This window comes from Mauremys mutica, chromosome 2 (assembly GCF_020497125.1).
Source record: "Mauremys mutica isolate MM-2020 ecotype Southern chromosome 2, ASM2049712v1, whole genome shotgun sequence".
In the NCBI taxonomy this organism is placed as follows: domain Eukaryota; kingdom Metazoa; phylum Chordata; order Testudines; family Geoemydidae; genus Mauremys; species Mauremys mutica.
The window spans coordinates 239,567,555-239,639,445 of NC_059073.1; the positions used below are offsets into that span (position 1 = coordinate 239,567,555).

A 71,891-nucleotide genomic window follows, 5' to 3' on the forward strand; every position below is an offset into this window, starting at 1 on the left:
TTTTAACCCCTTCTGTGATGCCTAGGTACACAGCATGTTTTGCAAGAGCAGCAACTGTGAACAGAACCTCCATTCACTATTGAGTAGAATGTTCCATTTATCAGTACTTCGAAGAGAAGACTTTCCTGGGAGGTTCGTAGAATTAAAGAGGTCTTACTTTCATCCCATCTGAAAAACAGGTATGTCAAGAGATTAGAAATATATTGTTCTACTCATGACATTTATCTCTCTAAATGCAATTTAGTTTTGCTGTAGGTCAAGTCAGAGACCGTACTGCAAATCAAGGGGGAATTTCCTTTCCAAATTCCATTGGCAATTAAAATAAAATCAGTTGTTAATTTAGGAGGAGATGGAGTTTAACTATTTATTCATAATGTCCAAACCTCTTTGTGCATGCATGTGTGTATAGACATTATATGATAAAACATCTGTGTCTAGACATTTCTAAAATGCTTATCTCCAGGGCATCTAAGAGACTACTTTTTTACATGCTGACTTAGACATCATAATGTTCTATGTAATATCTGAATAGAACTTTTACCGACGTAACAGACCTATAATGGATGAACTACAGTGAATTTTAATGAAAACCATAGCTTTACCTCAGCTCCTCCTCAGAATACTTCCTGCTACAAACATCTGGTTCAAGTTGTTAGTTCTATTTGTAAGCAGAACATTTAATTAGCAGAAAGAACAAGAGAAGTCTGTTATGATGTGTAAAGGAAAATGGCACAAAGGAAAATATCTCAGAAGATTATTTTAATGTACAGATTAACACATATTCCTTATGACAATGCTGAAGATCTCCTTAGAGACTCTATGACTGTAGAGGCTTCCAGTCATCCTAAAAAATCTCCACTCTTTTCTGTAATTTATCACTCTTTCATGTGCTATCAAATGAGTTACTGACATCCCTTGGCTTAGAAAGGCAGTGACATTCAATGTCTGTCCCAATTTGGCTTCGCTTTCTGCATATTATCACAGAACATGCCGTTGAACCAATACTCTCGTGATCCATAGGCAACAGCTGTAAAAGAGAGACTTCCCTAGTCAAGCTTGTTTTGTCAAAAAGTTGTACTTTGCCTTAGTTATAGTAACGATACCATCATACATCAGTCAGCAAGCTAGTGTTATATATTTCAGGGAATGTTACATTAACTTCCTTTCTCATGCACTGCTTAAAAAAGCTACTGTGCTCTGTCCTGATATATGTTTCTTTCCTGGCCCTTGAGAATGAAACAGTCCAGCTCAGAGGTACTATCCTTGTGTTGAGGCCTATGCACACTTCTATAATTCCCCCAACAATGGGAATTTTCTAAGTATTATTGCCATTTAATAAATTGCAATCATTATCTCTGTTTTACAAGGGGACATTTCTTTCACTGATAACTGAGCTCTCTTTTGCATAATGTTGAGGGCTAGAATATTTTTGCCGGGCAGAGGCCTGAACACAATGTGCAGTAAGAGCCAATGTAATAACAGTGGAACTCTTTTGAAAGTGAAGTTGCACAGGTGTAAATGAGAGGAGATTAAGGTTGCCAGGCGTCCGGTTTTTGACCTCAGGAGAATGTATAGTTAGTGTGACGTGTCTTAGTATTTTTACGCATGAGAATCAACAAAAGGGCTTCTAGCCCCATTTCCAGGTCAAACAAGCTATGAGTATACAAGAAACCATGTCATGAGCATGGGCGTAGAGTTGGCTACTCCATTTGGACAAAACTCCATTTCATGACAAATTCGGAAATTTTGTTGTCATTCCACTTTGGAACAAACCCAAAACCACTGCAACATTTTAAAACAGAATTGAGTTGAAACAACAGTTTTCTGATAAAAATGTCAGGTTCTCAATTCAGGTTTTTTTTTCTCTGGCTTTGGTCAGAAGTGACCAGAGCACCCTGGTGCTCCCGTCAAAATCATGATGACTCTGCAAAATATTTTGGCTGTGACAAAACGGCATATTGGCATGAAAATACATTTCATCAGAAATTTTCTGACCATGAGAGCTTGTGTTGGATTCAAACCATTTCTTAAGGTACAGGTTCAAATTAGTGCATAAACCAGGCCAACAGGAAAGGCAGCAGGATTTTGTGTGACCTGGACTCATTGAGAGTTTTCACACCTCTATTAGTAACCCCCTTCATCCTCTCAGAGAGCTGTCACCCCTTAACTCAAAAGCTAAGCATATAATTTAAGCAACATTTGCCAAATGTTACCACACACGCTGAGGTGCTGCAGATTACACCTGTATCTAGGATGGGAAGTAATTTTATTTATCTTAGATACTGCTATGTGGTAAAGACTGGCAAATGTTGACTTTGTCATGGCGACCATTGTTCAAGGAGAGAAAAAGCCCTTAGTTGTATCCCATTAAACTTCATTGTGTGAGATTAGCCCATTATGTACAGCATGTTTGATTAGTTTTTTACATTTTCAGAGAGGTGACAGAACTCGTCATGTTCCCATTTACATTGATTGAAATGATTCCATTGATATCAGTGGGAGCAAGTTCAGGCCCACAGAGTATTATATGTGTGCAGGTATATTCCTTCTGGATAAGAATTGATTAAAACAAAGGTCTAGGAAACTAGGAAGATTTTAGTTCTAATGCTGGCTGAGAGTTACTGATCTTAGGCCAATCACAGAGCACCTTCTCAAAGGATTTTGCTGCTCTGGGCAGACTGGAAAAATGTCATCTCCTTCCAGCCTGCAGTTATTTACATACTCAAAAATCACCAAAATTTATTCTGCTTTATGTTTTCCAACACTAGGCAACTGCTGGCTCTGCCTTTATGGGAAAGCCACCGTTGAAGTCACTTGACCTCTTCATGCCTCAGTCAACATAGGTGGAACATAGAATGAAAACAGGCTGTCACTAGAACTCATGTGAATAATTTGAGCTAAGTTTTTTTTTACTGCAGTGAATAACTAACAACATCAATGACCTCTGCCTCCAATAGTTTAGTTCAAAAATTAACTATCCACTAAGGTGTAAAATGAAGTTTTGCAGTACTTTATTATCACCATTCAGCACAGTGGTGGTGGTTTTTAAAAAAACAGCATTGATCTTATTGACAGCATCCAGTGGGTTCTGAAGTAATCCAGTTATTTCTTGTATCTCAAGTACTGGTACCATTGCGTGGTAAGTGTTGGCTTATCAATGGCAGCCACTGTTTGTAATCATCACTTTTATTTCTTCAGTAATTCACCAATTTGACCGGGATACTGAAGGCTTGTCATCTGTACATCAGGTTAATTAGCTTAAAACACTTTTACATAGACCAAAAGTACATTCTCTATATGTCATATCAGGGACTCTCAGCTATGGCACCATGACCTATCAGCCTCCCAAAAAAGCAGCCAGCAGTTGCCTTGGTTTATGACCCTGCTTTCTTTCCTTTCCTCTGGCCTTCTGCTGAAGCAGCTTTGCTCAGGCACTACAACCAGTCCTGCTCAGATACCAAAACACCTTATTAAACTGCTCTGCCTATCCTTGCAGTGGCTCCTTAGAAGTGCCACAGGAGCCAGCACAAAAGATTCTGGGTTGCATCTGTGCCAGACTGTTTGAAAGTCGCACAATGTGGAGTGAATATGAGGTTGTGGCTGGAGAAAGGTTGAGAACCCCGCTCAGAATATTGCATGCATATATATTTACCTATCAGTAGGAGAATGTCTAGGTCCTTGTAATGTCTGACTGGTTGATTTCAATTAGGTTCTCAGTGGGAAAATAGTATACTTTACTGAAAAGGGGTATTGTGAATATGCTTTTAAGCTGCTGGGTGCTGAGCATTTCCAAAAGTCTGGCTACTTCATTTATAAGCTTATATGGGGGGCTGAACTCTTTCGAAAGAGCTATATAGACATATCTGATTGAAGCCACATCATTATGGTATCTGTGTACCAGATAACTCAACTTGCAAGTAAAGATCAAAATGGTTTTCACAGGAATGCAAGGTTCTCTCATCATTCTTTTGATACAGTGCATTGCTAAACAATGCACAACCTAATGCTCCCTTCACAGGAACATGTGCAAACACTTTCTTTGGTTTTGGTCTGCAAAGCTATAGCCCCATTACTCCTGCTGAATTTCACTTTGATTTTCAGGTTTGAATACATTGCATATCACCTGGGTTTGAATGAAAACCAAGCGGAATCTGTAATTTCACATGATTTCAAGGCTTACCCAGAAACTGGGCAAAAGTCACTTTGACTCCCTCAGGGAACTGATGGGCAGGATCCCCTGGGAGAATAACATGAGGGGCAAAGGAGTCCAGGAGACCTGGCTGTATTTTGAAGAATCCTTACTGAGGTTGCAGGAACAAACCATCCCAATGTTAAATATGGCAGGCGACCATCTTGGCTTAACAGTGAAATCCTTGCTGATCTTAAACACAAAAAAAGAAGCTTACAAGAAGTGGAAGATTGGACAAATGACCAGGGAGGAGTATAAAAATATTGCTCAGGCCTGCAGGAGTGAAATCAAGAAGGCCAAATCACACTTGGAGTTGCAGCTAGCAAGAGATGTTAAGAGTAACAAGAAGGGTTTCTTCAGGTATGTTAGCAACAAGAAGAAAGTCAAGGAAAGAGTGGGCCCCTTACTGAATGAGGGAGGCAACCTAGTGACAGAGGATGTGGAAAAAGCTAATGTACTCAATGCTTTTTTTGCCTCTGTCTTCACGAATAAGGTCAGCTCCCAGACTTCTGCACTGGGCAGCACAGCATGGGGAGGAGGTGACCAGCCCTCTGTGGAGAAAGAAGTGGTTCAGGACTATTTAGAAAAGCTGGATGAGCACAGATCCATGGAGCTGGATGCGCTGCATCCGAGGTGCTAAAGAAGTTGGCGGATGTGACTGCAGAGCCTTTGGCTGTTATCTTTGAAAACTCATGGTGATTGGGGGGGCTCCCGGATGACTGGAAAAAGGCTAATGTAGTGTCCATCTTTCGAAAAGGGAAGGAGGAGGATCCGGGGAACTACAGGCCAGTCAGCCTCACCTCAGTCACTGGAAAAATCATGGAACAGGTCCTCAAGGAATCAATTCTGAAGTACGTAGAGGAGAGGAAAGTGATCAGGAATAGTCAGCATGGATTCACCAAGGGCAAGTCATGCCTGACTAACCTTATTGCCTTCTATGAGGAGATAACTGGGTCTGTGGATGAGGGGAAAGCAGTGGATGTGCTATTCCTTGACTTTAGCAAAGCTTTTTATACGGTCTCCCACAGTATTCTTGTTGGCAAATAAAAGAAGTATGGACTGGATGAATGGACTATAAGGTGGCAAGAAAGCTGGCTAGATCATCGGGCTTAATGGGTAGCGATCAATGGCTCCATGTCTAATTGGCAGCCGGTATCAAGCAGAGTGCCCCAAGGGTCGGTCCTGGGACCGGTTTTGTTCAATATCTTCATTAATGATCTGGAGGATGGCGTGGACTGCACTCTCAGCAAGTTTGCAGATGATGCTAAAATGGGAGGAACGGTAGATATGCTGGAGGTAGGGATAGGATACAGAGGGACCTAGACAAATTAGAGGATTGGGCCAAAATAAACCTAATGAGATTCAACAAGGGCAAGTGCAGAGTCCTGCACTTAGGATGGAAGAATCCCATGCACTGCTACAGACTAGGGACCGAATGGCTAGGAAGCAGTTCTGCAGAAAAGGACCTAGGGGTTACAGTGAACAAGAAGCTGAATGAGAGTCAACAGTATGCCCTTGTTGCCAAGAAGGCTAAGGGCATTTTGGGCTGTGTAAGTAGGGGCATTGCCAGCAGATCGAGGGACGTGATCAGTCCCCTCTATTCGACATTGGTGAGGTCTCATCTGGAGTACTGTGTCCAGCTTTGGGCCCCACACTACAAGTAGGATGTGGAAAAATTGGAAACAGTCCAGTGGAGGGAAACAAAAATGATTAGGGGGCTGGAGCACGACTTATGAGGCGAGGCTGAGGGAACTGGGATTGTTTAGTCTGCAGAAGAGAAGAATGAGGGGGGATTTGATAGCTACTTTCAACTACCTGAAAGGGGGTTCCAAAGAGGATGGAGCTAGACTGTTCTCAGTGGTAGCAGATGACAGAACAAGGAGTAATGGTCTCAAGTTGCAGTGGGGGAGGTTTAGGTTGGATATTAGGAAAAACTTTTTCACTAGGAGGGTGGTGAAGCACTGGAATGGGTTACCTAGGGAGGTGGTGGAATCTCCTTCTTAGAGGTTTTTAAGGTCAGTCTTGACAAATCCCTGGCTGGGATGATTTAGTTGGGAATTGGTCCGGCTTTGAGCATGGGGTTGGACTAGATGACCTCCTGAGGTCCCTTCCAACCCTGATATTCTGTGATTCTATGATTCTATGAAAGGTTCGTGAACTTTAGTGGATCTGTTGACAAACATGGTCTGAGTTACCATATGTAATGTTAAATGATTAAATAAGAAGTCCCTCAAACCATGTCTGCTGCTATGGCCCAGTTTAGTGTGAGAAACAAACGGCTGTAGTAACAGAAATAAAAAACATAACTGGGGATGTATGGTATATGAAAACTACTTTTACTGTACAACTGGAAAATCTATAAAAGCAGCCTCCAAAGAAAGAGAGACTGCAGTGAATCTTGAGAAAACAATTGATAATGGCTAGTTTCATTACAGTGAATACATGAACAGTTTGGAGAAATGACAGATCTGGCTGGAAGCTTTCATAGTAGAAAATCCTTTGCAGAAAATGGTATTGATGGTTATAAATTCATATAGGTGTGACCAGGACCTATCGGCTAGATTGATCCCTGGGTTTTGCTGGCTTGTCTAACCATCAGAAGGTGGGCCAGGTGGGACGGGATGAGGGTATGGCCCAAACCCCTCTCCCACAGGGCCACGGAAGGGAACTGGTGTAACAAGGGAAGTATGTTGCCCCATATAAGTGAGTATAGGAGTTGGCTGAGGAGTTCTGAGAGGCATTTGCTTCCTGGAAATAGAACTCATCACATAACTTCTTCAGGGATAATATGGCTCAAGATGAAGCTGTGCCTAAGGAGCACAATTGAGCCCCATGTTAACATGTCAGACACGCTCCATATTAAATGTACTAGCAACCTGAACTATATTTCAATAAAAAATATTGTAAATGTAATTTGCAATGTACTCAGTTGAATTCCCAGCTTGACTGAATGGGCATCATATCTTGTGAAGAAGCACACCATTCATTTGGCAGATAAAGTTGTATTGACCCAGCTCTCAGGCTTTATTTTATATCCTTCAGCCTATTAAGGAGCTTCAATAGGTTTATGTAACTTTTAAGACCTCCCCTTGATCCACTTCAGTGTAACTGCTTTGAGTTCTGTCCTTTGATAAACATTTTCACATCTGGAAGACAGTCCCACATATCTGTATATTTTTGACAGATGTTTTACATATAATTTAAAATAGTGTTAAGTGAAAGTTTAAAGAATTGTGGCATACTATTTTTATTATTTGTTCTTATTGGAAACACAAATAACTTGTTAGATAGCTCTCTGCCTTTATGTCAGTGATAATGCACGTTCACCTTCAATTAAGTATAGTGACATCTGAAACATGCTGCCATTAGGAGTATGTGTACAACATTGTTAGTAATGATTCATGTAAAATCCTGTTCCATTGGTGTGAAAGAAAAATACTCCAATTAAATACTACACTTGACCAGCAACAATTCTATGGTACTTTGTTTAATCTCACTGTGAGATGCACTGTCCAAGCTGCCAAAGGTTATTTCTTATGGGTCAACCTTATTGGTGTAATCTCATTGACTTTAGTAGAGTTACACCAGGGATTAATTTGACCGTAAATTCTCTTGCTGACTTCTGAAATATTTCCATCTCATAAATAGGAGTTAGGTTTCCAACTTCCATTGACTTGCCCTTCCTTTTAGTGGTGTCCAACATCCTTGTGGCTCCTCTCCAGTTTCCTGTGGTGACTTACCATAACCACTGCGATGACGGGTACTAATTAGCCATTATGTTGGCAGCCTCACTGGCAAAGCCAAGGAAAGAATGGCCATGGAGTGTGTGCTACAACTACATAGCTGGTCATCCTCAAACCAAAGTTGAGTCATGTTAACATGCACTGGGAGGAAGCTTTCACGGCCTGTTCTTGTGCATATAAAATGGACTTTGGTCTGCAGGGCTATCAATGTGGCAAACTTTATGCACACACATATTAATGAGACACCCACCCCCAAAAAACCTTCCAGAAAATATAATGGTTGATCAAGTTTCCTGAGCTGTTAACTAAATTAGCTCAGAGGATACTTATTGCTAATGAGGCTGAAATAAAGAGCTTGTAACAACCCAAGTATTATGTTCCTCAAAAAAACAATAAGAAAAAAAATCTTGTTCTGCAACAACAGTAACTGCGAACACATGCAATTAAGTTTATTACACTATAAATCACTCAGTTATAAAATATTTTGCATTAGAACAGTTATAAAGTAAATTGATGAAAGAAGATAAATAGAATGATTCATAAGTCATCTGAGCTCTCATAAGCTTCCTTTAAAGTGAATGAGAAGTATTGGTTTATAAGGAACCATGGCTGTCTTGTGCTGTGAAATCTTGGTATTTGAACTGAGGAGTCAGAGTGAAAATAATGATCTCATCTAGAAATTAACAATTGACTGTTCTGTTGTTGGGGATATAATGAGGCTTTCTCTTCATTGGAGCTCATTGAGACACATTATCAAGAGCCCGACATTTCCCATAAAATGAGAGGGTGTGCTGGAAATGCATATGTCTCAGCTAAAGACTGGTGTTATGTATCACTTCAAGACTGTCATTCTGAGAAATAAAGATCTGAGTAACTCAGGGGCTGGGGGGGAGGAGGAAGTGTACAGTATAAAGGCTGGGAACTGTGCCACTATAAATACAGAAGAGTTTGCCATCCTTCATGTCATTGGTCTGAGAAATACCCAGAGATATCCCTCCAGGCTAAATGAAGGATCAGGTTTTGTGGCTCTCAAGTGTTTTTTAACCTAGTGTCCATTTAACCCTTTCATTGTCTATGGATGGCATACAAAATATATTCACATGGCAACTGCATATTTTGGTTGACTTGCTCTCACAGGCCTGTGTACAACGCACATGCCATACAAAGGGTTAATGCTAAAAGGTTGCATACTGACACATCTTTCTCTTCGTACCAGGTTACAGAGCCTTTTAAAAAGCAGTACTTGACCTTCAAGCATGGCACTGAACTTTTGAGGGTAATCATAAAATAAATACAGTCGAACCCATTTATCTCGACCTCGGTTAACTTGCCAACCCTATTAAGTCGACGTTTTAGTAGTGGAACCGCCAAACTCCCTCTTTGTCTTACCGGTTTCTCATCGGTTATGTCGATTCTTTAATCTCGCCGAACCCTAATATCTGGAGCACAGAAGAGCTTTTGCCACTAACCGAGGTCGAGATAAATGGGTTCGACTGTAACTCCGGCGGCGGCCCTGCCCCGCTCCTGCCGCATCCCTCCCCGGCCACGCGACTCCTGCCCTAGCCCCGGCTCCCCAGCCCCGCGGTTCCCCGCGTACCCGCCCGCCCGGCCCCGCTTCCCCGGTCCCCGCTTCGCCGCCCGCCCGTCCGCCCGGCCCCGCTTCGCCGGTCCCCGCTTCGCCGCCCGCCCGTCCGCCCGGCCCCGCTTCGCCGGTCCCCACTTCGCCGCCCGCCCGCCCGGCTCCGCATACCCGGTCCCCGCCCGCCGCCCGGCCCCGCTTCGCCGGTCCCTGCTTCGCCGCCCGCCCGTCCGTCCGGCCCCGCTTCGCCGGTCCCCGCTTCGCCGCCCGCCCGTCCGCCCAGCCCCGCTTCACCGGTCCCCGCTTCGCCTGCCGCCCGCCCCCCCGGCCCCGCATCCCCGGTCCCCGCCCGCCCGCCCGGCCCCGCATACCCGTTCCCCGATTCGCCGCCAGTCCGCCCTTCCCCTCTTCACCGGTCCGCGCTTCGCCGCCCGCCCGTCCGCCTGGCCCCGCTTCGCCGGTCCCCGCTTCGCCGCCCGCCTGTCCGCCCGGCCCCGCTTCGCCGGTCCCCGCTTCGCCGCCCGCCCGTCCGTCCGTCCGTCCCCGCTTCGCCGGTCCCCGCGTCGCCACCCGCCCATCCGCCCAGCCCCGCTTAACCGGTCCCCGCTTCGCCTGCCGCCCGCCCGCCCGGCCCCGCTTACCCGGTCCCCGCCCGCCCGCCCGGCCCCACAGACCCGGTCCCCGCTTCGCCGCCCGCCCGGCCCCGCTTCGCTGGTCCCCGCTTCGCCGCCCGCCCGTCCGCCTGGCCCCGCTTCGCCGGTCCCCGCTTCGCCGCCCGCCTGTCCGCCCGGCCCCGCTTCGCCGGTCCCCGCTTCGCCGCCCGCCCGTCCGCCTGGCCCCGCTTACCCGGTCCCCGCTTCGCCTGCCGCCCGCCCCGCTTACCCGGTCCCCGCTTCACCTGCCGCCCGGCCCCGCTTACCCGGTCCCGCTTCGCCTGCCGCCCGGCCCGCTTACCGGGTCCCGCTTCTTTGGCTGCCCGGCTCCGGGTCCCCGTCCACGGCCGCCCGGCCCCGCTTCCCCGTCCCGCTTCGCCGGATCCAGCCACGTGCAGGCACCGCGGTAAGGGGGCAGGGAGGGGGTGTTGGAGAGAGGGCAGGGGAGTTCAGGGGTGGGGGGGTGGATAGGGGTTTATCTCGATCATCGGTTATCTGGACTATTTTTGGCAAACCCCTAGGCCGGCGACATAACAGGGTTCAACTGTAGTGCCGTCTGACCGTTGCTTTCATAGTCTTTTGACCCAAGGACTAATTCTGCTCTTGGTTTAATGCATGCAACTCCAGTGAAGTTAATGAGGTTTTACAGGTATAACTGAGGGCAAAAATTTATGTTTCTGAACCTTAGTTCCTCCTTTGAGAGCATCACAGCTGTCATTCTGAATAATTCCTCTTGGGTCACTTCTCCTTTCAATTTTTTTTCTAAGTTTGTAATATTCTTTGTGCAGCTTTGGCTCTCATCTCTTTTTAATTTGTAGAAACTAGCATGGTATTTAAAATACATATGGGGGTTTCCTGGTTTACTTTTGAGCAAAATAATGATGAACTATACATTCTTTTTCTCAACACTGTGTAGAATATTTTGGCAGCTTCTCCCCCTTGAAGTGTTTGTCTCTCTCAGTGGAGGGATGTGGTCTGACAACACTTTTTAATAATATTACAAACCTTACCAGAGCAACAAAAATGTTACCACAAAAAGATCACATGAGTCACTAATCAAAAAAAAAAAGTTTCTAGGGGAACAGTTGAGATTAAGACCAGCTTCCTAAAATTGTAAGACACACTGTTCCAGCATTTGTTCTTGTACCATGCTCCCCATTGAGAGCTTGTGGAGTTTCAATATCTGAAGTCTCTGTGGATTGCTGTACTTGAAAGGAAACATGGATTTCTTATGTACTCTACATGTTAATGGTAGGAAACGAGAACATACAAGAGCTTTCACAAATTTGCTATCCTTTTTAATTGTCAGTAATTTTAATTGTTGAGTCCTGAATTACACAACTTGCCTCAAATTTAACATCATCCTCATTTAAATAGAGAGTTCTTTAGGGCCTGACCGTCACTAGGAGTCCTACAGATGTCAGTTCTACTCACAGAAGTAAGAGTTTGCAGGATTAGCAAATCCACACCCAGTCCCCAGCTCCAGTGACTAAATATTTTGGCTAACTGCTGCAGGGTGGAAGGACCTCAGGAGGAGGAATCCTCCCACAATCTGCTCCAAAGAGCCAGCTCCAGGAGACTACTGGCTGGAGCAATTTTTGTTGTCTTAGCTTGCTCCATCTATAAGAGTGGGAGGGTAACTGGAGGCTCAATCAGACTGGATATCATAGGATACAACAGCAAATCTTTTGACCTAATTCCTTCCTTTGCCATGTGCTTATAATCCCTCGTCCCACTGCATGGCTCAGATTTGCACTGTGTAGGGGGTACAGACCACTCCTACGTCCCCAAATCTTGCAGACCCATTATGTAACTGCACTAGTTTCTCTGCCTACATGGATGCGGGGCTGGGATTTGCCCATTGGTGTATGCAGTCTTATTAGTCTCAAGACAAAAGCACTATTTTCTTTCTAGCAAGGCTTCCAGCTGGTCCACTTTTGGGAAGATGGTGAAGCTGAGGGAAGAAAGCTGAGGTATTCAGCAGACAGCTCACATGATAATAACTCATCCCTCTGAACCACCATCACTCCCCTATTTATCTTGATAGCTAAGACTAATTTTTAGCAGAAAATATAAGGATTACCATTGTGAAACATTGGGGGTAAAATAAAAATTACCAAACTAAACAAACTCAAAGCAGCCTGAAATGAGCCCCATTTTTTTCCTCTGGTTTGAAAATAATGGAGCTCTCTTTTTAATTCCCACACAATTCCGTGTTTCCTGGTTTCACACGATACCGGTTTCATAGGATGGGAAGTTCCCTCACACTAGCAAAGCCTACCAGGGGTTAGGTAGGTAGTAAGGGACGACGCAGCTTGTGTAAGGGAATCTGACTCATACAGTGCCCAACCCATCAAAACCAGAAGGGAATAGAGAGCTTACCAGAAAAGCTCATTCTTACAAGTTCCTGAGCCAAAGTGCTGTCTGAGCCAAAACTGGATTGACAAGATTTTGCAAAACTGAAACCACTCTGCTTTGTGAATTATTCATGATAGGAAACTAAACAAAAAGCTATGGTCCATTTCTACCTATTATCCTCACTTGCATATTTTTTAAAATTTAAATGAAATGGGACCCAGATTTTACCACTCCCGATTTCCATTTTATAAACCAATCCTGCTCCCCACTTCTTCCCCGCCCCATCCCGCAACAAGTTTTCCAAAAGCAAAACACAGGCTTCTCAACTCATCTCTACTTTGGATTGATGCTGAAAGAAGCTAAATCTTTTGGCCTTTTGAAGTTCACTAATCAGTTATCAGGAAAAGTACCAAGAAGAATTTATAGGATGTGTCTGGATTTTAGGACAGCATGAAAAGATGTAACAAAAACAAAGTTAACGTTAGTGTTTTATTATATCATGTGCCTACAGGTCATGAAAAAAGGATTTCACAGAATCAAATGGCTGGAGTAGGTGTGGCTGAGCTGAAGCAGCATGAAAGGACAAGAAAAATGGTCTGAGCTGGAATCTTAAGAAACTATTGTTTGAAAAATAATGAAATATTCAGGATGATGGTGTAACATTCCTCTGTTGTAGCTGAGAGAAAGCACTAGAAGTGTTAGCTAAGAAGTGACATATTGTGTGCAGAGATAAGTGTGCAAGGTGCTTTCCCCACATCCACTTTCACCTCTGTGAAAGCAGGCCTTGCACTTGGGTGAATGTAGGAACCACTCCCTTCTAGGGACTCTAGGGTTGCTACAGCTCTGCATTAGTTTGTGGTAAGATTTGGCTGCATCAGAGTAAAGAAACATGCACATTCTCCCTGTGTGCTGTAAAGCTGGTGAACAGGATTGTACCTCCTATAGTACAACCACTCACAATTTCGCCACTCCCCCCAGCCTGGTTTAGATCTACATCATGTCCCACATATGGCAGTGTTCATTACAAAATCTGATCCTAAACATTTATCTGGCCAATGTACAGAGGCGCCGACCTCCTAATGTGCTGGGGGGTTCTCTACTCCCTCTCTCCCCCAGGCCACACCCTCACTCCATCCCTTTTCCCAAAGCCCCACCCTCAGCCTGCGTCTTCCCACTCACACTGCCCGCTTCTGCCATGCCTTTTCCTGCCCTATTCCGCCCCCTCCCCCAGGTGTGTCCCGCCCTCGCTTCTCCCCCTCTCCCCGCAGCACCTCCTGCACACTGCTGAACAGGGCAGATACATCCCAAGACTGGTGGCTAATCCATAGGATATATCAAACCAGCAACAAAAGTAAACTTCTGTTTCACCACACTGGCTAACAACAAGTCCTGAAAGCAGATTGCTCAGGCATTCCAGTTCTTATCTCATCACCAAAAACACTGGATTTAAAGGTGAGTGGTTCTTTACAACCAGCCTCATCAGATAAAAGGTTATCCGATCCCAAAGGACCAGCCACACACCCAGGTCAATATATAACTCAGAGCTTACCCAAAAATCATGCTGATGCCAATCCTAAAGGTTTATTCAAGAAAGAAAGAAAGAAAGAAAGATAAGTGAGAGTTAAAATTGGTTAAAGGAGGAATCAAATACATACAATAATTGCAAAGTTCTTGTTTCAGGCTTGTAGCAGTGATGGAATAAACTGCTAGATTAAGTCAAGTCTCTGGCTGTTTCCAAATCATTGGAAGGTCCTCAGTCCATTGGTTAGAATGTTTCCATTAGTATAAGTTCATAGTCCAGAGGCTAGGGCAGAAAAGAGGCTGGAGCAGATACAGGCAAAATGGAGGTGTTTTCAGGGCCTTTTATAGTTTCTGCCACGTGGAGGGAAGCCCATTGTTCTTACTTTGTGTAAGGGGACTGTTGCCCCCTTACTAACATTCAGTGGGGGTGTTTGGTTGCTAGCTCCCAGCACTAAAAAGGGAGCGGTCGATGGGAAATCAGGAGCCTGAGACTGACAGTCTCCAGGAACAATGTGGAGAGGCCAGTGCTCCAGGTCAGCCTGATTGACAGGGCGGGCCGGCTAATCAAGGAGTCAGGAGGCCAGGGGGGTCCCGTCCTCCGTGTGAGCTGGATTTGTCTGAGTCAGATGGAGTGGGGCCGAGCTAAGGAGAGAGCGGGGCCCCAAGCTAAGCTGATGGGAGCGGAGCTGCAGCCCAAAAAGCCAGAGCACGGCCCAGAGAGAGCAGCCCTGCCCTGGGAGCAGAGCTGTAGCAACTGGAGCCAGAGGGGCCAGACAAGCAGCCCAGGAAGCAGATGAGAGCTCAGAGCAGAGTCACAGAAGCAGCCTGCAGAGCAGCCCTGCCCTGGGAGCAGAGTGGTAGCAACTGGAGCCAGAGAGGCCAGAGAAGCAGTCCAGGGAGCTGAAGTCAGAGCAGCAGCAGCCGCCGTGCTGAGGCAGAGTGGAGCTGGAGCTGGAGCAGGGGCAGTCTGGAGCTGAGTGCGGTGAGCAGCTGGGCAGAGCGAGGGGGACCCCGGGCAGTGGGCCCAGCGCAGGGAGATACCTCAGCCAAGAGGCCCTGCAGGCCAGACTGGGAGGGGGATTGTAACCCTGACAGGGCGGGGGTGACGCTGGAGAGAAGGGTCCTGCCACCCAGAGCCTGAGAGTGTGTGGCCACCGCCGGAACAAGTGTCCGACCTGCAGCGTCCCTGCAGCACAGCCAGGGCCTGAGAAGGAGGCCTGGGACCTAAAGGAGCAGGCTGTGAACTGCCCTGACCTTTCAGAGACACTGTTTGTGATGTTCCCTGCCACAGAGCAGGGTGATGTGTTTCCTGTAACCTTTCCCATTTTTCCTTATTCTTTTTTTAAATTAAGTGTTAATTAAATAACTTGTATTTGCTTTAAATTGTATGATGTGATCAGTGGGTCAGGGATGTGCACAGTGCAGAGAGAGTACCCCGGAGTGGGGACACCCTAGCCCCTATCCTAGGTGACCACAGCAGGGTTGGGGGTCGAGCCCCCTAGGAATCCTGGGCCCAGCCTTGTTGGGGTTACGAGGACTCTGCCAGACAGGAGAGTGGAAGGGGAGTCCTCAAGGGCAGGGAGGCCTCTGGGTAAAGGAAGTGGGAGCGAGGACTCAGATCCTTTCGCTAGCCCACTTCACCGGGGTAGTGCAGAAGCCAGGAAAGTTCCCCACAATAGCAGGACCACTCCCCCGCTTACATTTGGAAAATTACAGCAACAAGATGGAGTTTGGAGTCACGTGGGCAAGTCACATGTCCATGCATTTTACCTAGTCACAGCAGGAAATTCCATTAAGTGTACATAGGCATCTCCCAGGGTCCATTGTCAGTTAAATGTTCATTTGATGGGCCACTCAATTTGAATAGTCTCTACAAGATGTGCTGGTTTGCTACCTTGTGGGCATTACCCCTAGAGTAAACTTTTGAAATACAGACAGTATAGAGTCAATACTAATAACTTCAAATACAAAAATGATACATGCATATTGATAGCATAATCATAACCAGCAAATCATAACCTTCCCATAGACATCTTATATGCCGCATTTTGTACAAGATTTATTGCAAATATATAACAGTGGTTGCAACAATGATCTATATGGTCATATTTTAATCAGATAACATCACACCTGTGCTTTGGTTCTATATTTGTAATATAACCTACGTTTATAAAGGATTTTGAAATCATCAGATGAAAGGTTCCTGATCGAGTGTAAGGCATTGCATCGATGACAAGTAATAGCTAATTCTTTTGTCTGTATTTCCACAAGCAGAATGGAAGTTGCCACCTAATTTCCATTGACATTTGCAGATTAGCAATTACATTGTGATATCATGGCAACTCTGATAACTCTGGGACAAATAAATGTATTTTGAACAAAAATGCACATTTATACATATTTACCAGTTGAAAAGGCTAGAACCTGCATTTTCCTACAAATACCTAAATCAACGTTTGTGTGCTTATTTTGCAGATTGCCATTGATGATGATCAGTAATGTGACACCTTTTTACCTTCCACCACCACCCCCCGTCCCCCCGCCCAGTCTGGCATCCTGCTATGCTTCTCTTCAGGAATTGTGTCTTTGTTTTTTAGGCAGCATTGAAATGACACAAGTCTAAAAGTACCAAGTCCTGTACAGAAAGGGAAGTGTGACCTTTTAACTCCAGTTGAGTTGATGAACCAGAAGAACCTGCAGATCTCATCAGAGACAGACCCAGATTAGTGGAGCATATCAATTCTTCATTTTGTGAGTTTTCCCTTTTTGATTTGCTAAATCCTCCAGTGATATTTATTGTAGAGTATCAGAGGGGTAGCCGTGTTAGTCTGGTTCTGTAGAAGCAGCAAAGAATCCTGTGGCACCTTATAGACTAACAGACGTTTTGTAGCATGAGCTTTCGTGGGTGAATACCCACTTCTTCTTGCATCCGAAGAAGTGGGTATTCACCCACGAAAGCTCATGCTACAAAACGTCTGTTAGTCTATAAGGTGCCACAGGATTCTTTGCTGCATTTATTGTAGAGTCAACATTAAGCAGTTTGGGCCAAATGCAAAGATAAGCTTAGGTAAGTCTAGAGACAGTCTAAACTGGTTAAATCCACTCCTTCTGGCCACCTCAGTGGGCATACTACACCAGCGTATACCTCTTTCTGCCTCCCTTACCCTTAGAATCATACCAACTTAATAATGTATAACTTGCATGCCTAGTGTTATATGTCATCTCTGAATTTGGCCCACTGAGCCTAATTGTATATAAAGGAGCTTGAGGGAGTCTATACTAACTCATATGCTAGAAAAGGGGAGTGGACGAAGAAAAATAACAATAATAGAATGGTATGAGAATGTGTAAGTTAAAGGAGGCCACCCCGCGCTATTACCTACCGTAACTTGCACCTTCTCCTGATTATCAGTTTTGAAGAGCCAAGATATAAAAAGAGGCACCTAAATGAGACACAATCTACACAGATTGACTAAAAAACCTAATGAATGGGAAAAAGAAATAAGAAGAAAAACCAAATGGAGAAATAGACCTTGTGGCTAATCTCAATATATATTTTTTCCAGTGAATATACTAGAAGAAAGTGAGAGTAGCTTCAGAGGAGAATAAATAACACCCCACATTCACAGGCAGAATATTCCAGGACTTTAATGAGAAAATGCATCTGAGACCGATGAAGTCTCATGTTCATCCAGCACACACGTGAATGATGTTCAGTAGGGGCCAGGATTTCAAAGTTAGGCATGTGTATGGCTTTACACATGCTTAACTTGTACATACAGTACTCAGTGGGCATATGAACACCATGGCTTTCAACACATATGTAACCCCCAGGTGGAGTTTGCCAGCTCCTGGAGCTCTGGACTGAGCCTCTAGGGGGCTGTGCCAAAAGGATTACAATTACAATAGCTGCCAGAGCTCACTGACACTATTTCCCAGCAGGGTTGCTGAGGCCAATTGGGAGGCCTCTGCATGGGTGATCTGGATAAGCAGTTCACTGAACTAATGACAAGTCAGGGCCGCACAGCCCCCAGTGTGGGGACAGCCTGACTCAGACACACACAGACAGTTTTAGGTTCAGTTTTTTTATATGGAAACTTGAGAGAAAGACAGCACAGCTCAGAGTATCTGTGCTAAACTCCCACAGTCCCCAAAGGGAGTTCTTGCACTGCTGTGAGATCAAGCGGCATGGATCAGGCAGCTCCAGCACTGCAGTGACCAACACCCAGCAGAGAGAGAGAAAGCACCGATCTGACACCAGCTACCAAGAGCCAGCCAAATCCCCAGGAAGATTCCTGCCCCTCAATTCATCCAGGCACCCCGGGGCTCCCAGCTGCCTCTGCAGCTGGTAGCTCCAGGGTGATTTAAAGGCCCTGGGGCTCACAGCCACAGCCGGAGCCTCTTGAAAGGCCCCGCCTCTTCTGGCTGAGGCCCCGCCTCTTCCAGCTGAGGCCCCACCTCACTCAGGATTCCGGCGTATGGTAAATCCTTTAAGTTACTTTCACCCCTGAGGAGGGGGGGAAGAAGAGGTGGGTTAAGGGTGGAGGCTTGCAGAGTAGTGGAGAAGGGGTGGAGTGGGCGGGCCGAGGGTTGAGCCCCCAGCCCCTGGTGCTTGCAGAGTAGTGGAAGCTGCCGCTGCTGCTGCGCAATGTGCTTCTCCTAGCCTACGGCACCTTCAGCCTCCTTGCCTGCCTCACTGTCTCCAGTGCCAGTGGGCTGTGCCTGTGTGGGGTAAGGCAGGGGCACCTCCCAACTATAGTACTGTACTGTATGGCAAAAAAAAAAATTCCCTGGAACCTAACCCCTCCCCCACCCACTCCCTGCGTATTTACATTTATTCTTAAGGGGAAATTGGATTCGCTTTACATCGTTTCGCTTAGAGTCGCATTTTTCAGGAACATAACTACAACGTTAAGTGAGGAGTTACTGTACTAAGGTGTAAGTTAATTATTAACTACACAGCAACTATCCAGAACTAGACTCAGCTATTTTCAATACTTGGATTTTTAGAAGGGTTTCTTCTATGAGGTCTGGAAATATTTGTTTGCAGAAGCTTCTTACATTTCAGAAATGGAAAATTAAATTAGGTTTCAACCCTCAGAATAAGCATGCTCTTAATTTTATCAAATGGTGCGTTTTTTCTAGGCAATTCAGTAACAGAAGTTAGGAACAAACTTGTTATGTTAGCGCCAGCTGGCAAGCTCTGTAAGTGCACTGCAGTGCTATTCCATTTGCTACACCTTTACTCTTTATATTGGAAAGACACAGGGGAATGTGCATTTCTTCCGCTGGTGAATTCACTCAATGTGAAATGTAGAACTCAGATCACAAATAGTTCAACCCAAAGCCAAACATACAGTTGTTCAGGCACATCTGAGCCATTCTTAAAATGCTTTGCTAACCATTAGTTATGGATGCATGCCTCATATTTTTTATTGTAATCACATGTGAGGCAAAAGCTGGCAGAGACGCTGTATATGATGCTCACAAAAGGCTTGCAGAAAGTGCAGACAATCAACAGAAATGTCCACAAGCCTTTTGTTTCAAGTGCATACTTGTGAATGAAGAGGTATGGTAAGTTTCCTTCTTAGGACATTTTGCACAATTATCAATCATTATTCTCAGCATAAAAACAGGTAGTGTCAGAATAAATCTTAGGTGTGCAATTTATGTTTGGTGACTGTGCTGCATATTCCAAATGATTACTTTACATGGTATTTTTATTTTTCTCACTGACCAATAATTGGTACAGTACATGCCACCAGCATGCAGGGTCATGACAAGTAGGTAGAAAGGTCAGAAACAAAGCTCTGTTAAATACGTCCCACATAAATCAAAACTGCTGAAGAGTATATTTGTGTGTGTGTATCAGGGCCTACATTAAATTAATGTCAAGTATCAGAGGGGTAGCCGTGTTAGTCTGGATCTGTAAAAGCAGCAAAGAATCCTGTGGCACCTTATAGACTAACAGACGTTTTGCAGCATGAGCTTTCGTGGGTGAATACCCACTTCTTCAGATGCAAGTCTTGCATCTGAAGAAGTGGGTATTCACCCACGAAAGCTCATGCTGCAAAACGTCTGTTAGTCTATAAGGTGCCACAGGATTCTTTGCTGCCATTAAATTAATGTATTCTTTAATTAGGTAACAATTACTGGGTAGATCTCTCTCTCTCTTTCTCTCTGACTATAATCTAGTCGCTTGAAGTTTATAAACACAGATTACCAGTGATATAACTTTAGGAATAACTGTATTTATGATAAACGTAATAAAATTTACATTTTCCCTCTTTAAACAGATGAGAAATTCTCTTAACTATAAAAAATAGATGGGAATTATTTCTAACAAAATGAATATTAATGGATAAAAGTCAAAGTAACACACACTTAAAACTTTAACTGATAATAGAACAAATATATTAAAACAAAAAAATTCTGTGGGCCAAAATATACTTCAAGTATATTCTGCAACGCCCTTGACAAAGCACTAGGTATTGTCAACATTAAGCTTTCACCAGTACACCTAAAATGTAGTAAGTGTGTTTTTATTATTATTTGAACCTGTCTGAACTTGCTGAATGACTTGAGTGTAACATGCCTCAAGTTTCCTCTGCTTTTGAAAAAGCCAGCCTCTGTTCTAGGAAAGAACCGGTTCTTTGGCACACCCAATTAATTTTTACACTCCGTAAGTGTTATCGGGCGGGGGGAATGTACACATTGCCAGCCTTTCGTGGTTGTCTGTTAATGCAGAATGGCTATAGAATTCTTTTTAGATTACTAAGTAACCTGCAAGAACATGTAATAATACATGGTATTACCAAGTAAGCCAAGTGTACCTATTGTGTAAGCAATGAGTACTTACATGATATCCATGCTCTGTAACTTAGTTATCTAAAACCAGATGAATGTTTTAAAGACTTTCACAGAGTGCCCTGTTGGCACCAGAAAATACAGTGAAAACAGTTTAACAGATGGTATTTGGGAGCTGTGATATTATTAGGTTTGAGATGATATGCATTGAAAAGCACCAAAGTTAGTGGTTTGAGTTCCAAATTATACTCCACTTAAAAGCACTGATCATTACATTACTCAGTGCAACTAACATTAAAATCTCAATTGCAATAATGTTAATGACAAACATAAGAAATAAATAAGTTAATTATCCAGAATGAATGCAAATAGTCTTTGAACCTTAATTCAACAGTTCCAGTAACATACTATTCATTGTAATCTAAATTTGGATCATCTGTTTTTGCCACCCCAACATTCACCTTATTTTCAGATCATTAAAAACTTACTAGACAACACTAGTCCTAATACAGCCTTGGGTCATCACATGTTAATCATTTTCCATGCTGAAAATTGATCATTTATTCCTGCTTTTTGCTTGCAATTGCTTAGCTGATTTTTAATCCATGACAGAACTTTACCTTTCACAGCATGACTACTTAGTTACCATAGTATCCTTTTATGATGGAATTTGTCAAAGGACATTTTTATTTGTGGGAAGTCCAAGTTATTTCTATCAGCTGGTTACCCATCATCCACTATTTTAAATTCATACACTTAGAGAATTCTAGAGGGTTGGAGAAGCTCAATTTTCCCCTGTGCCAAAGCTGTGTCATAACAGTGGACAGGAATGTTACATTGTGGGTGTGGGGTAATCAGAAAATTGCAAAACTGCCTGAAAATGCGAAGACTCTCTCCACTTACTATTTGCAGCCCTTTCTGGAATTGGGACTGCATTGGCTGCTGCTCGTTCAGTTCCAGTGTTTCAGATTAGCCTGCTATTGTCATGGCAGCTGTGGCAACAGGAAGTTCTCTTCAGAATTCCCAGAACCACCATACATTACCCACTTGCTGTTAAATCCACCAACACTTGACGAAGAACAAAGGATATGAGGCAAATGCTATTGCAATGAGAATCCTATAGCTGCTGCAACCCACTGGTGCCAGTCTGCCCAGCCTAGAGTTTGAAGAGCCTGGATTGGGAGTATGGAGTACTGCTTCTCACCCTGCCCCTAAGAGAAATTTGTTCCCAACCCCTACACCAACCAGCAAAATATGTTGAACCCTTCTCCCCACTCATTCGCCAACCAGTCAAGGACACCTGCTGCCCCAGCACCTCACCAACCAGGGAAGACCATCCCCCATACATGCCAGAAGATTGCCGAAGGGAAGCGTATGGGATTGACAGATGCTTTGAGTGAGAGAGATCACAGATCTGTGAGATTTTGTGTGGAAGAAGAGAGTATCACTTTTGTTACCAGCTGAGGCAGAACTTGTTTTGAGGGAGCCCCTTGTTAAAATGTTGGCAGCACATCGTGAAATAGAGGAGTATTTCTGCATAATTTTTGGCAAGCAGAGCATGATACATACCACACCTGTTTCTTAACTCTGTACAGCAAAACCTTCAGCTCAGCATCTTGCCTGATCAACATCTGTCCTTCATTATCCCCACACTCAATCTTCTCTCTTGCTGGTGTTTTTTGAACAGCCCTTTGCTGTGTGATAACCCTGACATTACAGGGCTCTCATTTATAGTAGAAAACAAGGCTTCTTTTGTTGAGTTGCTAGTCTCAAGCATATCAGAGCTATGTTTTTAATGGAAGTTTCCATAGGTGGCGTAGCAATTTTATTTGGATTGTATTTTACTTCCAAAACCAGTCAGTCTTTATTTTTTCCACATTTTCTTCTTGCAATTGTTTTTGGAACCTGTCACAGGAAAAGCCAATGTCCTGTAAAATTGCTGTTATGGGGACCTTTCCGTTCTTTTGTGGCTCAGTAACTCAAAAGTAGAATGATAGGAGAAAAACATTCTAAAGACTAGAAAATGTTTTGTTTATACCCCTTGCTCCTTTTAAAGTTTTAGTCTCACATATCCCAGATCTTTGTGCATGGCTAACTGCTGGTTGGGTCTGTGTGGAGCCCCACTCAAGTCAATGGGGCTCTTTATGTGTGCGGTAGTCCACTCATGCAGGGTGAATTCCAGCATTGGAGCCTAATTCAAGAGCATGTATTATATTGTAAATACAGATCTGTTTATATGCAGCATTTCAACCTACATAAATACAGTGACTCCTGCCTGTGGCTGAGGACAGCTTTGATGTAGCAAATGCAGCTTCTATTAACTTCAATGGAAGCTTCTCCCTCTTAAACCAAGGATGAATTTTGTCTCTAGTCTGGATTTCCCAGTGACAAATATTTATGATGCTAAATATCTGGAGAGGGTATGAAGTTCTCATTTTTAGAGTAACTTGCCCAAGAAAGAGACACTAGACTAATTAAATGAAATAATTGTTATGCCATTAGGGGTTTAATTTACCAAAGTGCCTAAGTTCTATTTTCAAAAGTGATTTAGGCACTTAATATCATTAGCCTCATTGGATCCAAATGCATGTCACTTTTGAAAATAGGACTTAGGTTTCTAAATCAATTAGGTCCAGATCTTTAAAGGTATCTAAGTGCCTAACTCTCATTTGAAACCAATAGGATTTAGGCACCTAAATACCTAAAACACTCTTGGAATTTCTATATATTATAGATGACAGTTTCCTAACTCTCAAAATGGATTGCAGTCAACACAGGGAAATTCTATATTGGACCTTGTCCTAACAGATAAAGAGGAATTGATCCCAGAACTAAAAGTTAATGGTAGCTTAGATCATAACTATCACATTTATAATGTGCAAGCAGAAACAAGTTGTTATATCCTTGGGGCAGCCGGTGTAGGAAGCAACCACTTGAGGCCAGAGAGCAGACAGCTAACCAAAACCTCCATTTTATTTACAGACACTGAGAGCTCGCTCAGCCGGTTGAAACCAGCTGAGCTATCCCTTAATAGTCTAACTCAGTTGCCATAGTAACAAAACCCATGACAACCAAATACACAACATATTCCTCCCCCCCTAATAAGAACATCCCCTAAATAAAACACACACTAAACTAGAGAAGGAGGGTAGACTGCCTCCATTCCCGGCTAAACCCTGGGGATTATTTTGCCCCATAACCGTGGGTTCGCCCTAACTAAAGATCCAGCTGATGAGGAGGCCTTCTGTCTCTAGGTGGATTACGGCGAACTTCTGGTGTTGTTGCACCCAAAAGTACTAGGGGCTCAGGGTCCGCAGCACGAATAGGTGAGGAGGTGGTATCAGCTCGTGCTGGGCAAAGGGGTATCTCAGCTGCCGGCAGTAATGGAGGAGAACAGTCAGGAACAGGTGACTCATGATTTGGTGTCTCACCAGGAGGGGTGAAGTCAGACCCCTCAACTGCAGATGGGTCCTGAAGACTGGCATGACCTGGCAACAGCTGATCTACATGTCGCCGCCAGGTAAGATTCTCTGCAGTCCGGACTGTATAGGAAACAGGTCCTGTTTGAGTGATGACTGTGGCCGGGACCCATTTAGCTCTGGAAGTATAATTCCGAGCCAAAACTGGCTGTCCCGGGCTAAAGGTTCGGTCTTTTGCTCTGGGTGCCCGTCTGATGACTTGATATTGCTGCTGATGTTGCACAGTTTGTCTGGGTTCAGAAGGTTTCAGCAGATCAAAGCAAGTGCGCAGCTGTCGTCCCATCATTAGAAAGGCTGGGGAAGCCTGGGTCGTAGCATGAGGTGTGTTTCTATAGGAAAGTAAGAAGGTATCCAGACGCTTTTGAATGGAGTGTTGTCCCTTTGCTGATTTCAAAGCGTTTTTCATTGTCTGCACAAATCTTTCAGCTAATCCGTTGGTGGACGGATGATATGGTGCTGACGTGATGTGGTGTATCCCATTTGCCTTCATAAAATTTTGAAACTCCTGAGAGACGAACTGCGGTCCGTTGTCGCTCACAAGTTGTTCTGGCAGACCAAAACGACTAAAGAGTCCTCGTAGTTTTTGAATAGTACTCTCTGCAGTAGTGGACTGCATTATAGAGACTTCTGGCCATTTAGAATGGGCATCTACTGCCACCAAGAACATGCTTCCTTCAAGGGGGCCAGCAAAGTCAACGTGAATACGTTGCCACGGGTTTTCAGGCCAGTCCCATGGGTGTAGGGGTGCCAACTGGGGTGCATTTCTTACACCCTGACATGACATACAAGCTTTTGCCTTCTCTTCAATAGCACTGTCCAATCTAGGCCACCAAAAATAGCTTCGTGCAATTTCCTTCATGCGCACTATTCCACAGTGACCGGAATGTAGCTGTTCTAACATCTGTGATCTCAGGGGTGGTGGAATAATGACATGCCTCCCCCACAACAAACAACCAGATTGGACCGATAACTCCGTCCGCCTGGACATGTAGGGAACAAGGTCGGGTGAGACCGGAGAGGTTTGTCGAGATTTTCCATGCATCACCAGGTCCATAACTTGGGATAATACTGGGTCAACGCGGGTTGCCTTCTTTATCTGAGTAGCAGTGATGGGTGTATTCTCTACCTGTTCAAAGTAGAAGATTTCCTTTTGGGCACTATCTTGATGTTTGACCGGCAAAGGCAACCTTGAGAGGCCATCTGCATTGCCGTGCAGAGTGGATTTCCGATATTTGATTTCATATGTGTGTGCAGAAAGTATCAATGCCCAACGTTGCATACGACTAGCAGCTAATGGGGGAATGCCTGTGTAGGGTCCAAAAATTGATGTCAGAGGTCGATGGTCTGTAAGAAGAGTAAACTTTCGCCCAAACAGGTACTGATGAAACTTCCTAATTCCAAAAACAATTCCTAATGCCTCACGTTCGATTTGGGCGTAGTTAGTTTCTGCTTTGCTTAGAGTGCGTGAAGCAAAAGCAATAGGTCTTTCTTCTCCCGAAGGCATAATGTGTGACACGACCGCTCTCACTCCATAAGGGGAAGCATCGCAGGCCAATTGCAGGGGTAAGGATGGATCAAAGTGCGTTAGAACTTCAGAATTTAACAATGCATCCTTAGCTTTGTTAAATGCAACATCACAGGCTTCAGTCCACTTCCAGGCCTTGTTCTGCCCAAGGAGCTCATGAAGTGGTTTTAGCAGTGTGGCTAACTGTGAGATGAACTTTCCATAATAGTTCAGTAGTCCTAGAAATGAGCGCAGCTGGCTTACATTTCGAGGTGGGGGAGCCTCCACAATAGCTTTAACTTTTGTAGGGGCCTTATGAAGACCTGCAGAATCGATGATGTGTCCCAAATATTCAACAGAGGGCTTGAAGAATTCACACTTGTCTTTGCGAACTCGTAGGCCATACTCTTCCAGTCTTTGTAGGGTAGCCTCTAAATTCTTTAAGTGATCCTCTTCATTTCTTCCAGTGACCAGGATATCATCCAGATAGCACTGAACTCCTGACAAGCCACACAAGATCTGGTCCATAGCCCTCTGGAACAGGGCGGGAGCCGATGTGATTCCGAAGGGTAGGCAACAGTATCGATAAAGCCCCTTATGAGTCACAACAGTCAACAGCTCTTGGGACTTTTCATCAACGTGCATCTGTAAATATGCTTGACTCAGATCAATCTTACTGAACTTTTGTCCCCCAGCCAGGCCTGCGAAGAGGTCATCGATGCGGGGAAGCGGGTATTGCTCTGCACACAACACTGGGTTGACAGTGACTTTAAAATCACCGCAAATCCGGAGAGAGCCATCTTTCTTTACTATTGGAACGATAGGAGTGGCCCATGAGCTATGGGTAACTGGTATTAGGACTCCATTGGTGACCAGGCGCTCCAGGTCTGCTTCAACTTTTGGCCTGATGGCATATGGCACAGTTCGGGCTTTCAGATATTTTGGTGGACTGCCAGGTTTAATGTTCAATGTCACAGTGATTCCCTTCATACTTCCCAAATCATCTCCAAAAACAGCAGCATGTTTCCTTAGTATAGGGGTTAGACTGGTTTCTTCTTTAGTCATCCGGTGCACTTCTGCCCAGTTCAGCTGAATCTTCCCAAGCCAAGACCTACCCATTAAGGCTGGGTAGTCACCTCTCACCACAAACAGTGGCAATTTAGCCGCCTGTCCATTGAGCTCCACCTTAACATCAATAGTGCCCAACATGGGCACAGCTTCACCTGTATACGTCTTCAGAACAGTTTTTGTTGCCTTAAGCGGAAGATGCTGTAGCTTTTCCTTATACACAGTCTCAGGAACCAGCGAGACAGCTGCACCGGTGTCTAGTTCCATGCGTATAGGTTTGCCCTCCAATAAGGGGGTTACCCAGTATTCATGTGAGCCCGCTGCCAAAGACAAAACATGCAGTGGCACTTCCTCTTGTGAGGCGGTGTCACCTTGATCATCCTGGGTCTGCTCTAGGGTATGCAAGGTTCCTCTTTTTGTCAGCCAGACCACAGGCCTCTTTTTCTTTTGTTTACAGGCACACTCAATGTGTCCCTTTTTGCCACAGTGTCGACACACCAGGTCCTTACACCAGCATTCTGATGCCTGGTGTCCTGGCTTACCACAGCGGTAACATTCTTGACTCTGCACAGTTTTGTGGGTCGGTTCTTGTGACACTTTTTGCACCCTAGGGGATGCACTGATGTATTGCGCCTCCCTTGTAGCCAGTTCCATGGAGACAGCAATATCAACAGCCTTCTGTAAGGTAAGCTGAGCCTCTATCAGTAGGCGCTTCTGTATAGCTTCACTGCAGAGGCCACACACTAACCTGTTATGCAGGGCATCATTTAACATCTCTTTAAATTCACAGTGTTCTGCTAGCTTTTTTAAAATGGCTACAAATTGTACAACTGTTTCATCTTCCTTTTGGTCTCTTTTGTGGAACCTATATCTTTCAGCAATTACCAGTGGTTTTGGGGAGAAATGAGACCCCAGGATTTCCACAATGTCACTGTAAGATTTAGTCTCAGGCTTAACAGGGTGTAGTAAGCTGCGTAGCAGAGAGTAGGTTTTAGCCCCTACAACAGTTGAGAATATTGGCACCTTCTTCGCTTCTGTAATGTCATTTGCAATACCAAAAAGCTCAAAACGCTCAGTATACACATGCCACTGCTCTGTATTCTCATCAAAAGGCTCCAGGGGCCTGGTCAGAGTAGCCATGATTTTTAGTTTCACTTTCACAGTCAGTGCAAACAAGCAGCTTTTTTTCTTTGTTTGGTCTTTACCTTGACTTCTACTTCCTTCTGTTACTGGAGCAGCACCAGGATCCCACCCTCGTCGCCAGTGTTATGTCCTAGGGGCAGCCGGTGTAGGAAGCAATCACTTGAGGCCAGCGAGCAGACAGCTAACCAAAACCTCCATTTTATTTACAGACACAGAGAGCTCACTCAGCCGGTTGAAACCGGCTGAGCTTTCCCTTAATAGTCTAACTCAGTTGCCATAGTAACAAAACCCATGACAACCAAATACACAACACAAGTCCAGACCGTAATAGATATACTTGGTGCTTTAATAGGGCCAATTTCACAAAGCTGAAAACAATTATGAGCGAAATCAGTTGGGAGGAAGGATTTAATGAGAAAAATGTGAGTGACAATTGGGAATAATTTAAGAACACCTAACTAGATGCCCCAAAAGCCACAACTGAGGAAGAAGGCTATGCAGGTTAAAAAAATAACTTGGTTCAGCGGGAACGTGAAGGCAGCTGAAAAAAATGTTTAACAAATGGAAGAAAGGGGAAATTCATAGTAATGAATATAAATCAGAAGTTTAGACTTTTATAATGTTGATAAGGGAGGCCAAGGGACACAAGGAGAAATCTATGGCCAGCAGAGTTAAGGACAATAAGGAATTTTTAAAACATATTAGGAACAAAAAGAATCCCGACAATGGTTCTGGCCCATTACTAGACAGAAAGTGTAGAATTATCAATAAAACTGCAGAAAAAGGCAGAAGTGTTCAATAAATATTTCTGTTCTGTATTTTGGGGAAAACAGTCTTATTGTATGGTGATGATAAAACTCTTTCCATGTCTCTAGTATCTCTAGAGAATGTTAAACATAAGCTACTAAAGTCAGACGTTTTTAAATCAGCAGGTACAAATACCTTGCATCCAAGAGTTTTAAAAGAACTGGCAGAGGAGCTCCCTGGATGTAATGTGAATGTTTAATAACTCTTGGAGCATTAGGGAAGTTCACGAAGAATGGAAGAAAGCTGAAGTTGTGCCAGTTTTTTAAAAGGGTAAATGGGATGAACGAGGCTATTGTAGGCCTGTCAGACTGACATTGAGCCTGGGCAAGATGATGGATTACCTAATTTGGGACTCTAACAGAGAACTAAAGAAAGGTAATGGAATTAATGCAAATCAACTTGGATTTATTGAAAATAGCTCCTGTCAAACTAACTTGATATCTTTCTTTGATGAGATTACAAGTTTGGCTGATATTACGTCAACACTATTGCCTTTATATTTAGACTTCTGTAAGGCGTGTGACTCAGTGCTGAATGACATTTTGATTTAAAAAAAAAACCAGAACGGTATAAAATGAACATGGTATGCATGAAATTTAAAACTGGCAAACGAGTAGGTCTGAAAATGTAAGTGTAAATGAGGAATTGTCATTGAGCAGATCTGTATCCAGTGGGGTCCCACAGGGATCCATTTTTGATACTTTGCTGTTTAATATCTTTATCAATGGCCTGGAAGAAAACATAAAATCATCACTGATAAAGCTTGCAGATGACCAAAAAATTGGGGGATTTGTAAATAATGAAGAAGGCAGTCTACTGATTTAGAGTGATTTGGATCACTTGGTAAACTGGCACAAGTAGATAATATGCATTTTAATATGGCTAAAAGTAAATGTATACATCTGGGAACAAAGAATGTAGACCATATTTACATGATGGAAGACTCCATCCTGGGAAGCAGTGATGTCGGAAATAAAGGGGTCATGAAGGATGATGATTTCCTAATGTGATTCTGTCAAGTATCAGAGGGGTAGCCGTGTTAGTCTGGATCTGTAAAAGTAGCAAAGAGTCCTGTGGCACCTTATAGACTAACAGACGTTAATGTGATTCTGTGGCCCAAAGAGCTTATGAGCCTGGGATGCATAAACGGGGGAATTGTGACTAGGAGTAGAGAAGCTATTTTACGTCTGTATATGGCCCTGGTGTGACTGCTGCTGGGATACTGTGTCCAGTTCCGGTGCCCACAATTCAAGAAGGGTGATAATGAATTGCAAAGGGTTAAGAGACGAACCATGAGAATGATTAAGGGATTAGAAAATATGCCTTATAGTAATAGACTCAAGGAGCCCAATCTATTTACCCTAACAAAGAGAAGATTTGGGGGTAAATTGACAACAGTTTATATGTACCTACATGGGGAACAGATATTTAATAATGGGCTCTTCAATCTAGTAGAGAAAAGTATGACACAATCTAATGGCTGGAAGTTGAAGCTAGACAAATTCTGGCTAGAACTAAGGCATACATTTTTAATGGTGAGAGTAATTAACCTTTGGAACAATTTGCCAATTCGCCATCACTGACAATTTTTAAATGAAGATTGACTGTTTTTCTAAAAGATCTGCTCTAGGAATAATTTCTATGGCCTGTGTTATGCATAAGGTCAGACTAGATGATCACAATGGTCCCTTCTGGCCTGGGAATCTGTGACTCAGTCAAATTGCCAAGAAGTGAGGAAGGTTGAGCTTTAGATGTATTTGAAGATGCAGTCCTTTTTGATTATGTTAGTGGATAGTGTTGATGTACAAGCTGTAGGATATGTCACTTGAGTGAGGTAGGAGGTGAGGGAGATTATGGAGAGCACCAGCTTCCCCTCCTCAAAGCTATTACTTATTTCTTCAGCACCACAGCATGGTGCTTTGAGAGCAAAGACAGCTCCCCGGGAATGTGCCATCTAAGACTCATACATGTCTTCTTTATTAGGTGATGCTTTATATGGAACAATGTTACCTCTCACAGGATGAGTTTTCTTTTCTGATGTTACAAGGACTAAAATAGATGGTTAGGGGAACCACAGACCAGATAGTGCAACAAGAAGGCACATTATACTGTAAATCTGGTATATTTTAGTTCTCTTTCTTGAAACCGTAGATTCATCTGGACTCAAGATGGACTGGAGTGGAGCTGGTTGTCAAGGTCTAGTTGCCATTTTTCAGCTTGAGAACTTGGCTGCTCCGGAACTGCAGGTGGTCTGCTGCTGCTGCCATCTTCTGCCAGAACTCTGACTACAGTAATGATTAAACTAAGATTTATAAAATGGGAACTCTGGAGTTTCCTGTCTTTTGAACTGAACTGAAGTGTTAATGATCGTTATGTGTTAACTGACAAGGGGAGCATTTTTCTTTTTAATCCAAAACTGGGACAACTTACTTTTTCAAAGCTAAAATTCCCTGAAGTGGTACCAAATAATGTTCCAAAACCACTGACCTAAACCTGGCATTTGCAGCCTAATGAAATCTGATCAGCTGACTGAAAGGACACAAACCCACCCTTGTGCCACAAAATAGAACCAAGAAACGCTGTGAACACCTTGCATTCTGCCAGATATTAACATTTATTACACAGCTAGCACAGATGACTTGGGGTTTATCTGTGACGGATTACAAACATTGCTTTAAGAAATAAAAGCTGCATGAAACCTCTGAAAGAAAACTTTAAAAAGCACATTCACTTTACAGCCTATTTTTAATTTAATTACAGCCCCATCACAGGTCTTTATAGTCCTCTTCTATGAAGATATGCCATATACTACAGATTCCCTTCTCGTGGTGTGGATTTGGTTTCTTCTGGGGCAGGGAGGGGTGGGGAGTAGTAAATTGAAGAGGAGTTCACTTTCACCATCTGCTCCATTACAGAGTCTGTTCTTCCTGTTTAGAATGATTGATATGCAAGTATAGTCCACTGGAGCACCAGTTCACAAGATGTGAGGCTTTTTTTAAGGCAGCTGCATGCTGCATATGCGACCGCACCAGCCCCAGCGCCTTATCCCTCGGCCGCCCCCCCTGCAAGGGGCAGGGCCGTCCCTTGTGGGCGGGGGGCAGACAAGTCCCTCCACCTGCCTCTTACCCCCCCCTGCTCCACCCCCAGACTGCCCCGCCCCCATTCCACCTCTTCCCCCAATGACCCTGCACTCAGCGGCAGTGGCAGGAAGCGGAACAACCTGGCCCAGCCTGCTCTACTCCGCCAGCTCCCAGCTGCGGCACTCCGCTTCCCATCGCCCTCTGCACTCACCGGCAGCGGGAAGCAGAGAGATGCAGCTCCAGCCCGCTCCGCTTCCCTTGCCCCAGCCCCAGCCATGTCACTCGGGTTGGGGAAGGGACCGCCCCAGCTGGGAGCTGGCGGAGTAGAGCAGGTTGGGGCTGGGCTGCTCCACTTCCTGCTGCTGCCGGTGAGTGGTGGTGGTGGTGGGATCCCTTCCCCCAAGCGCCCTCTCTTGAGCATCACGGCTGGGGCGAAGGAAGAGGAGCGGACTGCTCCCAGCCCCCCGCTAATCCCCTGGGCCATTCTGGGCCTGTGGAGCCCCCAAAAGTGCCCCCCCACAGCTCCTGCCTCCCAGACCCTGGAGTGGGGGAGGCCTGGGGCTGCGTAGGGCACCCAAATGGCTAGGGACAGCCCTGAGCAGCACTGTTCATTTACCTCTGCCTTACATTCACAGAAATCCATTGGTTCTTATTCTGTCATTGACCTAGTTGTAAAATGCATAGGCTTGCGCAACACATTTCATTCGGGTGTGCACCCAGGGAGCCCCGCCCCCACACCTCCCACTTCCCACCCTCTGACTGCCCCCTCCTGGGATCTTGCCCCTAACTACCCCCCAGGACCCCACCCCCTATCTAAGCCTCCCTGCTCCTTGTCCCCTCCTGAGACCCCCTCACTGTAACTGCCTCCCTAGGACCCTACCCCGTACCTGTCCCCTGACTGCCCCAACCCTTATCCACACCTCTGCCCCCAGACAGACCCCCCCGGGACTCCGATGCCTATCCAACCGCTCCCCGCCCCCTGACAGGACCCCCCAGAACTCCTGACCCATACAATCCTCCCCCTGCTCCCTGCCTGCCCCGACCCCTCTCCGCCCCCGCGCCCTGACAGCCCCTCCCCAGAACCCCCGACCCATCCAATCCCTCCTGCTCCCTGTCCCCTGAATGCCCCGACCCCTCTCCACACCCCTGCACCCCCGACAACCCCCCTGAACCTCCGACCCATCCAACCCCCCCTGCTCCTTGTCCCCTGACCGCCCCCTCCAGAGACCCTCCAACCCCCTAATCACCCCCAGGACCCCATCAACTATCCAACCCCCCTGTCCCCTGACTGCCCCGACCCCTAGCCACACCTCTGCCCCTGACAGGCCCCCTGGGACTCGCATGCCCTATCCAACACCCCCATTCCCTGCCCCCTGGCTGCCCTCGAGACCCTCTGGCCCATATCCAACCCCCCTGGCCTGGCCCCCTTACCATGCCACTGCTCAGAACAGAGTCCCCAGGAAATCCCACCCCCTGGACATCCCCTTGACCAATGACGTGATGGCACTTACGGGGCGGGCACAGAGAGCGTCAGCCAAGCTGGAGCGCAGCGGTGGAAAAGTGCTATGACTGACGTAAGTCAACAAAGGTCACGTGTAGCGCTTGGGAGGCGGCGATTGGCTGGGTGGGTCCGGGTGGGCAGGGGTAATAGGGTTCTGTGTGGGGCAGTCTGGGTGCAGGCAGCTCAGTGCGGGATCTGGATGTACAGGGAGATTCCAGGTGCAGGGGCAATGGGAGTGGTTGGAACTCAGTGGGGGGGGGGTCTGGGTGCAGGGGAGGTGGGGTTCATTTGGGTGGGGGTGTAGGTGTAGGTGGTTGGGGCTCATCGGGGTGGTACAGATGCAGGGGAGGTGGGGCTTGTCAGAGTGAGGGTTTGATGGGCCTGCTTAACAGGAAAGCCCCAGCTGCTGCCCAGGGGATCTGCACGCTGGGCCCCCACTTCCTCTATCCCCTTCTCTTCCCTATCCCATGTCCCTTCCCCACCACTCCATCTCCTCCCCATCCCACCCCCTTTTTTCCCCACTGCCTCTTCCCCTGCCCCCGCTTCCCCTATCCTCTTCTCTTCCCCATCCCATGGCTCTTTCCCACTACTCCATCTCCTCCCCATCCCACCCCCTTCCTTTCCAAACTGCCTCTTTCCCCCTGCCCCCACTTCCCCTATCCTCTTCTTTTCCCCATCCCATCGCCTTCTTTTCCCACTGCCTCTCCCCCTGCCCTGCCCCGCCCCACAACTCACTGTTGAAGGATGGCTCCCAGCACACAGAAGGGAGCTCAGCCAGAACTAGGACCCAGAAGGTGGTGTCCAGCTGCAAAGTCCAGGGAGCTGAGTAGCACTTCCTTTTTTCAGCGGGGCTGCGCAGCAACTCTGCATCCACAGAAATGGGGGGGAAGGGGGAAGTGGCATGCAGGGGCGGCTCCAGGCAGCAAGCGTGTGCCTGGGGTGGCAAGCCGCGGGGGGCGGCATGCCGGTTGCCATGAGGGCAGCATGCCTGCAGGAAGTCTGCTGGTCCTGTGGTTTTGGCGGCAATTCGGTGGTGACTATGCCAAAGCCATGGCACCGGCAGACCTCCTGCAGGCATGCCGCCGAATCTGCATCACCGTGGGCGTGCCGCCAAAAGCTGCCTGACTGCCGTACTTGGGGCAGCAAAAACCATAGAGCTGCCCCTGGTGGCATGTGACCTTGCACCCCATGTGGCCCCCAACTCTTGCCTCTATTTGGGGGGGCAATGCCCCCAAACTATGCCATGAACATTCCCAATCACACACCCGTTTCTCCTTCACTTTCTGCAGGGAAGCAAAGAACACTGCAGGAGGGGGACCTGGGCTGTTTTCATTCCCCCTGGGGCCCAGGAGTGCCTCACACAGACCCCCACTGCCCAGCACCACCCCCAGAGACCCACTTTGCCCACCCTGCCTACCCCCCAGTCACACTCAGCAGCCTGCTGGGCGGGGGCTATTTGCTTTGCCTGGGCTGAACCAGCATCACAGCTGGGGTTGGTGGGGGATTAGAGTGGGAGAGGAGGGGTCGGGCTGGGCTTCCTCAGAACCTCCTTGCCTGGGGCCCAGACGAGCCTTCCCCCCCCCAAGCTGTGGGACCACCGGACCCTCCGCAGGCACGCCTGCGGGAGGTCCGCCGAAGCCATGGGACCAGCAGACCCTCCGCAGGCAAGCCGCCGAAGGCAGCCTGCCTGCCGCCCCAAGTACGCGCTTGGCGTGCTGGGGCCTGGAGCCACCCCTGCTGGGCACACTCGGCACACCCAGGGGTGAGCTGCAGCGGGTTCGCACGGGTTCGCGGGAACCCGTTGTTAAATTTTAGCAGCCATTTTAGAACCGCTTGTTAAGGGCTGCTAAATTTAACAAAAGTTCCCGCCCACTCCTCTCCTGCTCCGCCCCCTTCTCCTCCCCCTCCCCTGCTTCCCGCGAATCAGATGTTCGCGGGAAGCCTGAACAAGCAGCATGGAGGCAGCCAGCAGGTAAGCTGGGGCGCGGAGGGGGAGGGGAGGTGCGGCTGGCTCAGCAGCTCCCGGTCCCAGACCGCGGCTCCCTCCAGCCCAGCGCCGGCCGGGGAGTCGGGCCCTGCGGCTGCCGCCGAGCGGCCGGGCCCCGGTGCCGGCCCGGCCCGGGGAGTCAGGCCGAGCGGCTGGGCCCCGGTGCCGGCCCGGCCCGGGGAGTCGGGCCGAGCGGCCGGGCCCCGGTGCCGGCCCGGCCCGGGGAGTCGGCCCGGCCCGGGGAGTCGGCCCGGCCCGGGGAGTCGGGCCGAGCGGCTCGGCGAGTCGGGCCGGCCCGGGGAGTCGGGCCCCGCGGCGCCGGTCGTGGTCCTGGCAGAGTGGACCCGGTCCCCAGGCAGTGTGGTAAGGGGGCAGGGAGGGGGTGGGTTGTGGGGGGGTGGATAGGGGTCAGGGCAGTCAGAGGGCAGGGAACAGGGGGATTGAATGGGGGCAAGGGTCCCGGGGAGCAGTCAGGAAAAAGCAGGGTTGGATGAGGTGGTGGGGGCACTCAGGGACAGAGAGAAGGGGTAGTTGTATGGGGTAGGGGTTCTGGGGGGCCATTGAGAATGAGAGGAGGGGTTGGGTGGGGCGGCAAGGGGCAGTCAGGGGACAGGGAAGGGGGGGATGGGTCAGGGGTCTCGTAGTGTATGTGTTAAGGAACATGAGGGGTTGGATGGGGCACGACCCCCCCCCCACGGAGGGGGGGGGAAGGAGGGAACCCGTTGTTAAAATTTTGGAGGGAGGAGGGAACCCGTTGTTAAAAATTTGGCAGCTCATCACTGGGCACACCCCATGCTCATGCCTATGGTAAAATGCTTAGATATGGCCAAAACACAAGTCTATTATGTAATACAAGTGGAGCATTGATGACCTGTGATCCCGTATTTGAGAGTCCCAGTATATAGTATGCTGAGAACCTCAATTAAGTTGGTGGTGGAATGTATTCCTTGTAAGCATCAGTCTATTTTTGTTCCTTTTCAGCAATAGGAAAGTATTGATCAGCTGGTAACAACTGTGTGACATATTCGCTGTGGGTTAAGACTGATTTTCCATCCCACAGAAAACACCTGCCCTTTATATACCTACCCCTGGGAAGGGAAGGCTCAAAGGAACAGTATGCTATATGAGAAACTTCTCAAGTAGTGTAAAAGCCTGTTTCAAAAGAGATCACTTAATTAGAAACTAGCCTGTGTATGGAGTTTTATTAATTTGCTGTTTGCAAATATTTGCATGGCAAAGCAAGTAGGCCTAAATTGGAGATTCCCTCTAACATAGATTACTTTCACCTGTATCTCCCTTATACATAGAAATAATTCCCTATCAACACTTCTAAAGCTTCCACAGTTAGGCCCCAATTGAGCAAAACACTTACATGTGAGCTTCACTTTAAACACACGCTTAAATCCTATTGACTTGTATGAGACCTAAATATGAGAGGCTAAAACACCAAGCCCATTGAAATCACTGGGAGTTAGCTGCTTAAATGGCTTTGTGGGTCTGGGCCATGCTCACATACTTTGCTAAAGATGCTTTAAATCCTTCCTTAAAACCTCCCTCTTCTGTGATGCCACCAAATCAAAACAGTGTGGCATTAGGGTGATACCGGCGTTAACTACTTTGATAGCAGACTATTCATTTGTGCAGCAAATCAGTCTTTGCTGTTTCCCACCCAATACCTGCTTATCTGCCTTCCTATCTGTTGTACCATTGTCATAGATTGTGAGCTCTCTCAATGATTAGACATTTGTAGAGTGCTTATACAGCCCTGATCCCTCATCATGGCTAAAGGTACTACTATATCCAACCAGGAAACAGAAATAATGCCAGGTGACTTGAGTGACCAGTCACAAAACTCAAGTATTGAACAATCAACTGAAAGCTCACTACAAACACTTCACAAATAATGCACAGCGCAAACAAGGAATTGTAGAAACTAGTCATTGAACAACTTAGAATATTGAACAAATTCATAATCTGTTCCTGGCCAATTTATGAAGAAGAAACAAGCTAAATTCATTGACTAATTGATCCTGATGAATAGTTTGACCAGCTCTAACAGTGGTGGTTTAAAGCTGAAGATTTAAAAAGTAATTGTTAGTTTTCATCTTCAGCTGTTTTTCTTCACCAAATCTACAGTATATAAATTTCCTTACACATTTACCCACCCAGCGCATATACATGCAGAGATATGTAGAATGACAAAATAGAATGCGCACACACACACACACAGACTAGGAATGGGTTACTACCCCAAAAAGAGAATATAATACTTGGCATTTATATCATTACTTTGATCTGGGGAGCTTAAAGTGACTAGCCAAAGTTCACTCATCAAGTCAGAGGCCCTGGTAGGAATGAAACTCAGATTTCTTGCCTTTCCAACCCTCAACTCTAACCACTAGACCATCTAAAAGCTAAGAAATATTAGGAATAGAGAGAAGCCCTCTGGCCCATCATATATATATATATATATATATATATATATATAAAAAATCAGGCAAAATCCTTCTAAACATGAGGTTAGCTGTTGTTCCACTTCACTTGCAGATGTCATTCTTCTGCTAGAGACTGTGGAGCTTTTCCAAACCCCCCTTCCTTCCAACTGACCACTCTCCAAATAAAGGAAAGTAAATAAATAAGCAATGACCGTGACCTTACTCTGACTTCTGTTCCCCTATCAGACAGAAATATTGCACAGGCTTTTCACTGTCACTTTAGTCTTCATGAAACCAGTGTTCCCCTGGTTTTGTCAACTGAAGCCTGAGGGCTATGCTAAAGAATAGGAGTACACTGTCTATAGCCATTTGGAGAGAGAGAGAGAGAGTGAGTGTGTGTGTGTGTGTGTGTCTCCCCATCTAGCTAGCTGCTGGCTGAGTCTGTAGATGGCACTGTTTGCAGTATCATCTCATTGATTTTTCTGTGCCCACAGTTCAGAGTACTTCAGAAATCCTCACCCCTAGACTCTTCAGGGGGACAAAGCCCACCGCAGATCAGCTTTGTTGCCTTCCTTATCATACAAGACACACCACAGCACCAGCAACTGACTTCTTTCTTCCTGTGTGTTACAGATTGGCCCTGCATTGAAGGACTCACAAACAGAACCACTTTTTTCTTAGCTCTCTGACTGCCTGGTTCGCTGAATTTCAGTGACTCTCCATCCTGTTAAACCTAGTCCCCTTAAGTCAGCAGTGCCAAAACCAGAAAACTTGCTGGCTCTTCGCTATCAGGGATCAGATAATCTTCTGGTTTAAGCTGTGCCCAGTATTTGGCCATAGTTAATAATGATCTTGTAAAATTACAGCTAAGTCTCTATCTGTGGCACAAACCACGTCATACCAAAAAAATAACTGAACATAAAACTAGCAACTTTGTTTTTAGAAAGCATTCAAACTCTCATTCTAGTCCAATAGACGACTGGTCTTGAACAGTTTGCCAGGTATTTTCCAAAGAACGTATGGGCTTGTCTTGACTAGAATATAACGTGTGTTAGTTCTAAAATTCTATAGACATGTCAATGCTGACTTTTGCTCCCTGGTTGAGTTGTAGCCTAGTGGGAAGTCCAGTTAGCACATGCTAATGTTTACACAGCTTTGTCTAGACTGGAGTTCTAAAATGTTATTTTGAACATGATCTTGTAGATGTTCATGACAGGATCGTAACTGATATCTAATGGGAACCATTTTCCATGAGTGTATGAACGTGAGAGCAATGGCATACACAATCATGTTTGCATCCAAAGAGAAGACAGGATTCAAAACAAGCAAACAAAGGGGTTAATAAATAATTAATTTGAGGTTCTCTATGTTTTATGAATTGAAGAAAGGATTTTAAAAGCTTGGTTATCTCTGGGACTTGCAATAACAAGTTTGAAAACAAGCTGTTTAAAAGACCATAAATTTTATTAGAACCACGTTTATTTTTGTTTTTAAAACCAACTTTTTGGCCGGTAAACTCTATGGGAAATAAATGAGTACCGCTCATAGCTGGATTCAATTTCTAAGAAGTTACGGTAGTTGGAAACTATCTTTTGATGAACAACTAAAGATCAGTTGTGAATTTATCGTGCAGCATTGGTTCAAGTTTGTGCAGGCTCAGTAATACCTTCCACTATGTTACTGAAAGATAATTCAAGAATTATGTGCATAATTAGTTGCAATGAGTATTTGTATTTTTTGGTTCACCAAGATAATGCTAACTGGACTATGAACAACATCTTCAAAGAAGTCTGAGAGAGTTAGACACCCAAGAAGTTCAACACCCAACTTGCAATGGTAGTTGTGTATCTAACTCCCATAGGCTTTGCCTTGATTATCATTTAAATGTGTGCAGTTAGAATGTGTTTAGCTAGCAGAAAAGAATGGTTCACACTGGATGTCAGGTGTGATTCTCTCATGGCCACCTACAAAGTGTGGGTGGCAGTAGTAGGAACCCACGGGCTCACAAATAACATCAACATTCTGGACTCCTTGCTCCCAAACCATGAGCAGGATTGCCAATCTGGGCAACATGAAAGGTTAGCTCCTGTCAAGAAAAAGGATAACTAGGATAAAATGCATGGTTTTAAAAAGGTAGGTCATGCCAGAACAACCTGATCTCTTTCTTTGAGAAGATAACTGATTTTTTAGACAAAGGAAATGCGGTAGATCTAATCTACCTGGATATGGGAAATTATTAGTTAAATTGGAGAAGATGGGGATTAATATGAACATGGGTAAGGAACTGGTTAAAGGAGAGACTACAAGAGGTCATGCTGAAAGCTGACCTGTCAGATTGGAGGAGGGTTACTGGTGGAGTTCCTCAGGAGTCAGTCTTGGCACCAATTTAATTTAACATTTTAATTGATGACATTGGCACAAAAAGTGGGAGTGCGCTAATAAACTTGTGGATGACACAAAGTTGGGAGGTATTGCCAATACGGAGAGGGATTGGAATATCATACAGGAAGATCTGGATGACCTTGAAAACTGGAGTAATAGAAATGGGATGGAAAGGTCATGCACTTAGGGACTAACAACAAGAATTTTTGCTATAAACTGGGACACATCAATTGGAAGGGACTGAGGAGAAGAAAGACCTGGATGTATTGGTTGATCACACGATGATTTTGAGCCATCAGTGTGATGTGAAAAAGGCTAAGGCAATCCTAGGATACATCAGATGAGGTATTTTCATAACAGATAGGGAAGTGTTATTACTGTTAGATCAGGGACTGGTGAGATCCCATCTGAAATACCATGTGCAATTCTGGTCTGTCAGCTTTAAGAAAGAAGAATTCTTAAACTGGAATAGGCAGACAAGGGCTACCAGGATGATCCAAGGAATGCAGAATCTACCTTATGAGAGAAGAATTAAGGAGCTTGACTGGTTTAGCCTAACCAAATGAAGGTTGAGGGGAGATATAAGAACATAAGAATGGCCCTACTGGGTCAGACCAAAGGTCCATCTAGCTCAGTATCCTGTCTTCTGACAGTGGCCAGTGCCAGGTGCCCCAGAGGGAATGAACAGAACTGGTAATCATAAAGTGATCCATCACCTGTTGTTCATTCCCAGCTTCTGGTAAACAGAGGCTAGGGACACCATTCCTGGCTAGTAGCCAGTAGCCTGGCTAGTAGCCATTGATGGCTCTCAAGTATCAGAGGGGTAGCCATGTTAGTCTGGATCTGTAAAAAGCAACAGAATCCTGTGGCACCTTATAGACCAGTGGTCCCCAACCTTTTCCGGGTGGCGGGTGCCGGACAATGAGCCACCGAGGACCGTGGCTAGCGGACAAGCATCCGCCAAGAAGCAGCAACGTCAAGAGGCATCGCCGCTGAAAAGCTGCCAAAAATCAGCGGCATTTCGGTGGTGGCGCCTCTTAATGACGCCACTTTTCGGCGGTATTTCGGTGGCGACACCTCTTGATGACACCACTTTTCAGCAGCATTTTGGCGGATGCTTCTCCGCCAGCCAGTACACAGGCACACATAGATGCCCCCGCGGGCGCCATGGCACCCACGGGCACCAGTTTGGGGACCCCTGTTATAGACTAACAGACATATTGGAGCATAAGCTTTCGTGGGTGAATACCCACTTTGTCAGATGCATGCATATTCCCCCACGAAAGCTTATGCTTTAATACGTCTTTTAGTCCATAAGATGCCACAGGACTCTTTGTTGCTTTTTATTGATGGACCTATCCTCCATGAATTTATCTAGTTCTTTTTTGAACCCTGTTATGGTCTTCGCCTTCACAACATCCTCTGGCAAGGAGTTCCATAGGTTGACTGTGCATTGTGTGAAGAAATACCTCCTTTTATTTGTTTTAAACCTGCTGCCTATTAATTTCATTTGGTGACCCCTAGTTCTTGTGTTAAGGAAGTGTTATTTACTACTTCTCATATCTACTTTCTCTACATCAGTCATGATTTTATAGGCCTCAATCATATCTCCTCTTAGCCATCTCTTTTCCAAGCTGAAAAGTTCCAGTCTTATTAATCTCTCCTCTTATGGAAGCCATCATTCCATACCCCTAATAATTTTTGTTGCCCTTTTCTGAGCCTTTCCAATTCCAATATATCTTTTTTGAGATGGGGCAACCACAACTGCACACGGTATTCAAGATGTGGGCATACTATGGATTTATAGAGTGGCAACATGATATTTTCTGTCCTATTATCTTTCCCTTTCTTAATTATTCCCAGCATTCTGTTCACTTTTTTGACTGCCGCTGCACACTGAGTGGATGTTTTCAGATATGATTGCTGTCTATAGACACATCAGAGGGCTAAACAACTCCTCCGCTTCTCTGGTGTTTAAGTTAGGCCACAAGAACAAATTGATACAAACTGGCCATCAACAAGTTTAGACTTGAAATTAAACAAATTTCTAACCATCTGAGGAGTGAAGTTCTGGAATAGTTTTCCACGGGGAGAAGTGGGGGCAAAAGAACTAACTGGTTTCAAGGTGGACCTTGATAAGTTTATGGAGGGGATGGTATGATGGGACTGCCTACAGTGGAATGTGGCCCATCTGCGACTGCTAGTAGCAAATATCTCCACATACTTGTGATGGGACACTAGATGGGGAGGGCTTTGAGTTACAACAGTAAATTCTTTCCCAGGTGCCTGGCTAGTGCTCAGGACCTAACTGATCATTACATTACAGGTAGGAAAAGAATTCCCCCCCAGTCAGATTGGCAGAGACTATGGTGGTTTCCCACCTTCCTCTGCAACATGGGGGACAGGCCACTTGCCAGCTTTAACTAGAGTAAGAGGTGGACTCTCTGTAACTTGTCTTTAAATCATGATTTGAGGACTTCAGTAAGTCAGCCAAAGGTGAGGGGTTTATTACAGGAGTGGGTGGGTGAGGTTATGTAGCCTGTGATATGCAGGAAGTCAGACTAGCTGATCACAATGGTCCTTTATTCACTCTGGTGTGGACGTGAGTATCCACAAAGGAAAATTTTGTAACAGACCTGGATGCAGACCAGTAATTCCAATTGGGAATGTAAACAAAAACTTTCCAAATTCTCTGCAAAACAGAAATTCTAATTCTAATCCAAAAATTGGTGATCCAGGAAACCCTGGGAGTCCCAGTAGAGCTAGGAGCATCCCAGGGCTTCCAGGATTCCAGGTCCCTTTCAGCCTATCTGGCAGGCTGCCCCAGAGCCACAACCCCTGACTGTGAGGTAATCCACTTGGCAGGATGCCCTGGAGCCATCGACCATGGAAGCCCTGGTAGCTCAGGTTGCTGAGTAGCTCTGAGTTTAGGAGTCAGGACTCCCCGGTGTCCAGGCTCCCAGCTCCTTGTCAGCCCACCCAGTGGGCTGCTTAGGAACTGAGGGGGTGAGCTGGCAGGAAACCAGGCAGGTTTCCAAAGGACCACCTCTAATATGTTCATCCCATTTTTGAGTAGTGCCACACTTTAATCCACCCTGGAGTGACAAAGAATCAACCACGCTTTCTTGGCCAGAAACTCACACGCATATTTGAATGGTCCAAGGTGCAGAGTAGTATTAGGCATTAATACAGGATTTTTCATTGTTCCTGGTATTAACTGTGAGCACGTTACAAAGTTCAGGCCAAGGCCCATATTTATACAATATATTCCACTTATGTAGAAATAACATCATGTGACCTATCCTGTTCTGAATTACTGACCTGAAGAATCAGGCAACACAGGTATATTGTCCTTTCAAAACCAAAAATGGCTACTAGAGAGCACACGATTTCATTTCAGATGATTCTCCATGTACAATTTGTCACCGTTCCCATCACATTCCCTTTAACAACAAAAAATAAAACATTGACATGTCTTGACTACGCAGCTGTGAATATTATTTCCCCTGAGATTAAAAAACAGCAACCCTACCTCAGTTGTGAAATCATAGATTTGGTTTTTGGCTTTAGTCCTTACTTTATTTATTGTATTACAATTAAGTAACTTCTCAACCTGAAGGGTAACAGAAAAATTAGTTTTGTTGTTCTAAGGTATTCACATTTTGTAAAAAATGGTTATTCGGTTTGGCTGGTTTTGTGCTTATCTAACAAAAATGATTGGTTAAAAATATTTTGGCATGTTAACAGTGTATAATATAATTGATTGGTTTTGGAGTTTTGGAAAATAAACACTGCTAAGATATTATGGTTTGAAAACTGGCTATAGTAAGTTTTGCATATACGCATACTTTCATAGGAATTTTGTTATAATGGACCGCAGCCAGCCTGCATTTGTAATGATGTGATAGTTTGCCTTTTAGCTATACAATATGTCTTAAAAATTATGGGGCAGCTTTTCAGTGGGTGTAAATTGAATAGGTCCCTTTACATGTCCTCAGGACCTGGCCCCATATTGCTATTAACACTACAAAACTTCTGAAATCAAAATGATGAATCAGCTGTTTAGGCAAGAGACCAAAATAGTATTTGCATTTTATAAACTTTCTGTAAAGAATATGCTGTCTCCCAAAAGTTATGTTTCTCTGAAAATATTAAATATAAGAAAAAGAGAAATTTCACATGGAGCCATCTTTTTGTTCTGTGTTTGCACAGTGTCTAGCAAAACTGAGTCCTGGTCCATAGCTGGGGTTCCAAGGTGCTACCGTTAATCAAACAGTAAAGGATGGCACCCTATTTTATAACATACTGTGACCGACTGAAATATCCTTAACAAATCTAATGGGATTAAGATAAAGTTTACTGAATTAAGCTAACCCTTATTGAATTAGGGTTCAGCTCTTTGGGGTATACTGAATGAAAAATGCAATCGTCGATGCATTGTTGTGGCTTTGTATGTGCCGTCTGTAGTTGGGAAGAGGGAATGCTAATGAACTGCCTCCATTATGGGCCTATGAAACCCTGCCTGAGGAGATATGTATACACTAGTTCAAAACTGGAGTCTCCAGAAATCAACAGACAAAGAGAAGACTTTTGGATAAAAAGCCTGGGTATTAAACTGACTCAGGGCCTTCTTCCTCATCCAGCAAATGGAGAAGACCCTTTGTCCATGGAGGGCCCCGATCCTTATGGGAGGATTGGAAGGACTTGGCCTACTGAGGCTTCATAAGACTGTGTGTTTGTTCTGAATTGAAGCTATGATGAACTTGTAACCTCAAAGAAAACAAAAAAGACAAAACAAAAAAAACACCAATCATAGCGTGGGGTGGTAGCTGGTAGGTTTATTTGCATTAAAGTGACCAGGTGTCTGTTTTTAAAGAGACAGTCCTATATTTAAACCCTCCTTCTGGTGTCCCAATTTCTTAAAAACGGGCCAGGTCATCCCTTCCCACACCTCCCGCTCCCCTGCAGCTGACATCAGCTTCCATCCCTTCCCTCTCCCACAGTGCTGAAAGGTTGCTGCTGGCCACATACTTGTGTGAACACTGGCAGAAATCTGAGGGGGGCTGCATGTAACCCTGTGTGCCCCCCATTCATGTGTTGTCTCGGGAAGATATGGCATCAGGTACCATGTGAGGCAAATCTGTCCCAGGGGCCCAGCCAGACATGCAGGGCAGAGAGCACTGGGCAGGGAGGGTAGGGTTGGTCGGTCACTCCCACCCCCACCCCACCCATGTGAGAGAGGTGTACAGGAGTGAGTGTGTGTGTGTGTGTGTGTGTGTGTGTGTACCTCTCCCTGTGTGTGTATATGTAGGGGTTGGTAGGCGTGTGTCACCTCTCCACATGTCAATCCTAAAGCCTTAAAGATAAGAAGGTAAATAAAAAGAATCCAGCTACACAGTATTTCTTTTTAACAGGGACTCAGTCAACTTGATGTTAACTTGAATGTTTGCCATTGAACTGGCTTGAATACAAGTAATTTTACCAGGTGTCCTGTATTCAGTATATGGTCACCCTAGTCCCAGGTGCAAAGTAAATTAGCTGAACAAGCTTTTCAAATTGTCAAAAACACACTCAAGAAAAAAGAAAATGGAAGACAATCTGGATCCTTTGTTTTTGTATCTCAAGTATATTGAGATATGCTGAAATACATCCCAATACATCTAAAATCAAAGATTGCTAATTCCAATTAATATGCTTCTCAAAAGGAGCAGTGTATCTCTTAAGCAATAGTTGTCAGCTCATAAAACATATAGAGGTAAATTATGGCAAGACAGCAATGCTCCTCTTCTCTTTGAATATTGGTGACCAAGTAAGAATATCGCAAGGAAACATGAAGAATTTGTTAAAGTGCTGGTCAAAGACAATGCTCCCAGATCCTATGTAGTTCAACTGCCTAGTGGATGCAAGTTCAGAAGAAAGCAGAAAACCTGTACAGTATTATTATTTTAAAATTTATTTTATGTATGCGTATTACCATAGGGTCTAAAAGCTCCAGTCATGGATCAGGTTCCCATTGTGCTACACACTGTACAAATATAGAACAAGCAGATGGTTCCAGCCCCAAGGAACATGCAATATAAGATGAAGGTTCCAGTAGACTCTAAGATATATAGCAGAAAAATCACCATCTGCAACTACAATGGAATCTCCACCATCTACAGTGGAATGTAGTGCTATAGATACTGCAACACAGAGAAATGAGACAGCTGATGTTAAAAGTGACACGGTAAATCAGGGACTTAGTTATACATGGAAAAAGCTATTGCAGCTACTGTACCCAGAGCAACTGAATAATTAGACCTTCTAAAAGTCAATTATTAGTGTTAGTGGGTGTAAGTGGATGGCTGCCAGAATATAATTGTTTGTTACTGTTTTAAGTCACACTGTATGTAGAGCTGAGGTGCGATATAGATATAGTGGGTGTAACTTGAAACTACTGTGATGATTCTTATAAGTGGAATGTCGCATTGGGGAATACAATCAAGAAAGATGAGATAAAAAGGGAAGAAGAGGTGAGAAGAATGAACCTATATATCAAAAGTATGTACAGTGCCAGTTCCAGTCAGGTATAATTTGACAATCATATTAGAATAATGATGCTATCCTTTGACACTGGGTCTCTTTTTGGGTTGCCACAGCCCCAGCATCTAGAGTCTAGCTCTTTCCCTCCAGCTCTGACCAAGTTGTCTCTGCCCTGATTCACCTGTTAACCCACAGCACAATTAACTGAATGGCCTGTTAGTCTGTTGATTACTCTGTTGTTTGATGAACTGCACTGTTAGTTTACTGCTAGTTGATATTTCCTGCCATTATTTTTCCACCCGGGAAACCTCATTCACTGCCTCATTGTCCCCTCTCCTCTCCTTCTGATCAGGTCCCTTCCCTTATTCCCTATCAACTCCATCTCCCTATCCCTTTTACTATCTCACTTTCCTACTCGCACCACCTCTCCACCCTCCCACCCATATTCTCAATCCCCTTCTCATCCTAAAGAAATTCTAATCTCACTTCTGCATTTTCTGGCAGCACCTGCTCCAAACCCAGCTCTTCTTGTCTCCCATTCTTTCCATTTCCCCAATCTTTCTCTGACACCCGCTGAGCTCTGCTGGACCCTCCCTTGATAACCTCACACTGTCTCCATCATTGCAGGCCTGATAAAAATATACTAAGGCCATCTTTTGCTTTAGGGTTTCAGTTTTGATTCCACAAGGATTTGCAGGCTGCAGAACCAGTTCAGGCTCTGCTCCCCACACTTTTGGCAGGGCCACTGGCCCCCAGCAGAAATGAGGGATGTCACATGGCAACTGCAGATTCAAAAGTCCTGTGCAGCTTTTCTATGAGGTTTTTCCCTCCTGAAAGTGTTTAGGTTTGAGAGGATCACAAGCACCTGTGTCACTGTACACTATATCAAGTAATTTCATGGCATTATGTATTTTTTCCAATATTTACAATAAACAAATTTAGTGTAGATCTTAACCAGTTCCCAGTTGTAAAATACTTTCACTACAGAGCATTCACTTTTAACATTATATGCTTTTGCAATAGTTCAAACTGCTCATAATTGACATCTGTTTTTTTTAGATTTGCCATTGTTTTTCATGAATATCGAAGCCACCATGACTAAGCTGCATTGTAATGCTGCAACATAGTTGCCGACAGTATAAAACACTAAAAAGAACATTTATACAAAAAGTAAATTAACTTACCACTAAACCACAGCATATTTTCTAATGAAACATGACCGTCCCTCAAGCCACTCATTTACCACCCTGCGAAATAAAATAAAAATGAACTTAATTAAAACAGGGCTCAAAACAATCTACAAAATAATATGGTGACAAATTCAGAAGAATTGACCTGATTTTCTTGGGTTTTCACTCATGTAATTCTATTTACTTCAGTGGAGTTACTCTTCATTTACATCAGTGTGGCCTAGAGGCCACACATAAAACACTGGTCTGGAAACCTGGGTTCTGTTCCCATCTCTGCTACTGCCCTGCAATGGGGACTTTGGGCAAGTCGCTGCTTCTCTGCGTGCCTCAGTTTCTTTATCTGTAAAATAGTGATAATGACACTGAAGTGCTTTGAGATCTATGGATGGACTTCACTAGAGAAGAGCTGGCTATTACTATTATATTTCTGTAGTCAGTGTGGAATCATCTCAAAGATTAGCTTCTGTAAACCATATACAGATGCCTTCCCACCATATACAAAACAATGTATTTCTAAAAATAAAAAGTATATTGGGGATATATGGAAAAAGGAGGGAAGGCAAATCAATTTATTAGGCTGTTAAGGATTTCCAGAAGAACTGGAAGGGCTGTGTCATTCTCATCAGACTAATAGAAAAAACGTATTTAGACTATATTCTAATGAAAAAGACCAATAATATCTTTAACTATTTTCACTGCTGACTTAGCTGAAAAGAATGTGCATACATACCAGTAAAGATGTAGCATATCCAAGAGCATAACACAAACCCCTTAATTAAACCTGAGATTCTTTCAAGACAAACTTTGGAAAACAAATGGAATTTTCCTTACTCTTTGTATAATAAAATGAAACTCCACACTAGGAGCCTGACACTTTCCTAACTGAAATTGTGATGGCTTTTGTAATCTGACTTGGTATGAATTACTACTGACAGACTTCAGGCACTTGGCCTGTTTATTCACCACCTCACTAAAGCAAAAAAAAAAAAAAAATCAAAGGATTCAACTTCTTGCCAGTCACCGAATGTTGCTCCAGTACAAGGAATAAGCACTTTCAAAATAGATTTATATGGCAATATTGAATAGTGGGTTATACAAAACAGGGGGTCTCGTGCAATGCACTAAATTTAATATACACTAGTTAAAATGAAGTTAAAAAGTTAGGTCAAGCAGTTTGCTGACCTGATGATACTTCTTACACCTCCCACAGTTAATGCAGTATGATCTGTAACAATATTGTGATTAAATAGTATATTTTAAATCCGCAGTTGAGCAAGATTGGAAGGTTCAGAGGACAGGTAATGGGAGATGGAATCTTTCATCTCTATGTAGCTGATCTGAATCAGGCCAGGTCAGTAATAACCAAAGGTTTTTATGATCTTTGACAAAGATCTCCTGAAGTCTGTTTTCTGAGTAAGTGAAACGAGCTAGTGGTTTCAAGACAGATCCACATAACAAAATAAATCTCTCACTAACCACAGAGCCCTTCATTGGCTGTCTCAGCAGAGGGGCTGAGGGTTCACCTTTCATGCATATATACTTACCTCTCACACCTAGAAATAACCCCTTGAGGACTAATTTTGCACTGGTGGTGTAGGGAAGCTTATTGTGGCAGAGTTCAGCAGTGAGAAGTTTTACGTTTCCAGCACTATCAAGTTGGGCACGTTTCACACTCAATAAATTCACTTTGAAATGAACAAATTACTTCAGATGAACTATTCCTTATTTTACCTAATCTGTGCTGACCCTAGATGAAATTTAGTAGAGCTAATGGGCTGAATTCAGAGGTGACAGAAAGGTTGTAAATTAGATGTTAAGTGAATGTACCATGCAGAAGAGGAAGCAAACAGTAGGGTGTAGGAAGACTCTCCCCTGCATGTTGGTTATTTTTCTGCCAGTCGTATGCCCTAGCTTGTAAGTTACACACACTTATTGATCCGTATATGTCACTTACCTCTGAATTTGGTCTAGTCGGAGCAAAGGCCAGCATGATAGTTCTGAATGAAAGATACATTTTCTTCCCTCACGGAGAGATGAGTTTTTTATGCTCTGATCTTCCTATAAGAAGGTTTGTGGGGAAAACTCTGAGAAAGCTCTGGCAGGCATAATATACATGAATTGTAATATTGCCCCAATGCATTGTTGTACAGTGTTTTATGTTGTATTGTTGGGCATTTTTGTTCTGTTTTTGGAAATGCTATTATATGGTGCATGTATATAGAGTTATGAAAGTGGGGAGAAATTCATAGATTCACATATTCTAAACCCAGAAGGGACAATTACGATTGTCTAGCCTGACCTCCTCTGTAACACAGGCCATAGAACTTCCCAAAAAAGAATTCCTAGGAGCAGATCTTTTAGGAATCTCAATTTACAAATTGTCAGTGGTGAAGAATTCACTGCTGTCCCAAAGGTAATTACTTGTATCACTAAATATGTATACCTTATTTTCAGTCTGAATGTGTCTAGTCTCAACTTCCAGCCATTGGATCATTTTATCGCTTTTTCTGCTAGATTGAAGAGCCCATTATTAAATATTTGTTCTCCGTGTAGCTACTTATAGACTGTCATGCAGTCACCCTTCACCTTGTCTTTGTTAAGCTAAATAAGAAATTAAGAATTATATATCCTAGGAGAAGTGAGTAGCTCTAAGCTTAGGGTGTCTGTGGAATCTGGTTGGTTAAGAAACCCATCTTAAACAAGGGAAGTTGAGAGGCTCTCTTTAAGAGATCAGGGGTTTCTCCAGAGTTCTTGTTTTGCTCTAGATTTCCCGCTCTAAATCATGCATAAAGTTTGCTGCTTCCATCACCACAGGATTACAATGGTGGTAACTGGCTCAGTGGATCTGACTGTGAAACTGGACTGCATATTTGAAAGTCATGACTCTGAACCTGTGGGTCTCCTTTGGTGGACTGTAGCAACCAGTTGAAAGAGAGCTGCCTCCGGATGCCCACTTGACCATGACTGAGTCTACTTGGATAGGTAAGTCAGGTTATAGGTGGGTGGGTGGGGATTGCCTTGTGAATAAGTGTTTTTGGGACTCAACTAGCCAGGAAATTAATTGTAGGAACTGTGGGGTTGGCCATACCCCAATGCATTGTGTTTAAGCTTTCAAGTTTTATTTTTATGTAGCTATATAGTGTGTATTTCCCCAAATAAAGTATTTGTGGTTTCTTAAACCCAAAGATTCCAGAGTGCTTGTGAGTAGAGAAGAAAAATATCTGAAAAGATGACTTGGGGGCAGCAGGGGGCACACAACAAAGGAGGGAGGTTGTTGGGAGCTGGTTATAGATTCCTTTTTCCTCTACCCCAGCCCAAGCTCAGCTTGAATATGATCCTCTAGGAATTTTACACCAGTTGAGGATAGTCAGCACATAACATACCGTGGCTGCTTTCCCTCTCTTTCCATGTCATGTTCCCTGAACTGGGGACTGAGGGGAGGAAAGCATATGAACCAGCTCTATGCCTGTTGGGGATGACTTCATGCTGGATGCAGTCCCTAGCAGATGACATAGGGGAGGTTTCTGCTTCTCTGAACCACCTGCGCAGTGGAAAGGGCAAGCACTGGAGCAGACAATCTGTTCATCTGCTTTCATAAGGTGCATAGGACAATCTCAGTTCAGGATTCAGGCACCTTAGGTTTTCAGAATATGAGCAAAGCCAGCAAGGCCTTGAAAAATAAAGTAGTTTAAGAAATAAAGCCAACTACATAAACAAGCATTTCTGGAAAGCTACTGCTGAAGAAGAGGAGGAGGAGGAGATTAAACGGTCATTCTTAAATAGAGAATAACATCAAATCACATTTACAAATGCTATTATATGACGCTATTACTCTTTTTAAAATGAAGGCTAGAGTCTGCAGCTTTGCCCTTTGGTGTTTGTGGCTAAACTCTAAGTTTGTAAAAGAATAAATCTGATTATAACAAAGCTGACTCCAAGCTAAGCAGGGAAATTAGAAGAACACACATTAAAAGCATTATTTAGATCACCCTGAACATGAACTCCATTGTGAACTGTAATGGACTCTGCTTTGGCTATGGGGTTGTGCAAGAACTCATTATATGTTATATGTTGTACGTATCTGTAATGGTTGGTTAAAGTTACATGTTTATTAAAAGAAGAGCTACAGGGCTTAGCCAGTATATGATCATCCTAGATAAAAGCGGATTCATTTTGGCCCAAGGGCAGAATCGCTGAAATAAATCCTACTAAGCGCTAAAATCAGAGAGAATCAAAGCTTCAAATCTGGCATGCAAGAGCTTTAATCTAGAAGCACTATATACAATGTATTATAGTTTGGATTTTAATGTACTCATTGTTTGGAAAAACATCTGCTTTACATTATGACTGCAGTGAAGATTACATTGATTTCATTGCATTTCTATGCAGAATAAAAATTACTGGACTCTATGCCATTTTTAAAATAACTTTCGATAAGAGTAGAACAACTGCTCTAATGTTGGCATGGTATAAGATCCTAAAACCATATTTTGAAACCATAGTTCAGAACTGTTCCAGTCAGTTTAAATTTAAGTTAACCAGCGGTCAGACTACAGGCTATCTGCAATGCCCACTGAGTGATTTGACTGGAACCTTGCTCTCCATTGTACTGACAATTCCCTAAAGTAAGAGGAAGAGAGACTGACCTTGAATAGACAGGTTTTTCAAGCTGTGGGCTATGAAGTTATTCTTCCCCTACCAGGATGTAAATTATTGAAGAATTCAGCACTGGTTTTGGATTTTCAAGTACTCTAAACAGTGAGTATTTGTGGGATTTAGACTTATGTAAAATTAGATGTCAGACTGCTGATTGTAACAGGGCTTCTGAAGCCAACCTTAATAGAAAATAGAGCATGTAACGGGTTTAAAAACAAAATAAGAAGCAGCTTCTGCCATAGAGGCAACCATAATGTGCTGGAATTTTCAGCAAGAGTGAGAAAGACTCAGTGATGATGATACTTTGATTATCAATATTGCAGTACATGTAGTGAATGACTATAGCACTGTAGCAAAGTGATGACTCACCACTGCAGTACCTCCTGCTGGTGGTCCTTAGCTCAACTTCAGCCCAGAGAGCCCTCTGCAGGCTGGTGGCTCACCTGCCTCAGGCCCCATGTCCCACCCAGACCCCAGTGCCCTTTACCTCAGGGTTCTACCTCTGCAGTACACCTGCTCTGCTCTGGGTCTCCCCTCCCAGCGGAGCCCCCAACCTTCTAAACCCATCTTGCCTCAGTGGCTACTGCCAGTCATCATCTAGCCCCGCTCACTGGGGCAGACTGCAGTCTGAAAACAATTCATCGCTGACAAGGGGGTTTTGGACCTGCTACCTTTACCTCTGCAACCCCAGTACCTACTATGGGCCTTTAATAAGGCCTGCAGCCTGGGGATTTGCCAGGCTGGAGCTCCCCAACTCTTTCCCCAGCACTGCTCTGCCTCAGGTCCCTGCTCAGCTCCCTAGCAGCCAGGTCCTTTTCTCTCCACAATGAGAGAGAAAGTGATTTAGCTCCTGGCTGAGCCCTTATAACAGGGCCAGGTGTGGCTGCCTTCCCAATCAGCCTTGCATTGCACAAGTGATAAGCCCTATTTTACTAGTCCACCTATGGACACTAGTGGAATATAGTGTCAGGTGGCCCTAAGGAAGACTTACATGCAACCAATGGACCATTCCAGGGATGGCATGATGTGACATTATGCTCATCTTTATTTGCTACAGAGGCTCCAAATGCTCACTTTTTTTGCACTGTCTTCACAGGCCACTGTGTTATATAGGTGCCTTGTGACAGATGAATCAGGATGGATGTAGGCCTGCGCACTGGTGACAGAGAGCAAAATCTGACTTCCACTAAATGTGATGAATAGCAGTAAAATGCAAAATGGAAAGGGGAGCTCTCACAGCATCCGTTGAGGAGAATGGGGCATGGTTGGGAGGGACACACTGCTTACCTACGCCAGGGAGAGGAAGGGAAAATGTTATGCCATATCTATGTTAATCATGAACGATGAGTGTCCTCCTACACACACCAATGGCCTCTGTCACCAGGGCTGGATCCAGGCACCAGCCAAGCAAGTTCGCGCTTGGGGCGGCAGATTCTAAGGGACGGCATGCCCTTGAATCCCTATTTTTTTATTATTATTTTTTTGCTTCGCCGCTTCAGCAGCCCTGCAGGTTTTTTTCTTTTTGGTTCGCCGCTCCGGCCATCCTGTAGGGGGCCGCGGCGCAGAGGGCACGTCTGCAGCGCCAGGAGTCCCCCTGCACTAGCGCTCCGGTCGCCTCGCAGGTGTTTTGTTGTTTTTTTTTGCTTAGGGCGGCAAAAAAGCCAGAGCCGGCCCTGTCTGTCACACTCCAGTCAGCATAACAGATCTGCTATGTTACCAGCCTGGGGACTATGATGTCACTGTAATGAGCAAATCATTAAGTGTAGAACTTGCAGGTAATTGCAGCATACAGTCTTAAAATAAATGAGCTTTCTGGCACATAGCACATCAGCATTTAAAGCAAACCTTGTTTTAAATTTAAAAAAAAATGCACTAGAACCTTTAATGAATTGTGCCTTTGTGTCAGGCTTCAAGCCAGAGAAAATGCTGAACCACTGGCTTTTCAGGGAAAGAACAAAGTTATTATTCATGGGTGTGGGGCAGCTATTATACACTGCTTTGAAGTAAAACCTTTCAAAGTCAGTTTAAAGCTTCAGGTAAGCCACATTTATGTTTTAATATAAAATGTTCTCAGCCAGTAAAACTATATGTAGTGGGTCAGTAGGAAACCTTTAAAAGGAACAGTTTTATCAGAGGCAGGGAGAGGTGGCTTTCCTGGGAGATTAGTGCTGTATGAAAGAGAACACTTCTTCCCATGATTGTTAGTATGGGACTATTTTTGCTAGGTGCTCAGTATTTCTGTGAGGGGTTCACTTCTGTGGGAGCTGAGGGTAGCCTCAACACCTTGCAGAATCAGGCTCTGTGTCTAACTTTTCCATATGTATTTGTATTCATCTAGAGTAAAATGCACCCCTGAGTAGAGGGCCACCCCAAAGTCTATGCCCAGGGGCCATGGTGAAAACATGTATGGAGCTCAAGGATAGTGTCTTTGGCCACAGAAACACGCTCCAGCAACCTTCTGAAATAAGCCTCTGTGATGATCAGATCTGCTTGCGGGGGTTCCCCTGCTCTGTCATAGTACCTTGAACTTCCTCAGATCAAGATCCTGTTGTCTTGGACATCACTGCTCCGACACTGTGGTGTCATTTTGGTCCCCTGCTGAGTGAGTAGTTGACACAGTTATTAGGAGTTTATCTACCTAGCAGCAAGTGTGACCAAGGCTGCATTGTCTAACTATACCAGGATTGGGTTGAGTTAGTTAGTTGGCTTGAGTTATACCTGGATTGTTGAGTTACTGTCAGATGCCCTCATTTTGAGGTAGATGAACAACTATTTCTCGCTTGTTGACCATTTGCTCTGGGCCACCACCTTTCCCGGGTGGGGTTCTCGTTCATTCCCAGTGAGAGTGCATCCACTTTTCCTCTCAGCAGACTCAGTTAAACAGAATCCAGTACATAAAGACAGAATCACCATATTTGTACTTGTGAATTTTCCCTAGAAGGCATTTTAATTATATGCATAACAGTACATTTATGGTAGTTACTCATCACAATTGCTTGACTCGCTGTTTCTTTCATTTTGAAAAAGAAAATCTATAATTGCCTTAATATATTTAACAGTGCTAGTGAGTGGGTGATATATATTCGGGGGTTGGCCTAAAATAAAGATTTGTCACAAGTAGAGATGAATGAATAAGTCACAATGCATGGCTTTTGCTAACAGAATATTCATGAGCAAAATCCAAATTACTTGAATTTATTAGATGAGTATCTTAATGATTTTATACTCTGTGGACTGAGCACCAAAATTCAGGATTCATGCTGTTTTGCTTAGTTATGATTGGCCAGATGTGTCACACGGTATTTCTGTTCTCTGACTGGGCAAGCTCACTAGCCATTCTGGTGTGAATACTTACACATATAAACATAAAAATCTGGTTTCTATGAATACTTATACAATTGACTTTGATATGCCCTCTCAAGCAAACATTTTTTCCTGGTGAAACACTATTAATTACTCAGAGGTTTGCAGGAGATGACCATAGGAGGACTGTGTGGTGGGTTGGATCACAGAAATCCCCCTTCCCCCCCGCCCGGGAGCTGCCAACTGATGTGCCAAGACTACTTCTCCCCCTGTTTTTCCTGTCAGTTCAGGACTCCAGCACCCTGTCTGGCTGAGCCAGAAACTCCCATCTGCTCCAACAAAGATCCAGGGTACGAATTACTTGCCGCAAAGCTGCAGGTTTACCTGAAAACAGCTCACAGAAGTGTGCTTGTCTTTAGCACTCAGATGCCCAACTCCCAATGGGATCTGAACCCAAATAAATCCGTTTTACCCTGTATAAAGCTTATGCAGGGTAAACTCATAAATTCTTCGCCCTCTATAACAGTGATAGAGAGATATGCACAGTTGTTTGCTCCCCCAGGTATCAATACATACTCTGAGTTAATTCAATAAGTAAAAAGAGGTTTTATTAAATACAGAAAGTAGGATTTAAGTGGTTCCAAGTAGTAACAGAAAGAACAAAGTAAGTCACCAAGCAAAATAAAATAAAATGTGCAAATCTATGTCTAATCAAACTGAATACAGATAATCTCACCCTCAGAGATGCTTCAGTAAGTTTTTTCCTCAGACTGGACACCTTCCAGGCCTGGGCACAATTCTTTCCCCTGGTACAGCTCTTGTTCCAGCTCAGGTGGTAGCTAGGGGATTCTTCATGATGGTTCTCTCCTTTGTTCTTTTCCACCCATTTATATATCTTTTGCATAAGGCGGGAATCCTTTGTTTCTCTCTGGGTTTCCATCCCCCCCACTGGAAAAGCACCAGGTTAAAGATGGATTCCAGTTCATGTGACATGATCACATGCAGGGCCACCTGGCAGGGAAGGGCACGGGAATATAGTATTCTATAGTATTTCAACTTTTTTTATGGAAGGGGCCCCTGAAATTGCTTTGCCCCAGGCCCCCTGAATCCTCTGGGCGTCCCTGATCACATGTCACTGTAAGAGCCCAAACCTTCATTCCTCCCAGCCTGACTCACAGGAAGGCTTGCTTGCAAACAGAGCCCCAGTCAATTGTCCTGGTTGATGAGAGCCATTAAGATTCCAAACCACCATTAATGGCCCACACTTTGCATAATTACAATAGGCCCTCAGAGTTATATTTCATATTTCTAGTCCCTGATACAAGAGTGGTACATTTATACAAATAGGATGACCACACTCAGTAGATTGTAAGCTTCATGGTGGGGTTTGTCCTTTTTTCCATCTCCATCTGCTTTTTCCCTTTGAAGTATATTAAATATTAAGGAAGCTGCTATGTCATTCATATGGGTGGTAAAGTTACATCTACAAGTCCAGAATAAAAAGTTTATTTATGTAACTATTTGACACTTTTACCATAGTTAGTGAAATGCAGTCTTTTATCTAATACATCTGTCACAATCTATAATCTTGTAAGATACAAAAGAGGGTTACATCTAGTGTTGCATCTGGTAACAGATCTTCTCTCTCTCTCTCTTTCTTTCTAATAGTCTTTCTAATGGTCTCTCTTCAGCCTCTGAAATGGTTGGATTGTGACCTTAGCTCTCTGCAAAAGGAGATAGGCAGCAGCTTTAAAACAAATAAAAGGAAGTTCTTCTTCACGCAGCGCACAGTCAACTTGTGGAACTCCTTACCTGAGGAGGTTGTGAAGGCTAGGACTATAACAATGTTTAAAACGGGACTGGATAAATTCATGGTGGCTAAGTCCATAAATGGCTATTAGCTAGGATAGGTAAGAATGGTGTCCCTAGCCTCTGTTCGTCAGAGGATGGAGATGGATGGCAGGAGAGCGATCACTTGATCATTGCCTTTTAGGTTCACTCCCTCTGGGGCACCTGGCATTGGCCACTGTCGGTAGACAGATACTGGGCTAGATGGACCTTTGGTCTGACCCGGTACGGCCGTTCTTATGTTCTTATGTTACATACCAATAAAGCTTCATAAGTGGGTCACTCTGCCACAGCAGAGGTTTGAAATCTCTGTTGTAGTCACTGAGTACCAACACTTCTGCTGCCATTTTAATGGTGGAGAGAAAGCAATTGCAGGTGGCTGCTTAATTTGAAAAACAAATTGATCAGACCTCTGCCATCTTCTACAAGAAAGAATCTTCCAAATGTTGTCAGAACACAGAATGCAAAAATACTCCCCACTTTCCTAGACAAATCAAGCAATATGGTGTAACTGGTGAAGATATGTGTGTGTCCTCTATTGAGGGGGAGGTGAGACTATGTCCTGGTAAGGGTGGAATAAGGCAGGGAGATATATAGGTGATCTGTTATGTCCCTCACCCCTGCCTTGCCATCTCAGCCACTTTGGTCTCAAAGAGGGCCCCAGCCTAAAGCAGAAAAATTGTGTAATAAAATGATCACTCAGTGTTTTCAGGGCTTAGACAACATTTAGCTTTAAAATGAACCTAAACAGCTGAGAACTTTTCTCACTTAATGGCTTTTTTTTTTTTTTTTTTTTTTTAGATAAATGACAAATGCCTTCAGTCTGAAAAGTTCCAGCCACTGCCCCTGGAATGGTAGTGAGTTAGGGAGTCTTAGAGGTGAAACAGAGTGCCATTGACTGACTAGTTTATTTAGGTGCCAGTGAAGAGCTTTGGTAGCTATTTTTTTAAACTCTGCTTGCACTTTTTCTACATGGACGAGGAGAAGTGATCTCTTTCCTTAGGCATGTACCGTCTCAAGGTAAGGTAGGCCTGTTTTAAACTCACCTGCTATCTTTGACAAGCCAATTTTCTTCCTTTGCAGACTGAACTAAATCCATTGGGACTGGGCCTCTAGGGTAAGGAACAAGAGCGAGGATAAGAATACAAGTAAGGGTGGAGAGGAGGACAGCAAGCCAGAAGGTAAATACATATACCCTATTATTTATAAATATATAATTATTTTTAACACACTAAAAAGATTCCGCAAAGTAATGCCAGAAATGCTTGGAAGCATCAAACAATTTATGCTGTAGTGTGTTAAATTCTATAAGGTGAAATATAATTTGAAGCAAATGAAGGTCTCTGGTTGTCTACCAGGAGACCCTCTTCATGATAGTAGCAAACATGCTCTGCAGCCTGAAAGTACAAACACTAGATCTCAGCTGGGGAGTAAACACCCTCCCTTTCTTCCAACATTTCTGGGGAGATTTGGAAAGAGTATTTGGCTGGTGAACTTTTAAATTTTTTTGTTTGACTTTTGAAAAATGTACAAAAAATGAAATGTGGCAGGCAGAGCCAAATTCTTCAGTCTCTTTTTCTCTCTCTCACACACACAACCCCCACTCACTACATCTCAGGAGCTGCATGAACATGTGTTTCCCAATAGACTGAAAGATCCATTCATGGATTCTAAGCACATGTATCATAGGGTCATAAATTAAAGATGGGAGAAACCCATTAGGTCATCTAGTCCATCCCCAGAGTACAAGATTGTTCAGTCTTTTTTTAAATGTTCTAATCAACAAAGCCTCCTTTGCAGACTCTTTCAAAACCTCACAGATTTTACTGTCAGGAAGCTTTTCCTAATACTTAGTCTACTCCTCTTTCTTAATTTCATCCAAATATTCCCAGTCAGATTATCTGGTATCAGGCTAATTCCTCCCTTATTTGATATTTATACCCTTCAATGACTCACAGCCAGATGTCTCTTCTTTAGCTAGCAGTTACTATGTCTGTTCCTACACAGAGGGGAATCATTGTAATAAGAGAGACCTGTAAGACAGCAATGGACAAAGAGAGGCTTTGGAGAGCAAATCAAATATGAGCTTGCAATGCAATATGCAGCAAACCCAGACCAATACAAAGCCGGCATGCATGAGGAATTGTTTCCTGGAACAGGGAGATAGGGAGTGGTACTCTTAATCCAGAAACTATTATAATGTGATGAGTACTTAGGGCTTGTCTTTACTACTGTGCCACATCAGTGCAGCTGTGCCTGGTGAAGATGCGCTATGTCGACAGGAGAGCACTCCCCCATCGACGTAATTACTCCACCTCAATGAGAGGTGGAAGCTATGTCGGTGGGAGAGTGTCTCCTACTGACATAGCACGGTGTAGACACTGCTTGAAGTTGATGTAACCCAAGTCGCCCAGAGGTGTGGTTTTTTTCACACTTTGGAGTGCCGTAAGTTACATCAACTTAAGCAGTAGTGTAGACCTGCCCTTAGTCCCTCTGTCTGGAGTGACAGCACCTGAAATAACATTTTCAGTTTCAGAAAAACCTTGCCAAAGTGGAGGAGTTTAGAGAAAAACAATAAACATGAGTGGGGCGAGGGGTGAAGGGATTTATTTATGAGGAAGGATTAAATACATTTTGATGGTCACTTCTGACCTAATGGGTATTTGGATATTAACTTTTAACTTAGCTCTTCACACACAGATTATTTTGTTGAGACGTGATGAGAAAAAATAAAAGCTACCTCTATGCTGCACTGCAGTCAGGGGCAGCTCCAGGCCCCAGCACGCCAAGCGCGTGCTTGGGGCGGCATGCCGCGGGGGGCGCTCTGCCGGTCGCCGGGAGGGCGGCAGGCGGCTCTGGCGGACCTCCCGCAGGCATCCCTGCGGAGGGTCCACTGGTCCCGCGGCTTCGGTGGAGCATCCGCAGGTACGCCTGCTTGGGGTGGCGAAATGGCTAGAGCCGCCCCTGACTGCAGTGCAGACTATGGGGGTGTGAATTGCAGAGCACCCTAAATTGTTCTGCTCCAACTGCTCCATGTGGAGGTTGAACTGAAAGGTCACTAGTCCTGTTTGAAAGAGGACCTAGGTACCTTTCATTTTGCACAAGCAGCAGCTACATGGGGCAGTTAGAGCACAGCAAGCTAGTAGTCAAGCCCTTAGAATAAAATATGCCTAGCTTGGCTAAGCAACAGCAAAGTGGGGAGGGGATGAGATCAGTTCAATATTGTGTAGTAAATATCCAGGAGAAAGAGGAAACATCTGATATAATGAACAGTGGCTAAGGAAAGGTAATGGGAAGAAATTAAGAAAGGGAAAACCTAGCCTGAACACAGGGACCTCTTCCTGCCAGGGAGAACTATTGGGGGTGGAATGCTCTCTCAAGTGAAGTAGCGGAATCCCCATTGCTTGGCACCGTTAAACTTACATTGATCAAAAGCTTCAGTACAACAACAAGCAATTCTGCAATGGCAGCGAGATGACTTAATAGGTTTTCACCATATCTAGATTTTATAATTCATCAGTAACATCTCAATTTCTTGGATCTGTCTACAGAGAGGTAAAAATCAGGTAGATGTGGTTAAGAAATTCAGTGAAATCATAGTCCTTTCTGCCATGTAATCATGATGTTGGGCAACCTTATACCCGCAACATTGGTTTAGGCTTACATCCCTGATGTAGGTAACATGGCTGCCTTAATATGATTTGGACTGGTCTGCACCAATGAAAAATAATCCATGTTATAGCACGGAGCACAACCATGTTGTTGTAACTGGGTTACACTGTCATGTAGATAGTCCTTTAATTATCAAAGTGAGGCACCTGGCAAATGGGAACTTTGATTGATGTCTGCCCTAAAATACAAATTAAGCAATGCCTTGATATTTGGCTGAAGCTGAAGTATAACCACCAAGAGCATATAAAATGGTATGACAGTCACAGATACAGCTAACTAAAATTAATCCGATAAAGCAGTTCTACTCAATACTTCACTGTGAAACCAAAAATGCAGATTGTCATGATTGTTAAGGAGAGATTTAACAGATTTTGTTGATTAAAGTCTTGAAACACTGTTGGACTGTTGGAATTTGCTCTGCAAATGTAGCTCACCTGCAGATCCTCACCTGAAATAATATGACAAAAAGAAGTTAAGCAGTGCTATGCCTACTAAGCACAATGTATTTTCAATATCACAGTACTTGCGTATTTTTAGCTTCCAGTATGCCTAAAACACAAAGCTCTGAGCCATTAAGAGAATCACAAAAATCAGAACAGGATGTAATCTATCCCACAAGGTAAAAAACATTATTTTTAATAACCTTGTTCAGGCGTTCATCATCCGTCTCAATGCCTACACTGTCGAGAATCTTCTTCAAGTCCTTTGAAGCGGGGGACTCGTTGCCCCCAAGGACGGCCAGAAGATAAGCTGCAACGTAACGCATTTTCACCGAGTGGAGGTAGGACGGGAGCTGGGCCTAGGGACGTGCACGCACAAGTACCTCCGTGGAAAATTTCCAAGGTTAAGTGAAGCTAAGATAAAGGAAGGTGTCTTTGTTGGTCCTCAGATTCGTGAACTTCTTCGAGATGATGCATTTGACCATGCACTGCGTGGCAAGGAAAAGACGGCATGGAAAGCCTTCCAGTTAGTGGCAATAAATTTTCTTGGAAACAACAAGGCAGACAACTACAGGTTGTTGGTGGAAAACGTCCTCAAGGCATACACACGTCCCTAGGCCCAGCTCCCGTCCTACCTCCACTCGGTGAAAATGCGTTATGTTGCAGCTTATCTTCTGGCTGTCCTTGGGGGCAACGATTCCCCCGCTTCAAAGGACTTGAAGAAGATTCTCGACAGTGTAGGCATTGAGACGGATGATGAACGCCTGAACAAGGTTATTGGTGAACTGAACGGAAAAAATTATTTTTAATGTAACCTTAATGGAAATATACTAACATTCATCTGGTATGAATGATTCTATTTAGGCAGATTAAAAAAATCGAAAAAGCCACTAACTGATATGTGGTTACAGATGAGCATGCCCCCAAAGTCTAAAGTAAATGATCTGTTCCAAAATGCACAGGCTACCAACATTCTCAGTCTTCAAACTAATTTCCCCTTCTGCTACTAGGCAAAATGTGCACTTGAACACCAACAAGATTAATTTATGCTGGGTTGTATAAAGAGCAGTTGTGGGACCTTTCAACTGTGCTATAGTAGTCTACACCAGAACCACAGTCATTTTATTTGTAAATGAAGGAGCATATCTGGTTTCTAATACCAACTAGCTAGGAATTTGCTTGCTAACATGGGCATAAAAGAGCATTTTATGCATGAATTAGTATGTTGAGTGCCAAGTAATTTTATCCTAAAATATACTATTAAAATACAGTATGGAGAAGGAAAGGTTTTGTTAGATCAAATTACACTTTTTGAGAAGTCGTCTGCTTCAGAGATAAAATGTGCTATTTATTATGTATTTTGATGTTCTGAATTCAAATATGACAATTAAAACAACTGATTGGCTACTGTTTCTAAGATATTTAAGTTTTTACATTTTATGTCTATGTATATTGTGTAGATAGTAGAGTTTTAATAATAAATTGTAAACCTAGGTCTTTTCATGTGTTTATGGTTGCTTTACATGATAATATTTCACCTGTCCTGTTTATGTAACACTTTAAAAATCAGCAAAAGGGTTATATAACTAAAATTTATTATGAAACAAAAGGCAAAAAACTATTCTGTACATAGTTTAGTCCTATTCAGTGTCTACTCGGCGCCTTTTGGCTTGTCTCTTGTATTCATTAAATGGAGCATCTCTTGTCACTGTCCAGCAATAGTCTGCAAGCATTGATGGGCTCCATTTGCCCTGATAGCGTTTCTCCATTGTTGCAATGTCCTGGTGAAATCGCTCGCCGTGCTCGTCGCTCACTGCTCCGCAGTTCGGTGGAAAAAAATCTAGATGAGAGTGCAAAAAATGTATCTTTAGTGACATGTTGCAACCAAGGCTTTTGTATGCCTTGAGGAGGTTTTCCACCAACAACCTGTAGTTGTCTGCCTTGTTGTTTCCGAGAAAATGTATTGCCACTAACTGGAAGGCTTTCCATGCAGTCTTTTCCTTGCCACGCAGTGCATGGTCAAATGCATCATCTCGAAGAAGTTCGCGAATCTGAGGACCAACAAAGACACCTTCCTTTATCTTAGCTTCACTTAACCTTGGAAATTTTCCACGGAGGTACTTGAAAGCTGCTTGTGTTTTGTCAATGGCCTTGACAAAGTTCTTCATCAGACCCAGCTTGATGTGTAAGGGTGGTAACAAAATCTTCCTTGATTCAACAAGTGGTGGATGCTGAACACTTTTCCTCCCAGGCTCCAATGACTGTCGGAGTGGCCAATCTTTCTTGATGTAGTGGGAATCTCTTGCACGACTATCCCATTCGCAGAGAAAACAGCAGTACTTTGTGTATCCAGTCTGCAGACCAAGCAAGAGAGCAACAACCTTCAAATCGCCACAAAGCTGCCACTGATGTTGGTCATAGTTTATGCACCTCAAAAGTTGTTTCATGTTGTCATAGGTTTCCTTCATATGGACTGCATGACCAACTGGAATTGATGGCAAAACATTGCCATTATGCAGTAAAACAGCTTTAAGACTTGTCTTCGATGAATCAATGAACAGTCTCCACTCATCTGGATCGTGAACCATGTTGAGGGCTGCCATCACACCATCGATGTTGTTGCAGGCTACAAGATCCCCTTCCATGAAGAAGAATGGGACAAGATCCTTTTGACAGTCACGGAACATGGAAACCCTAACATCACCTGCCAGGAGATTCCACTGCTGTAGTCTGGAGCCCAACAGCTCTGCCTTACTCTTGCGTAGTTCCAAATCCCTGACAAGGTCATTCAGTTCACCTTGTGTTATGAGGTGTGGTTCAGAGGAGGAGGATGGGAGAAAATGTGGGTCCTGTGACATTGATGGTTCAGGACCAGAAGTTTCATCCTCTTCCTCGTCTGACTCAAGTGAGAATGATTCTGGTGCATCAGGAACCGGCAGTCCTTCTCCGTGGGGTACTGGGCGTATAGCCGATGGAATGTTTGGATAATGCACAGTCCACTTTTTCTTCTTTGACACACCTTTCCCAACTGGAGGCACCATGCAGAAGTAACAATTGCTGGTATGATCTGTTGGCTCTCTCCAAATCATTGGCACTGCAAAAGGCATAGATTTCCTTTTCCTGTTCAACCACTGGTGAAGATTTGTTGCACAAGTGTTGCAGCATATGTGTGGGGCCCACCTCTTGTCCTGATCTCCAATTTTGCAGCCAAAATAAAGGTGATAGGCTTTCTTAACCATAGTGGTTATACTGCACTTTTGTGATGCAAAAGTCACTTCACCACAAACATAGCAGAAGTTATCTGCACTGTTCACACAAGTACGAGGCATCTCTGCTCACTTTGGCTAAACAGAAATGTGTCCCTTTGCAAAATCAAACACTGACAAATTAGAAATCATACAGTGTCGTGCTCTCTTGAGCTGATATAGGGCAATTTGTTCAGCAGAGTGATGTAAGCTTCATTATGATTGCATCATCCATGACTTCTAGGAATAACATGATACAATTCATATCATGTATGACGCAATACCAGCTTCAGATTGCATCATTCATTGTTTTGCCTAAAAAGCAAGTACAGTCCAATCCCAGTCATAGATTTATTCATAGATCCAGTCAAAGATGTATTTTAGTCATTTCTGGTTTAAATTGAGATCCCTTCCCTTTATAACTCACTTATCCTCCGCTATTCCCAAGTCAAGGGTCGTATATACTGACCCAATAGCATATCTTGAAAACTAGAGCCAATCAACAATTTTAAGCATCATTTTCATTGTCAGTGACCCAGAATTAGTAAAGTTAGACTACATTTATTTCAGAAGCATTTTGGCTGTAGAGCAGTGTTATGAATTGACTCATGATTTCAATTCCAGGGCGTTATTTTATTCTTTGTCACACTATTTTTATATATTAGGGAATACCATGACTCAGAGAAGGAAAAATTCAAAGTTATAAAGTTCTCTTTATAAATGAAAATAGATAGAAAGTAATGGAAGTGTTAATTTGAAAATCTGTTCTCTTACAACTTCATACAACTGAAATGAATACCTTTTATATATATGAAACCCATTTTCCATGGATTCTTCTCTGGTTAGAGGAAGTTGTTTATATCCCAAATCAATAGGTGGATTCTGTTTTCTTATCATAGATAAGCCAAGCAATTTATAGCAATATTGTCCCTCAAGAGTAAGTCCAGGGATCATATAGGTGCCAGCTTGCCTTGAGAAATTCAGTATCTGCAAGAGATTCGTAAACAAGTTACTTCAAGAAGCTACTGGAAGACAATTAAAGACTATTAAAAAGAGAGGTCACTTACCTTATACAGTAACTGGAGTTCTTTGAGATGTGGAGTCCCATGTGTATTCTATTTAAGATGCACATGCACCTGGACCTGGAAGATTTTTCACCAGCAGTGTCCATTAGTCCACACCTAAGACTTCTTCATCCTGATGTCTAAATTAAGGGTATAAAGAGCAGTGTGCTTCTCCAGTTTCTTCTCTACCACGAATAACCTTCAGGGTGAGGATCTGAAGCAAAGGGGAAGGAGGGCGGGTAATGGACTACACACTGGAACTACACATCTCAAATACCAGTTATTGTACCTGGTAAGTAAACTCTTTCTTCTTTGAGTGATGTGTATTCAGTTGAGGTGACTCTCAAGCAGTGTTTGTTGAGCAGGAGGGTACAAGGAACCCTCCTGTGCCACAGATTGGAGAACTGCTGACCTGAACAATGCATATACTGTAGAAGCTGGTACCAGGCTGTCATGTCTTGCTAAGGTACCCACAGAGCCCCATTTTGCTACTCTACAGCTCTCCAGAAGGGGAACATCACAGAGCGAAGCTACCAACATAGCCTGGGCTCTGGTCAAGTAGGATCTCACACCTTGTGGGGGTAGAGGCTGCAGCAGCATGCAGCCTGAGTTCCATTTAGAAAGTCTCTGTGAAGAGATTGTGATTCCTCTTATTCATTCAGAAGAGACAAATAATGTGGGAGAGTACCCGAAGGGTTTTGTCCTTCGCAGGTAGAATGCTGAAGTTCAATGCCCCTCCAAAGAGTGGAGGTTCCTGTCAGTCCTGGTGGCATGGGTTTTTGGATAGAAGACGGACAGGTGGATGACCTGGTTCAGATGCCATTCTGAGATTACCTTCAGAATAAATTTAGCATGTAACCTCAAGGAAACTTTATCCTTGTCGGATACTGCACAGGAAGGGTCCATCATGAGACGTACTCTTCTGGCTAAGGTGATTACAACCAGAAAGGCAACTTTCACAGATAGAGGAGCAAAGGACCATGAGGCTAACAGCCTGAATGGAGGGTTTTAAATCCAGAAAGAACTAGATTGAAATCCCATGATGGCATAGATTTCAGCACCGGAGGTAAGGTTCTGCCAGATCCCTTCCAAAATCTCTCAGCAGTAGTTCGGGTGAAGCCCAGAGGGTGAAAGGCACTAATAGCTGCCAAGTATCTTGCAAGAAGCTAAAGGATAGCCTTGACGTTTTTAGAGATAGGAGGTAGTCCAGAATAGTAGGGATTTCAGAACCATTCAATGATTCTGATACCAAATAGAAAATCTTTTCCATTTTGCTGTGCCACATTTTCTTGTGAAGTCTTTTCTCTTGTTGCTAATGATGGATTGCATAGCTTCCGTGCAAGACCTCTTAGTTTCATCATCCATCCAAACACCAAGCTGTTAGCTGGAGAGATGCTGGATCTTGCCCCTTTCCTGAGTCTGGGAAGAACTGGATGGGGATGTGTGGGCACAAGGACTGCTGCAAATTTGACACCATCAGCTCAGGATTAAACAAAGACTGAATGGCTTGCCAACTACAAAAGCAGTTTCTCCTCCCTTGGTGTTCACACCTCAGCTGCTAGAAGAGGGCCTCATCCTCCCTGATTGAACTAACTTTGTTATCTCTAGAATGATTCTTGCTTGCATATTTATACCTGCCTCTGGAAATTAACACCACATGCGTCTGACGAAGTGGGTATTCACCCACGAAAGCTTACGCTCCAATATGTCTGTTAGTCTATAACAAGGGTCGGCAACCTTTCAGAAGTGGTGTGCCGAGTCTTCATTTATTCACTTAATTTAAGGTTTCACGTGCCGGTAATACATTTTAATGTTTTTTAGAAGCTCTCTCTCTATAAGTCTGTATATTATATAACTAAACTATTGTTGTATTGTAAAATAAACAAGGTTTTCAAAATGTTTAAGGAACTTCATTTAAAATTAAATTAAAATGTTGATCTTACGCCGCCTGCCCGCTCAGCCCGCTGCTGGTCTGGGGTTCTGTTCATCTAGGCCAGCAGCAGGCTGAGCGGGGCCTGAGGCCGGGACCCCGGCTGCCAAGGGTCCGGCAGCCAGAACCCCAGACCGGCAGCGGGCTGTGTGGGGCCGGTGGCCGCAACCCCAGAACGGCAGTGGGCTGAACCTGGCTGCCGGACCTGCTCAGCCTGCTGCTGGTCTGGGGTCCTGGCCCTGCCCACATACAGTGGGTACCTACCTTCTCCCTGGTTCTGGCCCATTCTCTTCCTCTCTCTGCACTGAGCTGAGGGTGGGAGTGGACTGAGCACAGGGCTGGGGGTGAAGGGTCTGGCCAGGAGCTAGAATGAGAGAGGGGGCTCAGGGTTGGGGCAGGAAGTTTGGGTGTGGGGCACTTACCTGGGCAGCTCCCATTTGGTGTGAGGGGTGCAGGTGGGAATGGGGGGTGGTGGCGCAGGAGCTTCTGTTTGGTGCTCAGGGTGGGGGTGGGGATGTGGGGGGGTGCAAGAGCCAGGGGCATGTGAGGGGGGTGCAGGTGTCAGGGCGGGGGGAGGGGCTGCGTATGTGTGGGGATGCCAGAGTCAGGGCTGGGGTCGTGTGTGTGTGTGTGAAGGAGTTAAGCAGAGGGCTGGGTGTGTATGAGGGGGGTACAGGGCTCAGGGCAGAGGGCTGGGTGTGTATGAGGGGGGTACAGGGCTCAGGGCAGAGGGCTGGGTGTGTGTGTGGGGGGGGTCAGGGCAGGACATGCCCCTATTCCACCCCACCCCCAAGGTCCTGCCCCTGCTGCTTCTCTCCCTCCGCTGGGAGCAGCGAGCATACTGACTCTGCTCCTTCCTGACCCCCTCCCTCGCAAGGGCCATCAGCTGATTGGCCAGCAGGGACGGAAAGGCGTAGGAGGGGCAGGAACCCAGCACACTGCGGGAAGAGGCAGGGGAGGTGGCAGGACCAAGCTTCTGCCCTTTGCTCCCGCTGGGGGCGGGGCAGGGGGAGTGAAGGGTGGAGAAGAGCGGGCCAGGCTGGGCAGGATTTTTAATGGCACGCTCTCAAAGGCCCCATCAAAAGGACATCTGGGGAGATTGGGGATGGCAGGAGAATGAAGGGAAAACATTTTGCTTACCGAACTGCATTCTTTGGTGTGTCCTAGGAGGTTTGTAAGCCCTTTGGTAGTTAAATGGCTACTCATTGTCTGTAAGGCTGAGACTTAGTGTATTTTCTCCATAGTGCTGAGATAAAGATACCCAGAGAGCAAAGAACCATTTTTGTGTCCTTGAGGGTGTGTAATGATTCATCTGTTTGCTCATTAAGGTTATTACCCTCAGAAGTCAAATCCTCCATGTTGGATTGGCCGTTGGGAAATCCAGAGAATTGGAGCCATGAGGGCTGCTTCATAACCATAGATGCTTCCATCAAGCAGGAAGCTGTATTTGTTGCATCTACTGATGGACGCCTGGAAGGCAGATCTGGCTATCAAATTACCGTCTTTGATTGATGTCTGTGTTCTCGCAGCCCTTTGTTGGTGAATTCCAAAGAACGTATTTTCATTAATACCATCATCCATTACCATCAAAGCCTGGTAGTTTGCTGAGACGAACTGTAAACTTGCTAAAGTTAAGCTCCTTCCCCCAAAGAAGTCTAGACATTTGCCTTTGTCTGTAGGTGTAGAGCTAGGTTAGTGCTGCTCGTTTCTTTCAGTGACAATGTGCATCTAAGAGTTTGGAGCAGGGTGGGAGAATGTGTATTCCACCCCTTTTAGCTGGTACAAAGTGTTTTTTCCTCTGTTCTTTTCAGAGTGAGCGCACAGGTGGCTGGAGTGTGTCAGACCATGATGGCCTATTCTAAGATGGGCTCATTGATTTGCAAGTGCCACTGTACTAAAGACCCACACTCTGCAAAATATTCAGTAGCTTATGAGGGGTGGGCTGTGCTTCCTTGAGGGGGCTCTAGAGCATATACATGCGTCTCCTCAGGAGGTTCTGGATTTGCCTATAGTAGTCAGGTGCTGGTGCCTCATCTGGCGGGGGGGGGGAGGAGGAGGAGGATGATGACCCTGCAGGGGCAAGTGGGTCCAGCTGATCAAGTGGTTCCTGTTCCACAGCATTCCTGAGTCGGCTGAAGTTCCTCTCCCTGCCTAAATATCACCAGGATTTGGGATGTCTCATATCTGGGTCCCAAGGCCGCTAGTAATGCCATTGGGAAGGTGAGACACTGTACCTCAGAATGGCACCTTGTAACCCCAATATTCATTATTCATATATGGTTTAATATTTCATACAAAGCCTGCCATGTAAGCCATCACATGAAAGGTCATCATCTGCTGAACCCATTCTTCTGTCCAAATAGGTACATCATTAGTATGTATAGAGCTATTAGATTATGCTTTATGGTTGTTACTAAAACATGCTGTAAGTTTGCTAGTGGCATGCCAAGGATCGCTGCCCAGCCGGGTGTTGACCACCCATTAATCAATTGTGAGATTCAACTAGGCAAGCCCCACATAATGGGAACTGATCCATCACTGAGACTCAGGGGCTGCTTGTTCACTGTAACTCAGCAAAGCCCACCAGGACATGCCTGGGCTAGTGTCTACCAGGCACATGGGCCAAGGGTATAAAATAAGAAACAGTGCAGCATAAGGGGGAAACTTTCTCCTCTACCACCTATGCTGGAAACAATCAGGGCACCAAGAAGATGATCAGCTGAGAAGACTGGTCCAGACTTCAGGAGGGAAGTCTGTGCATTAAGGACTATATCATCGAGTGAGTGAGACTATTGCTTGATTCAAATCTTGTTTATAGAATATAGATTAGGCACTTATTTTTATTTTCTTTGGTGACCATCGTGATCCTTTTATGCCTACCACTTAAAATAACATTTTTTGTAGTTAATAAACCCGTTTTATATTTTGCCTAAAACAGTGTGCTTTGCTTGAAGTGCTTGGGAAACAAGGCATTCCACTGCCTGTGGGTACCGATCCTATAGATGTGCTCCAAGCTTGCAGACAGGCTCAGATTCCCCACAAAAAACACCCGCTAAAGAGCAGGTTGGGAATTTCTGTACACTAGGACACCCACCTTGGACAGGGGGAGTCAAGTTGAAATTCCTGCCCAGCCTTATTTTGGGACTTGAACTCATATCCACCACAGAGTGCCCTAACTATTGGACTACCTCAGATGGACGGGGCTGGATCTTTTGCAAATCTCCCCTGCTGAAGCTGTTCTACTTTGTATAATACACTTAAATATTAATTGGGTGGTGAGAGAGTAACTTCATAATTGAGTGGCTAGAGCACTCTCTTGGGGGAGACAGTTTCCAGCTGCACTTGAGTGAACACAAATATTTTATACAAAGCAGGAGAGATGATAGAGTAGGGTTGGAGGAGACTTCAGGAGGTCATCTAGTCCAATCCCCTGCTCAAAGCAGGACCAACTAAATCATCCCAGCCAGGGCTTTATCAAGCCAGGCCTTAAAACCTCTAAGGATGGAGATTCCACCACCTCCCTAGGTAATCCATTCCAGTGCTTCACCACCCTTCTAGTGAAATAGTTTTTCCTAATAGCCAACCTAGACCTCCCCACTGCAACTTGAGACCATTGCTTCTTGTTCTGTCATCCGCCACCCCTGAGAACAGCCTAGTTCCATCTAGATTAAGACACCAATCACTCAGTGGACTAGACAAAGGGAAAGTGATCAGTACTGGACAAGTTATTGCCAAACAGTTCTCAGTAGTTACATAATAAAGTACAGCCTAGCACCTTGTGTGTC

At 44.5% G+C, this 71,891-nt stretch overlaps 2 long non-coding RNA genes across 2 annotated transcripts; both read left to right on the forward strand.

Moving 5' to 3' along the window:
• Positions 1-14,967: 14,967 nt before the first annotated feature.
• Positions 14,968-18,512, forward strand: LOC123362915. Its single transcript, XR_006576639.1, has 3 exons — positions 14,968-15,025; positions 16,641-16,794; positions 18,191-18,512. It is a non-coding gene; the product is annotated as an uncharacterized LOC123362915 (long non-coding RNA).
• Positions 18,513-33,257: 14,745 nt separating this feature from the next.
• On the forward strand, positions 33,258-59,053 carry LOC123362916. Its single transcript, XR_006576640.1, has 3 exons — positions 33,258-33,505; positions 50,763-50,930; positions 58,839-59,053. It is a non-coding gene; the product is annotated as an uncharacterized LOC123362916 (long non-coding RNA).
• Positions 59,054-71,891: the final 12,838 nt, after the last annotated feature.